Source organism: Nelumbo lutea, chromosome 2 (genome assembly GCF_056320005.1).
Source record: "Nelumbo lutea isolate HS-2025 chromosome 2, American lotus-T2T, whole genome shotgun sequence".
Taxonomy (NCBI): Eukaryota; Viridiplantae; Streptophyta; class Magnoliopsida; order Proteales; family Nelumbonaceae; genus Nelumbo; species Nelumbo lutea.
The window spans coordinates 36,570,872-36,642,843 of record NC_142685.1 but is presented as its reverse complement, the minus strand read 5'-3'; the positions used below and the strand labels follow the sequence as shown (position 1 = coordinate 36,642,843).

Here is a 71,972-nt window from a genome sequence, read left to right as displayed (position 1 = left end):
TCTGGCAATCGTTAATGGCATTTGTAGGGTTTTTCTTCATTTTTTTTTAGTTTCAAAATTGTATGTCATTTAGTTTTTTATACATGCCATTGGGGTCCCCACATGTGAATTATGATGCGTCTGGAAGTACACCCCTGCACACACGGAAATTCGATCTCATTCAGGATCTCCTGCCCCCAAAAACTCTACCCAACACTATCCATCAAAAGAGTAGGAAATGGAAGAAACAACCAACTAGAGAGAGCTATAAAGCGGGGGGATAAGGTCGTTTATGGTCAATGGCGTTTTTTCTTCAATCCTCTCTCTCTCTCCTAGAGTCTCTTCGAAATTGCGAAGTTCGTTTTTCAAAGTGAGCTTCTCCATCACCAGAAAACCGAACAAGAACCGCCAATGGAAGCTCAGTCTTCCTTTTAACAGGTTCCCTTAATTCTTTTTCTTCTTTTTTTAGTATTCAATCATCACCTTTGCCTTCATAAGGGCCCTAATTCATTTTTATCTTTGATATAGTACAACACTTTTTTAGCAACAATCTAATAACTCTTCTCAAAGGGCCCTAATTCATTTTTTTGCTTTGATATAGTACAACACTTTTTTAGCAACAATCTAATAACTCTTCTTAAAGGTATGGTGGTGGGAGCCGATAGCGGGGCTCGAAACCGCATTGCTTCTAGGACTGCCCAGTCTACATACTAACCAAGCCACCACTCAGTTGGTACAAGTTTCCTTCATTCATTCCTACATTTGCATTCTCTAACAAAAATTCAAAATGGGTTTCAAATGCAAATACATACAAAATAATATAAAATACAAGATTTTACACTCTACATATTTATATTTCTACTATTTCCAAACTGGGCCTTCTTTGCATAAATTCAAGTCTATATAATGTGAATTTGACACTTTTTTTGCATAAATTCAAGTCTATATAGTGAGAATTTCATCTGGGTTCTATAATTTTTGAAATATTTCTTTTATTTCTAGAATTTTGTCCATTCCAAATTTCTTCTGTATCTAAATCTTATATTGGATATCTATACGCATCTGGGATAGTATTATACTACATGGTTATTCAATTCGGATAGGATCATCATCTAGAAGATTCTTGCCCGCGTGTGTCAATTACAAATCTCACATATGTGGCAATCTCATTCCTCTTGTATCTATATCATCAATGAATTAATCTTTAGAGCGTGTTTTCCATTTTCTTTCCGTTGTGCAAAGTTTATATGGTATCAGGGCCTCCGGGCTTTGATTCCTCATCTCCAGAACTTGAAGAATCGTCAATATCCCTCAACTCTAGAGCTTCAAGAATCATCAATGGCACCAAGAAATACTTCAGTCATCGGACTTGGAAATACAAATCTCTCAAACAACCCAACCTCTTTATTCTATCTCCACCTGTCAACCAATCTAGGTACTACAATACTTGTGTTTTGTTTACTCAATGGAAAGAACTATTCCACCTAGAGACATGCCATGCATAATGCCCTGTGGACAATTTATAGATGGTTCGATGAAGAAACCAAAGAACTCTTCGTCTGAAGAGTTAAGCATGGAGAAAATGCAACTCCATGGTTATCTCATGGATTTTCAACTCATTGACTAAGTATCTTCATGAAAACATAGCATATATAGATTTTGGTAGTGAGATCTAGTTCGAACTGGAACAAAGGTTCTCTTAAGGAAACATTCCTTATTCATTTGAAGCGGGAATTGATGCTTCTCAGGCAAGACAACTTGTCTGTAACAACTTACTTCAGTAAGTTAAAGGCTATTTGGGATGAGATCACAGCCTATACAATGGTCCCTGCTTGTTCCTATGGCGATTGCTTATGCAACATAAAAAAAGAAATCATGGACAAGAGAGAGAGAGAGCAAGAATGGATGTATCAGTTTCTTAAGGGATAAGGGGAGAATTTTAACATTCTAAGATCAAATATCCTTAGTATGGATCCCCTCCCAAATGTTAGAAAAATTTATGGGAGAAGAATCAACTATTGGATGGAACTTGCACTCCCTTAATCGACGCTATGATTTTTCACGCAACCGGTCAAGTAAAACCAGTACAAAAATCAAATCACTCGAAGCTGAAATGTGACCATTGTTATTGAACTGGACATACTAGAGATGAATGCTACAAATTAGTTGGATATCCTCCAAACTGGAATATCGAGAATAAACAACCTCAATCCAAGAATAGAGCTCCACAACAAAAATCTGAGACAAAAAATTCTACAGATATGGCAAGTTCTAGTTCCTTTGTAGCAAGCCTAACTGCAGAACAATATAAGCAGTTAATAGACCTTCTCATCATTGAACAATGACCGATCTCTGTAAAGCTTGTAGGTAAGATCTCCAAATTTGTTGTCTCACACGATTCTTTATGGATAATTGACAGAGGTGCATCACACATGTCATCAAGTCCTCTTGAATCAATTGTTAAGTCAGATTCTAAACTTGTGTTGTTGCTTAACAACACTTCCTTAATGGTTCATGGTCATGGTACTGAATCACCATTTCCAAATGCATATATACAAAATGCTCTCCTTGTTCCCGATTTTAATTGCAAAGTCATCTCTATAAGTCAACTAACCAGCCAGTTTTATTATGCCATTATTTTCTTTCCCACCTTTTTGTTTGGTGCAGGACCTGACCAAGAACAATGGTCTTTATCATCTTGTTGGATTGTCCACACCATCATCATTTAAATCTGACTCCTTAGTTTTTGCTTCACCTTCCGTTTGTTCTTCCAATTCATCAATAATGTGACATCATAGAATGGGCCACACCTCTTATGACAGACTGTCACTAGTTCCATATTTGTGTGTATCTAGTCAATGTTCTACATGCCGTGATGTCTGTAATTAAGCCAAACTGACTTGAATTCCTTTTTCAATTAGCACATCTATTACTACTACACCCTTCATACTGATTCACTGTGATATATGATTCACTGAGACCTATAAATTCCTTTTACTATTCCATTCTATGGTAAAAACTCAATTCAATACTTACATTAAGATTGTCTGACCTGACAATGGGTCAGAGTTTTTGTCAGAACCCATGACAAAATTCTTTCTTCAACAAAATGTTGTTGAAAGAACACATAGGCATCTACTTGAGATGGCCCATGCTCTCCATTTTCAAGTTGGACTCCTTATTCATTTCTGGAGTGAATGCATTCTTATAGCCACATATCTTATTAACAGACTTCCCACCCCCTTATTGAACAACAAAACTCCTTATCAAATGTTGTATGCCAAACAACCCTCAAACACTCATCTTTGGGTATTTAGATGCTTGTGTTATCCACATAATCATGGGAAATTTGATAAATTTTCTACATGTTCCCAACATTGTGTATTTCTTAAGTATCTACATGGCCAAAAAGCACATTGGGTTTCTTAAGTATCCACATAATCATGGGAAATTTGATAAATTTTCTACATGTTCCCAACATTGTGTATTTCTTAAGTATCCACATTGAGGTTTATAGTCTGAACATTGGCTTTGTATTTGTCTCTAGAGATGTTCGTTTTTATGAAAACAATTTCCCATTTCTGGGTCAAGCCAATAGTGAAGGGGCACCATGTCCGGTCATCCCTCTACCTTCCATGGATAATAATGGAATTACACCATTCTCGACCATGCACCCCCACCACATATTGAACCGGTTAATGATACCTCTTCTCCATCCAACCATATTATTACAACCCATGATGAACCCACTCCCATCAATGACCCTCCGCCCATGAACCAAGTCCATAACAAATTTTCAGAGTGTGTTTTCCATTTTCTTTCAGTTGTGCCAAATATATAAATGGTAACATTTTATTGTTCATCTCTGGTACTTATGTTCATCTCTATGGAAAAGGATAACTATCAGTTCCTCCACCCACCAACGGGCTTGAACCATGATTGGAATGGCTGAATAATATGTGATAAAATGGGTTTGGTTTTGTTTAGTAGAGATTCGAATTAGTTGTTATGATTTTTCCCATTAAAACTTATATTAGTATTGCGTTAGTTTTGTCACTATGATTAATAAGGGGTTGTTGTTTTCTCTAAGTACATGGCCCATTTTAAACCCATGATCTGCAAATAAATTGGGAGGTTGTTGTTTATAACAGGCAACATGCCCATTTTGTTTGATGATCAATCTAACAAAATTGAGTCAATACTCGGATTCCTTATTTGAGCTCCTAATTGAGCATCAAGTCCATTCAAACCCAATGTTTTCTATTGAGATCAAATTGATTATGAAATGCATACACTAAGATTGGAGTTATTTCCTTGGATTTGTATTTGTTTGATCCCTTGTTATTTACTTTTAAATTTAATTTAATATAGACTTAGGCATGGACAAAGCAACTAAGTTACGAATCAAACATTGGCAACCATGGCTTATATGGTTGTGTTTGACCATCAAGTTTGTGGCTACATGGGCCCAAAAGCAAGTACTCATTGACTTATGGTTAAATGGAGAAAAAATAACTATGAATTAATTAAGAATGAAGTCGTTCCAAATGCCAATAGGGATTGGGGACCTTCGAACTTAAGGTAACACACACCTTGTTTTGCCTTTGTATGGTTAGCCTCAATGTAATTAGGTTGAATACCCAAAGGATGGACTTGATTGTAGTATTTTGATAATACTTGTTCATATCCTAATGGTTAAATTTAATTTGTGGCAGCAACTTTCCTGAGTGGAAAGAAACACTCTTGATTGTTTTAAGGTGTGGTAATTTGGACCTAGTCCTATGGATTAAAGAGAGACCTATTGTAACTAATGAAAGCTCCAAATAAGAAAATGGCTATTTAGGAAATTGGGATATGTATTAGATAGTGTATGCCCTTAGCTCCAATCAGATTGATGTATATATTGACATTTATTGTAAATGAATAAAGTACATAATTGATTCATGTTATATCTGGTGTGTTTCTATGTAATACCCTTAAACTAGACGTTTATGAAACTCATGTTAGTTTAGAATTTTCACAGTCGTTGGATATACCTAGGGAGGTTTATCCTGTCAAAACTGACACTGATGTACTGCCAAGTGGGTTGGGGTGGCTTGTCTCAACTACGAAGGTGAGACCTGAAGTATATACAGTGTGAGTTTTCTTGAAACCCTGAACTGGACCAAATTCCAGTAATGCCCTGGACCTTGAAGACAGATGGGAAAAACTGGAATGTTACACTTGACCCCTAGACTCGATTATAGTACTACACTAGGTGTCGGATTGGGCTGTCTTTGATATGCCAATCAGTGAAATCCTTAGCGGGGGTCAAAACCTAGGTATGTTGGGTAGTCTGAGAATTCACCTGAGTGGATGATCATAGTGACAGAATCAGCCCCTTTGTCGGACAAAGTGAATGATCAGGGAATACACTCTCTCTAAAAGAAACCTTAAATGTCGGTAGTTGATTTCAAACTTGTTGAGATTTGTTTTACAAAATATATTTATATAGAGATATACATATATATTATGGTTTCACAAAGTGTTTGCAAAAGAGTTTTAATTCCCGGGATCCATGTGAGCAAAGAGTGCAACACTGTACCTTGCAACCGAGGGAAAGGCCATCTCTTGTCGGGCTGTGTTTGATCATTATGGGCTGAGAGGTTAAATGTAAGACCATTTAGGGATAATAAACCTGATGGGCTAAACTCAAATCTTCCCACAGTCTTTGGGCTTTCATAAGATGGCTGGACCCAATGACCATTTAGTATAAATGTTGGGCCCATTAAGAGCCCATACTGATGGACTCAGGGGTTCACTGTATTCAGCAGTGAATTCGGACATGCCTTGTGACAGAGGTTGGGCTGAACCCATGTGGCTTATGTGGAGATCAATGATAAGGTCCCATGCCATACAAAGAGGACTAAGCTAGCCAACACTTAAAGGGAAATGAGCCCGAAATCTTAATGGGCCTAAAGCCCAATTCGAATTGGGTTTAATTTGATTAATTAAATAGTGGACGAATCTGGGTATGGATCAACAGAAAATGATAGGAGGATAACTCTTATTCACTTAAAGAGTCTAGATCCAAATAGATATTTGGATAAGGAAACTTCTAATTTGATTAGGAGAAGGTGATCATGATCTGCAGATAAGGGATAAAGCTTATCACTTAAAGAGTACAGATCCAAATAAAAAATTTGGATCCAGAAACTCCTTATTAAATTAGGAGGTTAACTCTTTAAGGATTATGTAAAAGGATGAGGGCGAACTGAAAAAAGGTTACACAATTTCACAGTTTTCTGCATTCAGTTCTCTCTCCCTCTACTCTTGCCACCCTACCCTGTTTGATATCTAGTTCTTGGAGTGATCAAGGTTGGATCTTGATATTGATTCTTGCTGGAAGAGTCAATCTTGAAGCTGTGCTCACATCCATGCTTGATTCTTGCTGAAGAATTGGAGTTATTGCTGAAGAATCTCCTTGTTGATCTTGTCTCACCCTAAATTGTGTCATTTTCAGTGGATGAAGGATTTGGTAATCTCTTTGGGCAAGAACACCTACATTGGGAGGAACTTTTTGCATAGATTCCGTATCAAGTATTTCTCTCCCTATTCTTGGTTTCAGATTTGGTCCGGTTTGTTTCAAAAACAAACCTTAAAAAATGCAATTTTTCTAAATCAGGAAATAGGAATCCCGAAATGAAGAAAAAAAATTTTAAAATTTTGCCCAACCACCCTGCATGGTTCAGCCATCCATATGATGGATCTCCCTTCCCTTCAGTAGGTCCAATAAACTTTGCAAAATTGATCAAGAAAGCCCAAATTAGCAAAAAATATTAGAGGTGTCAATCTTGAGAAGGAAACACTATGGTTGAATACTTGGCTGAAATGGAAGTGCAATTTGAGCCTCTGAAAAAGATATCACATCACAGATTGTGGTGTGATAGTGCGTGTGATAGTGCTATTGTATTGTGTTTATAAAGTGGGCTTGTGATTCAAATGGGTATCCAACTTGTTTTTGGTGTTTTTTTTTTTTTTTTTGTGTTGAACATTGGGTGTAGTAAGTGTTCAAATGTGAGGTTGAAGAGACTTATTTTTAGTAGCTAATCATTGTTCAAGTGGTTTAGACATATGGTTGCATCAACAATTAGTTCCAAATCTGTTGTTGTGTTACATTCAAACCTTATGAATACCTAGTTAACCACTAACAAGCTTAATGGTATAAAATATGTACTTTGGGCTAAGTTGGTTGAAGTATCATTAATTGAAAGAGGAAAATTGAAATATATCAAGGAGGATAATCCAAAAAGTGGGTTTGATGTGTACAATGAGTGGGTGCAAAAAAATTGTCAGGTCATGACATCCCTATATATGGAATAGTATGGAGAATCATATTAGTATTAATCTTATGTTCTAGGACATTGTCAATGAAATTTGGGATCATAACCTACAGTTGAATTCGGGACAGGATAATACAAGAATCTTTCAGTTATATCAAGAGTATTTTACTCTCTAACAAGGTGATAAGAATGTAGAAGAATATTATGCAGCCTTGAAGAACACAAGGAATGAGTCCAATGTCTACCAACTTCTATCTACAAACTTAAATGTTCAAAAATAACAAAAGGATCACTTGGATGTTGTGAGATTTTTGTCTATATTGAAAATAAAATTTGAACAAGTGAGAGTTTAGATTTTGGGTAGTAGTGATCTTCTATATCTCTTAGAGGTATTCTCACATATTAGGATAGGAGGGAATCTAATCCACCCAATGAGAGTACACCAACTTAGAGAGATCTGTCTTTAAAGTTACTAGAGGAGGTAATGCAATTTAAGGTGTATGTGGTAGAAATGTCATGAGGGGTGTTGATTGTGGATTTAGGGGTGGTCATAGTGGTGGTAGAGAAGGAGAAAGTATGAGCATGGTTCTCAATTTTGATATTGATGGACATTTTTGCCATGTAAAGATGGGGAGATTTATAGATATTTTTCTAATTTCACTAAAATATTTGAAAAATCTAAAAAATCAAAAAATATTTCTAGAAACATGGAATTAGTTATTAAACCTTCAAGGAATCATTAGAATAAATATAATTGCACATTAAGTCTCAAAAAACCATAGCAAAGAATTAAATATCCAATAGTTGAAATTAGAGAGGCTTTACTAGTTATCTCTTTGTCTTCCTTTTAGTCTTTTAACTACCTCTTCTTCATTAAATATATTAATTACTTGCCATTTTGGTTGTTTTTATTTTTTGTTACTATATGATTTATTTAATTTGAGAATACTCTTTTATAGTTATATGCATTTTACATTTTTCTTTAGAATTATAATGACTAAGTGAATAATATCAAAATAGTAAGCTAATTGTCTGATCACCAATTTCCCATGGTATTTTTAGGAAGATGATTTTAAAAAGTTATAATGGTTTTAATGAAATATTGAAAAGTTTTTAGTAATATCACAAAGTTCTAAACCTTTTCAATGAAATCTGAAATATCACCAATTCCCCATGGTTCATTTAGGAATGTTTTTAAAAATTAAAATGAAATCTGAAATATTGCCAACATGTTGACAAAATATCAGAGATATTTGGAAAAAAAATGATTCTTGAAAAATTTTGTATTGCCACCTAGCAAAATGGGGATATTTTGCTAATATTGTCAATATTATGAACAATGAGCATGAGAGATGGGGGTGGTTGTGGCCAAGTATGAGAGTGTTTTCGTCGTGATCATATAGGCCATAAAATTAACTTTTGTTATGATTTACATGGTCTACCATCCACTTAAGCTAATCATGCTACAATGGGAGATGACCTTGGCATTTATACCCTTATTGTTGAGACACCCACTTCAAAAGGTAGTAAGGACAAGGAGTTAATTTATATCACATGCGAGGAGTATGAGAGACTTTGATAGTCTTCTTCGAGATACAACCATTCTTGTTCAATTAGGTATAGCTTGTCTCGCCTCCAATACTGTCTTCAACCTAGGTAATTAATTTTGAAGCTTTAGATCATATGACTAGATCTTCATATTTTATGCACTTTTCTTCCCCTTCTACCTCCTAGAATATTATTTTAGAGGATGGTACCACATCCCCTATCATTAGTACTAGTAATGCATCCCTTAGCCCCAATATAAATTTACATTCTATTTTTTATGTTCCCAAATTTCTTTTCAGCTTTTTGTCTATAACTAAATTTACACAATCTCTTAGTTATTCAATCTCCTTTTGTCTCTTTTATTATATTTTCTAGGATCACAAGACAGGGAAGATAATTGGTGGTGGTCGTAAAGTCAGAAGATTGTACTAGATCATACTACTTGGATGATAGTCCATAGAAAGCTTTTCACTCGTCTCTTACTCCTCACTAATGGTATTGATGTTTAATGAGTCATTCATTTCTTTGTATTTTGAAGAAGTTGGTTCTACATTAGCATTAGTTAAATAGTTAGAATGTGAATCATGGCAGTTCAATAAACATAATAATGTCTTTTGTTCCAAAGAAAGATAAAATAGTCATGAGTAGGAGTGTCAATTGGACTGGATTTGGTCCAATATGGTCCAGTCCAATGTGAGTCCATTACAAATGGACCTGGTCCAATCCAGTCCAATGAATATTTTGGACCATTTTGAACCGGTCAAGAGATTGCCCAATTTGTTCAAATTCATGTTAATTTAGATTGGTTTCAACTCAAACCTGGTCCGTTGACACCTATGTTCTTATCTTCTATCAATGGACCAGATATTGGCTCAATCCAATATAAATTCATTATGGATGGACCAAGTCCAATCCAATATGTCATATTGGTCTGTCCGGTCCATCCAAATTCAATATGTCTTATTGGTCCATCCAATCCATCCAAATGGATTTTGATTTGGACGGAGTCCAACCCAAAACCGGTCCATTGACACCCCTAGTCATGAGTCCTTTTGTTCGTCCATTCAAATGTTTAGGGTCCTAGTCGTATATCATCATATAATGGATTCAAATATTTTGCAACTTTTGTTAATGACTATTCAAGAATGAAACGAATATATTTAATGAAAAATCATTTTAAGTTATTCTCTATTTATCTCTCTTTTCATGCTACATGGAATCAATTTGGTGTATGCATCAAAGTTTTTCATTTTGGCAATGCCAAAAAATATTTTCATGGTAGTTTTTAGTCATATTTTGATTTGATTACTACAAGATTATGCTAAAGAATATTTGCGTAAGTTGAGTCATGGTCTTAATAAAATTAAGTCCCAAGCTAGTAGTTGTGTTTTCCTTAGCTATTCTTGCATTTAAAAATGTAAAAGTGCTATGGTCATTCTTCATAAAGGTCTTCCTTGTTCTTGATGTCAATTCCTTTGAGAGTTTGGCTTATTTCTTTCGATGGGGATCCTCTCCCTATATTCTACTATTGGCTACTGGTGATGTATTTATCAAGGGTGTTCACATTAAATGTCAAACTAACCAAACTAGAGTTGGTCAGTTTTTTAAAACCACTAGTCAGTATCAATTTGTGTGAGAAAATAAATCGACCCAACCATGTATGTTTAAGTAATTACTAATTAGTCCCTACTCGATAGTCCTTAGTCCTTCCCTACTCCCTATCATAGTTAACTTAAAATTTAAGTTATTTATTACCTTTATTAGTTTATTTATTCCATGTTTGGGTTTAGCAACCATTGCTTTCATTTTTTGGAAACATGCAACCATTGTTGTCAAGGAGTCTTGGAATGGACAAACAAGTAGGGAGTTGGGACTGTTGGAGTCTTCACTCTTTAGTTTTGGAGAGAGAGAAAAAAAAAAGAGAGGTTAAATACATACTGGTGACTATTGGATACTTACTTGGATTTGGAGTCTTCAACTGTTGCATGTTGCCTATCTTGGAGTCGAACCGACCAGGGGTATTCACATTGGACGGTTTAAAACTAATTGTTTTAATTGTTATATAAACCGACTAAATTGATAAATCGACCCTTCATGTTTGAGTTGGTTTTTCTTCAAGGTCGATCAGTTTCGATTTAGTCAATAAATAAACCGACTAAGTCGGGTCGGTTGAAGAAAATGACTCAAACCGACCCAACCCAACCCGTGAACACCCCCTAGTATTTATTCCTCTTCCTACTCTTGAGGAGCTTATTCGGCCACCGATTCACATAGTGTAATCTAGACATAACTAGGAAACTGGCACCAACCCCTATATCAACACTAGTTCTGACTCTAGATTCCAACACTGGTGCCTTAACAATCAATGAATCCTTTAAAATCAGATCTTGACCTTCCCATAACTCTTTGTAAAGGTAAGCACGCTTGTACTAATCATCCCATTTATCATCATGTCTCTTTTAATCACTTATCTCCTATCCATTAGAAATTTGTTTCTCTTGTTTTCTATACCTCAGTATATCCAAGAAGCCCTTGCATCTCTTAACTGGAAGAAGGCAATAAACGAAGAATTGTGTGCTCTTTAGTCCAACTACACATGGGATCTCACCTCCTTACCTCCTAGAAAGTAGGTAGTTGATTGTCAATGGGTATATATAGTTAAGCATCACCAAGATGGTACTATTGAGTGGTTCAAAGTATGATTGGTGGATAAAGGCTATACCTAGACATTTGTTATTGGTTATTCTTAGACTTTCTTCTTGGTTGCTAAAATGGATTTTGTACAAGTAATCATTTCCTTAGTTGCACATTTTGATCGGCCCTTGTCTCTACTTGATGTCAAGAATGCATTCATGGTGATTTTCAAGAAGAGGTATATTAGTACGATACATCTTTGTATTGGGCTATATCATATCGTCTCCATGGGTATGGTCTAATAACATCAATATGGAAGTGTATTTGTGCTTGGTTTCATATCCCTATATATTGATCACTTTTGTGTTGTTTTTTGGACTTTAATAAAAATTGAAAATATAATTATAAAAACTAACATAGAGTTATAATTATAAAAGCTGAAATAAATAATTTAAGATTTAATTTTCCCCAAAAATTTAACAAAAACAAAAAATTATAAAAATAATTTATTTTAATACCTTAAATGATTTATATGTTTATATATTTTGCTTTACATCTAAATTATATGTTAAAAATGAAAACATATTTACTATTTGAAAAAAAAGTTATTATGTATGTAAAAGTATTATTATTCTAGATAAATAAACTTTCTCAAAATAATCAAAAAAACTTGAAAATTATAATTGCAAAAACTAGATAAATAATTTAAGACTTAATTTTCCTAAAAATATAAAAATAATTTATTTTATCTACTTTAAATGATTTATATATTTTATTTTATGATTATATGTAAAATAAACAATTATATGTTAAAAATGAAGGCATCTTTATTATTTGAAAAAATAAAGTTATTATTTATAAAAATACTAAGTAAATACATTTCCCAAAAAATTAATAAAAATTGAAAATTATATTTATAAAAACTGGAATATAGTGATAATTATTATTTTATGATGTGAACATGTTCTAGAGTTTTGGTATTTTTGATTGTAATGTTTTACTTCATATAAGTTGTCAAAGTGTGCATTTCTCATGTGTTTATACCTTATTCATAGATAATTTTGCTTTAAATTTAGTACGTATTAATGTATTTATGCTATTTATATGTATTTCCCTAGTGCACCCAAGCACTTTCATATCTTTCATTTATATCCATGTGTTTCCAAAGTAAATCAATATTCAAGCCGTTTGATATGATACCTAATATTGACACTTTTATCCTTGTTTGTTATAGGTAACTTAAGATTGTATCTTTTTACAAATCATTAATTGATATTTTAATTTACAATAAATAACAATGTATTTATAATTTACAAAAACAATAACATTATTTAAAAATATTTAAGAATTTAATATTAATTTGACTTATTTATTTGTTAATATACAAAATTAAAACTTTCTTAGTTGAATATAAAGTAAAGCTAATAAAATAGAATATAATTGGTTATATAACTAAAATGTAAAGTTGCATATGCATGGTTAGTGTCTTAATTGGATCATCTATGTTCTCATTAATCTAACATATTTCTTATATTAATTATACATTTACGTAATTAATAATTAATAGCTTAACCCAAGTAAATTATAACAAATTAGTGGCTCAATGTATGAAATAATTTGTAAAAATCTATATAATATTTTTGGACTCTTTATTTATGTATGAAGTATTATCAGTAAAATTATATCTATATTATGGAGCTTGTAATGTATTTTTTCATATAAATTATTCAAATATGCATTTCTTTAGCATTTATGCCTTATTCATATATTTCGACCCTTGATTTAGTACTATAAATGTATCTATGACATTCGTGAGAGTTTTCCTGTTGTATCAAAAAAACATCCATATCTTTCTACCATATCAAAAGCATATTGCAATATGTGCCCATTCCCAAGCTCACGGATTCAATACACAATACACAATACCGATAATTTGAACTTTGTGTCAAATACTAGATATTGAATCTTAAATTTTGAACTTTATTTTACTAAAAGAATAGTTGAGTTTTGGCACGTAATTTAGATGGCCATGCTAATTAGTGGTTGGATCAGCACACCAGTTGAATGTCTCGTTGATTCTTGGCCATTGACTATGGATTTAGATCTCTGGTCGAGAGCTGAATATATTTTTCAGAAGTTAACAAAAATTTGCCAACAGTCCCACATCGAACAAACACAAAACGTCTTAGTTCTTATCCATGCTTTAGCAGCTAGGCATGTCGCCGAGCTCTGTAGCGAGAGCTTGTAACTCGAGCGGGGGCATCAAGGTGATCGAACGTGGCTCAATTTCCGACCGGCAGGATTAGGTGGAGTAATTTGTTGGCACGCCCGTTCCAAGTAGGGAGTTCAGCCACGGGACTTGAGCGAAAGCTTGGGTTTCATGGGTTCTTAGAGCGGAGGGCACCGCGTCAGGCTGGTTTCACAGAGCAGCGACAACCTCCCGCTCCCTTCGGTGGAAGGATTACGAGCCGGTACTCCCCTCATCCACTCATTGCCCTAGGGGTCGAGTCCAAATGGACGATCACCTTTTGCTCCCGTGAACTCCGTCCAGCTTCCCTTCCCCTCTAAGTTGGAATTTCTCAACCTTTTTACTTTGTCCGTATCTGCAAAAAACTTCATTGACAACATCTTCTGGGAAATCGGAATAATCCCATCAATGATTCCTTTAATATAAAATCTGTAGATGAAAGTTGCATATAGATGGGCGGGCAGTAAGATTAAGAATCAAGACTGTTGTTTCTATCTAAGGTTAAATTGACAAGATTTTAAGACTGTATTTGTAAGGCTCGTGAATCATTTGAGACTTGGAATTGCGGAATTAGTAAAGTACATGCATCACAGTTCCTTTCTTGGTTTTCTCTTTGTAAAACTTATAATCACAGACAAACAACTTGTTTGCCAAAGCTCCCATTAATTTATCTTAAAGCCCATCTTTTATTGAGAGTTGATACTACCATCAGATCTATTGCAACCACTTGAAATTCTACTAAATGCATGTATCCTGTTTGAACAAAAGCTTTGGCATGCTAGGCAGTGTCAGTCTAGATAAACGAATACTATCACTGGTTTATAGAAAAATGCATTATTGTCATTAGACACTGGCGACAATTATTTTCTGAAAATTCTACTTTAACAGATAGCTAATGAATTAGGGAAATCTGGTGACAAGTATGCCTAATTGCAGTTGTTTCACCAATCACCAGGGCTTAAATCACTAGAAGCTGGTTACCTCAAATCCCACGTGCATATTTGTGGTGGCCATCATCCATCCAATTATTTGCTTCCATGTTGAAGATTTAGGCCATTCAGAGGTCTAGGACTTTGTCATTTCGGTTCTACTTCTATCCATCATTTAGGCCATTCAGGTGCTGGTTCGATTCTGAGAGCAGTCACTTTGTTCAAAAAACATGCCAAAAGTTAATACCATATCCAGTCCACCCCTCCTGAGACCCCAGATAGTTGGAACCAACATTCAATAATAGCCTTTCCGAACTTTTTTTGCATGTAAAGAAAGAATTATAACCATAGTTCTGCCATATCCGATGTCCCATGACCATGTAGATTCTGAGGTCAGATGATCTCAGGGTAATAGAGTTTAGATGGGAGCACTTAAGAAGAAAGGCATGCATCTGAATTCTTCTTTCCCTTCTGGAGATGGTGGCTGAGGTTCTGTTCTGGTGTTGTCAATGAAGCTTGTACTCAATTCCCCAATTCATGGTGATCCAGAGACAGGGTAGCTGGCAAAGATTATTGTGAGTTATTGGGCCTCTTTGGTTCTCCAGTATTTCCGAAGTAGGTGATCCTCTGCATGGGGCCTTGGATTTATAGGGGCACTGACGAATGATCTTCATCTTTATTCTTGAACAAAGAATTGACTAAAATTTATAGGGCCTTGGAAAGAATATACATTGTACAGTGTGAATACATACAAAACAATACAAAGTACAAGGTTTTGTGCTCTACATGTTTGTATTTATACTTCTTCCAAACTGATCCTGAGTTACAATTTCATTGATCTTAGCATGGATTATATTTGAAAAAATTCAAGTTTAATTTTGTGTTTCACACTTAAGTTTGAAATTTCGAGATCAAGATTCAAGCAACTAGGACTTTGGATTTACTTCATGGGTAACATAGATAAATAGTGAATAAATGTATATATATAGATAGGTACTCTGAACTTTCAATTGCAACACTTGAGTGCCCTAAACTTTCAAAAATACACATAGGTCCATACGTTAGTATTCCATCAGTTACATTACATAATGCCAAAAATACCCTTATTGTGTATTTCTGAGATCTTTCGCAGATAACTGAATGTCTCCCCGATGACGTCCTCACGTGGACAGCAAATAACATATTCAAATTTTCCAATGACAGCATTCTTTAGTGATGATTTTACTCAATAGAAGGATTTCAAAAATACACAAGAATGATATTTTTGACATTATGCAATGTTTAACTGATGGAATACTAACAAATGGACCCAAGTGTCTATTTTTGAGAGTTCAAGATACTCGAATATTGCAATTAAAAGTTCAGAATACCTATCTGTCACTACCCCCAAAGTATAGGGTACCTATATTAATTTACCCTATATATTAATAATATGATTAATGGATACATTGAAAAAACATTCCTTTTAAATCCTATCACTACGCTGTAAATACTAAATACTACTATTACACCATCCAAATGAAAAGAGGAGTTGCATTTATGTTTTCCCCAAGACAACAAGAATTGCAACTCAGAATAATTTTTGGAATCAAAATGGCATTCAAGCAGTTTTACTTTTTAGGATGCAAATAAGTCTATTTTTTAACACTTACTGTCAAATGCAACGGTAATTCCATTTGATGTATGATTAATTCACAGGAAACCTTCATGATGGTATGTATAGAATAATGCCATTTCCATAAAGTCCAGTGGGAATTCTGTTTTCCTCAAAGATTTTACAAGTTTGCAGTCCAGTGCTATCTTGTAACCAGTATAGTGGTAGGTCTCATCACAAGTCATGATAATGAAGGTGGACTGCTGCTTTTTACTAACCCTCATTGGATCCATTACATAGCCCATTTAAGAAATTGTCAAATGGCCGTAGGGGGTGTCAATGGATCGGTTTTGGATTAGACACGGTCCAATTTGGACAGACCAACAAAATATATTGAATTGGACCAGTCCTAACTTTATTGTCTAATGTATCTATTGGATTGGATTGGATCTGGTCCATTCGTAATGGATTTATTTATATTGGATTGAGCCAATATCTGATCCATTGAAAGAAGATAAGAATATAAGTGTCAATGGACCATGTTTAGATTAGAATTAATCTAAATTAAAACAAGTTTGAACAGATTAGATGATCCAACCATTAAATCGGATCAATCCAAAATATTCATTGAATTGGATTGTACCTAATCCATTTGTGATGGATTCACATTGGACTGGATTGGATTGGATTGGACCAAATCCAGTCCAATTGACACCCCTAAATGGAAGATGTTAGTTGAAAGGGAATTTTATGATGCAAGAAAAGGCAGGACACTCGAAGAGCATTGACCAATCAAAACCCCGTGAATTTTGATGAAAACCTCATTCATCACCATTTTTGTGATGCCGGTCGGTTAAATCATAATCAAACACTCGATTAATGGGAACTTGAGGTCAACTTTGAAAGACTCTACGTGGGAATGCAATTTGAATGGGCCCAACCCAAAATATTATAGCTGCTGGACTTAGATTTTCGGTCCTGAGGTGGGTCCAGGCCCTATACTTCGAGTTTTTTCATTTTTGTTTGGGTTGGGCATGGGCTTAAGTTCTTTGGCAATTTCAGCCTGTTCCGATCCTATCACAGCTTGAACTCAGCCTAGTGGTATACATATGTACATACATAATAAAGTATTCCTATCTAATGTTGGGCCCTAAAGGCCCTAGTGATCAAGCCAAGCCCAACCCAAACCCAAGTAAGGTTGGGCCTGCGCTGACCTTAAACCTGGTCCAGCCAGCTCAAGTCGTTCCTTATAAGTTTGGTTATATGTACATTTTGAATGACGAAACAAAGTTTTTTCAAGCCTAACCTATAACTGTCTTCAAAAAATAAACTTTCAATATAGAAACTTTGTAAATAGAATTAGATAGAAAAAATTGCTAGATTAAAATTTTTAAATATTTAAAATTCAGAAAAAAAAAAAGCATTATTACTAAAAAATATTACATCCATTTCTTGAGGTGACCAGTTTGACATTAATTTAAAAATTAGAGCAATCCTCTTAAGAAAGAACTGTTTACAAAGTGCATTTGATCTGGATTAAATATAACTATTTTTTATAGGTTATGTTAGTTGTTTAAGAGGCAGAAGAAAAATCATCATAAGAACATTTAGGCCAAGATTTGTCCCTTCAGCAGTTTAGTTGGCTTGTTTGAATTAATAACTGAAAACAAAAAAAAAAATGGGTGGTTTAAGCTATATGTTTTTTAACAAATTAAATGAACAGTCTTCAACTTTAGCAAATCATCTGGTTTTTGTGCATACAAGACAAATTTGTAAAAGGTAACTTTTCCTTCTTTTCTCATTTTTGGGTTTCTACCTTGTCCATCACTCAGCCTTCCTTTTGCTCAGAGCAGGTACTGTAAATTGGTTTTCTTAGTTTAAGAAAACTGAATGATGAAAGAATCTTCCAAATGGCAAGTTGATCTGGGACTGAAAATGGACCAACAAATTTCTCTTGCTATCCCCTATTAATGGGGCAGATTTGATCCCAAAATCTCTTAGAGTAGGTATGAGAAACTGGCCTTATTTGTTCAAGAAGGCTGAATAATGAAGGAATCTTCCACATGGCAAATTGGTCTGGGACTGAAAATGGCCCAGCACATTTCTCTTTCCATCCCCATTAATGGTGTATATTTGATCATAAAAACTCTTGCCTTTATTCAGAATAAGCCCCCTCTTTTCCTGTAAATTTAATATCAAAATATTAAAACTTTCAGTGGCCAATTACTTGTAAAAGCCATTAATAAATGGTATACCACAAGCTGATGTGGATACAGAGAGTGCACGAGAGCCGATCCATAAGGCTACGTTTGGAAATGATGCAAATAAGTGTCAATGCAAATATGTAAAGTGTAAAATGGTTCATATAAATTGTAAAATTGGGTTAGTTTTGCATTGACAAATTTACTTTCTTACCATACAGACTTTTAGTTGTAATGGATGCAAACATGAATTCCAATAAAACGTATACTTATTTTTATCAAAAGCCCACTTGAATGCAAATTTACTTCTTTTTTATTATTATACTTTTGGCTCAGTTTGGATAAAGTATAAATACAAATATATACAGTGTAAATACATACAAAATAAATCAAAATATGAGGCTTTGCACTATACATATTTGCATTTGTACAAATTCCAAACTGAGCCTTTACATCTTATTATCAATGTAAATATACATTGGTCTGTCATTTGTCAATGAATAAATATAATATTGCCAAACACAGACAAAATTGAACCAGAATGCAAATCTACCCTAATCGGGATTTACACTCCATTTGCATCGTTTCTAAACGCAACCTAAAATCCATTTCCTGGTTAGTGGTGGATCTCCATTGCTAATATTGTCATTTACTACTGTTGGAGCCACTCTAGAGCTTTCTTAAATGCATTCAGTTTGATGTTGCAGACTTAGTTTTAGAATTCAACCATCCTAATTCACCGCTCTTGTAGATTCCTTGTTTTAAATGACTCAGTGTTTTAACCATAGACTATTTACGTTTATTGTCAACTCGGTATTGAAATTACTAGAATTTGAATATGAAAACCACGTGGAAGAAATATCAGTTGACTTGCTCATCTGTGAATAGCTTAAAATTCTACACTGCATGGTCTCTTTTAGATTCAGAAGAGAGAGGGAGAGCACTACAAGTATCGATTTTTCGATAAATTAAATTATTTTTCTTTGGTTTTCACATTTTAGTTATTTTTATCCATTAAGGCTCGGTTTGGGAAGAATATGCCAAAGGAAGCATGGTGTCAATGTGTCAAAGGAAATATTATTCCTTGTTAGAGAGACTATTGGGTGCCAAAGTAGCTGAGACACCCATGGAGACAGTTTTCAAATCAAGTACCGATGCAATTGAGGAATTTAATGATTCTAGGAGGTACGGAAGGTTGATGGGTAAATTGAACTATCTATCTATTACCCGGTTGGATATCTCCGTTGCACTTTATGTGATTATCAATACCTCTAGGTTCCTCACTGAGATGTAGTCCTTAGAATTATATGGTACTTGAATGGAGTTTTAAATTGTGGGCTGCTGTACAAGCTTAGATGAAGCCTTAAAATAGAATGTTACATACATGTAGATTTCACCGGACAAGCTCAATATCTAATAAAAGATCCACTATATGTATCATACTTTTCTTTAAGGGAATTTAATAACATATAAGAAAAAGATAGTTGTAGCGTGGAATAGTGCTTCAATTGAATATAAAGTCATGGCACATACTACTTGTTAGTTAGTGTAGTTGAAAAACCTCCTTTGAGAGATTGGATACTCAATTAACAACCTAATGAGATTATACTGTGACAACCAAGTTACAATCCACATTTCATCCAATCTAATCTTCCATGAACGAACAAAATACATACAGGTTGATTGTCACCTTATAAGAGAAATGGTGTTAAGAAAGTCAGTGGACAAATATACTTCCAAAGGGTTGAGTAGAAGTGTGTATTACATGTCACAAGCTAGAACTATATGACATACATTAGTTTGGGGGAGAATTAGATGCTCCATGGCACATCTTGTGATGGGTGGATGATATTTGTGATCTCTAAGCTAATGACTTGGAGGTATAGATTAATCATGTTTTGAGGGTGACACTTCATGATGCATTTGGTTAACCTGTTTTCTTAATGAAGTTTATCACACATTTGATCATGCTTCCTCTTAGTTCTTTTTTTTTTTTTTTTTACTTGTATATTCCAAGATTAAGATCAGAGTTTATGGGCTTCAAGTTAAGAGTGCGACTTAAACTTCGGGTTCGTGGCAAGGCGGGCTACATCCTTCCCTGTATTTGCTTTTAATTAATTGTTTTATTAATAAAATTCTAAGGAAACCACCCCTCCACAAGTAAAGTTTGGGGTTAAAAAAAAAAAAAAAAGTGTTGGTCAGCACTCAAAGGTATTTTAGTCTTCATACCTTATTTTATTAAAAGGTGTTTTGCCTTTTTTGTTGCAGTTTAAGTAATATGTCCCATACTTGATCAGGGGCACATGCCTTTGTGTACTCTTTACAAACATAAACAAATATCTGGGCAACTGAAATAATTTAGTTTTCTAGTTGAGACCATCGTTCTCCCTTCTATTTTCTTCTTCTCTTCCTATCCTTCTCTCTTTTTTGACCTAGGGATGAGAGCAATGTAAACCTAACCAAGAATAGAAACTGATGTGAGGACACGTAAGCAAAGAAACCAAAATTAGTATAGACAGCTGATCAAAGACTAAGCCACTAAAAAGATTGTACTGCCTGTAAAACCCATAATATCAAGGAGGGTTAGGAACTTAAGATTAGAATTTTGAATGAAACCTTTCTTGTAAATTGTAAAACCCAGGACAGATGATGCCTGACAATAGCTACAAATAGGCACAACAAGTGTATCAGAAAGTGGATATTAAAAAACTGCTTCCCCTTTGGCACCAAAGAAATTCGGCATGCCTTTGACGACTGAAACTTGTGCCCACTTTACCCAACCAAAACCTTTTGGGAAGTTGGATCCTGCCTCATAGACTAACGCAAGTTACCCTACGCAACTATGACCATGACTGTACGTAGCTCTTTAAAGTAATTAATCATCATCAGCCTCAGTAGAGAAATCAGGTTCTTCTGGCTTCTGTAACTTGGGCATCTCAACTGCCTTGATCTTTTGAGCTCCCCTCCTTGTGTTTGCAGCAAACCGTGATGCTAATATTGTGACTCCTAGGTTTTGTTTAACTTGATAAAGGTTTCCTGAGCCAGCTGCATGGTCCTCTCCCTTTTGCCCAGCTGCCTCATCAGGTGCATGCTCATCCAAAGGATAAGAGAATGATTCCTGCATGGTAAGGTCCTTTGCCATCATCCTCTTCTTGTATCGACGCCAAGCAGCTTGTATGAAGCAAGCTGCCCAAGTCCTCCAATGATGAGAGTAGAACCGGAAAGTGTGCTGCAGCTTCTTACTGTGAAGGCGCCTGAACTGGTTGGCTACAAACTTCAGATCTTCTGCTCGCAAAGCAAATGCTTCCACTTCAAAAAGGACTCTTACTGTCCTTGTGGAAGAAGGCAAGTTGACACTAGATTTTGGAAGCAATGCCCATGCAAGCAGCTCCTCCCCACAAAAATCACCTGGTCTCAAAGTAATTGAATTGAAGAAACCAGTTCTGCCCCCATTGGTAGTAGAGCTCTCTAGCCTCCCCCTGATGATAAAAAGCATCTCTGTTACAGGGTCACCCTCACGAACAATGTAGGTGCCTTCAGTGCTCAAAGAGGACACCAGGCGCTCACATATAGCATCAAGTAACTGGTCATCCATCTGTGAAAAAAATGGGACCTGCATATGAAAAAACAAGCCAGCTAGTAAGAAAATCTGCCAACTGTTTGGTCTATATAAATTGGACTAGATGCTGGGAGAGGGGGAGTAGTTGGATCAACCATTAACTGATTTCCACCATGTAGGGTGTTTTGCACCCTGATTTATGTCATTCCTTGGTTAAACCACAGATGGTATCTCAATCAGCCCAAATATTTCCATAATTAGATGGTCAGACCATCCAATATTTGACTCCTGGGGAAATTAGATAGGTCTCAACCTGCTGTACATATTCACATTCCTAAATTCCCATCCTGAAGCAAATTTCCTTTGTTTAAACATGGGCAAATCTAACGCAGATAATGTTTGAATACCATCAAATAAGAGTACAACGCCCCTTCAATTCAACAGGTAGAGTGATGAAATCTAGATAAGTAGATATTACCAACTTGACTACTATGGTCACACTATAAATTGTGAAATATGTGTTTTAAGTTAATAATATTATAATGGTTGCTTAACAAAAACGAATTATTATAATGGTAACGTAAAGACCCCAGTAAAACAGGTTAAGTTGCAAAATAAACCTTAATTATTTTAATTGATCCACTTCCTATCAGATAATAAGAAATTTCTAAAATGTCATTTCAATCTTTTTAATTTTTTTTCAACCCTTTTGAAGTGATGATATTCCAAAATTATACATAAGAAAATGTAAAATAGTATACAAAGTTTACATTACAGCTCCATCCCTCAAAAAGTCTAGGAAGACATAGGAATAAAAGCACTTCCTACACCCTGTTCAGCAAGATGTATCTTTAGCAAAGAAATCTAAAACACTACAGCCACTTAATGACACCATAAAAAGGTCCTACACATTAGCTGCACCATCCTTGTTTATTTACACAGGTTTCAAACCAAGAGCCTTGCAAAAAAATGCTCTCATTTCTTCTATTTTTCAAATTAAAGTTTTACAACATTCAAACGGGATCACTTTAGAGAAGGTAGACTATATGTTAATGCTACGATACCTGGATACCCAAATAAGGGTGCCATATCATATTAGATGCTTCAATTTTTATTGTAAATTATGCATCTGCCACCTTGTCCAACCATGTCCTTGCCATGTCTGGTAACATAGGTTATAAGGTTGTATATAAAATGGATTTAAAAAAACTTAAGACATGAATCCTTTATGTCATCCATGACTTCCATTGACCTTATCATCATTTCACATGGCCGAGATAGAGGATGAAATAGAGAAGCAATCTAGTGAAGAACTAAGTGGACCTAGTTCTTTTGGATAAATAAGCTGCTACAAAAGTTTCCGGTTCATCTGGACCATTTAGCTAGAGGGACTGGCTGGCCTTGCAAGGTCTCCAAAAGAAAAGATGGAGCACTTCAAGAATTTTAAACTGGCTAAGTTTGTTTCTAAGGGAAGTGGAGAAAAGTAAATAATTTAGGATGCATTGAAAGCAGTTTAACCAGTGTCCAGTGTCCACAAGGCATTCACCAATATAACCAATATTATAAATAGAAATGATAAAATATGGGAAAATGGAGCATTACCATGTTAAGGATCTTTTGTGGTATACGGGATTCAAAAGGAAACCAAGAAGTTTTACCAAGTCAAGAATCCCAATTTGAAGAATCCTAACAAAAGCAGCAGTTTGATTCTCCATGTTTAAAGAAAGAAAACAGTCAGAGAAAAGAATACAGCCCTGGTATCATATTCATTGAACTAGGAATAGTTGGGCTAAAACTTATGCAATAAATGCCAGGCATGCAGCATGTATGCAAGTCTAGGACAAGGATTTTGTAGGCTGCTCATCCTGCTTCCAGGTCCCTTTTAAGCATATTAGCTATATCTTAATAAAGAAGACCAAAATATGTAGGGAAAAGCACCGATACACACTTTTGCTGAATTAAAAACCCAGATTAGACAAGGCAAATTTTGAAATCCTGCTAAAGTCCGTGTCTTCAAGATTTTATTCCAGAATCTCACACCACATTATCTTACTCCTTAAAAATGATGATATGGCACTAACTTTGCTGGGAATATGAAAATTATAAATGACCAAAGCTTGAGCCTAGCACAACCACTAGAGCTCCTTCCATACCTGGCCAGAATCTCATTGAAAACCTCTAATATATTGATCCATAGCAAAACACCATTTTCACCTTTCTTTTGCCACCAAACCTTTTTCCATCTCTTGAACGTCGAACTGTGACCACCATTCATCCCCTAGTTCTTTAAGCTTCAGCCTTTGTTTATGATCAAAAAACACCTCTTTCATGATTCAACATGTTCCCTCCTCATTTGTGAACTCCCCATCCATTTGGCCTCTCCAGGCAATATGATGCTTTTGACCTCCTCTCCTCTTCCCCCTTCTGTCCAAATCTTCTTCTTTTCTCCTGTTGTCCTTGCATCATCATCTTTTATTTTTCCTTTTGTTTCAGCATCATCATCTTTTATTTTTCCTTTTGTTTCAGCATCATCTCCTTTTCCTCATCGAGCCTTATTCTGCTCCAGAAACCTTCTCATAGTGTCCTCTTCTTCCTCCTGCAGTTCCCTGAGCCTCTGCTCTTGGAGCTGTTCAAGTATGGCGGATTTCAGAGGAAGAAAAGACCGCTTGCTCCTAGCAAAGATAAACCCTTCTCTTTCAGAAAACTATCTTAACCAAATGACCTGCTCCCGCTTCTGTTGTCAGTTCTCCCATGGGTTTGGTTTTCTTGGCTCTGAGTGAACAAGAGAAAAGATGAAGATGGCCAGGTTCCATTTTTTTTTTTTTTTGCTTTGACAGAATAAAAAAGAGGGGCAGATCTTTTCATCTCATTCATCCACACATCATACAAAAAAATGGACTAACATGTCATTTTTTTGAGAGGAAGATGAAAGAGTGCCTGAGATGAATTTCGGATTAAACCATAAAGCCCCAGAGTTCAGTGGATTTTTGAATTCTGCCTGATCTGATATGGGTTTTCAATTTATAAAAAGTGCTAATTAGTACTTTTCCCAAAACTGAATACCGCTATACTTCAGAATTATAGTAGATAAGAGACTGGGGAAAGACCATACACGTCGAACAAGGTCCAAGCATAAGTGGCGTTTGATATCTCGGCGAAGATCAGTAGGCAAGGCATGCAAAATGGCTTCTTCATCTACTCCTCGTGTTGCAAGCCACTTATATTGAACAAATCGCCGAACACGTTCTCGCAAATCTTGAGGGAGTTGGCGATGTCTCATCCATTCCTCAGTGTCCCTCCGTTTAAGCCTCCACTCCTCAAGCCTCACAGTGAGAGATTGCAAGTAGGTCTACATTAAAATTTAAAAAAAAAAAAAAAAAGTCAGAGCTTTTAGAAAATGACAAGCCTCACCAAACTCAATATCATGTGCTGCCAACACTAGTGTAAAATGTGAAAAATCAACTGTAATTTGGAAAGGATTTAGCAATCAATGCAATACTTGCCAATATAGAAAAAGGTCAGTTTTTAACACCACTGGTACAGTTGTTTTACTAGAAGTTTCATTGCAATTTACATAAAATCTTAAGTGTGGAGCTCCCAGTTGTTAGTTCACCCATCAGATCAATAGGCCAACATCATAAGTGAATCAAAGACTTTCGTTTAATTATGAAGTGGAACCATATCCTAAGGGCATTACTGTAGGACAGCAACCAAGACATTTGCCTTAAGTACTCATTGCCCCTAGTATGGAATTGCAATGGGAATCAGGATTTAAAAATTTCCGAATAATGATTTCCTTTTTCTCCTGAACATTGTTACGCAAGATACAAAACTCGTATTAAGGCAGTAAGTAGAGGCTGGGCAACAGTGAAACACCTAATCAGTAATCACCTAGGTGACCAGGGTTGCCTAGGCAATAATTTATTATAAGAAAAAACTGGTTGTTTTTAGCACTTTTCACTATTCTTTTATCAATTATTTTATTTCTCTAGTTGGTTTAACTAGTTGATCAATTATTTTTAGCACTTTTCACTTTTCTAAAATAATTGCCTAGGCAATTATTTTAGAAAAGTGAACTAACATGAAAGAAACAAAGATTAAAAGTAAAACTAAAAAACATTTCATAGCTTATGAAAAACTAGGGGAATATAGAGAAATTGTGCGTGTGTGCGTTAAAGAATGGGAGAAACATGACAGACATAAAAAGAAGAGAATGTACAAGCTTGGAAGCCTTGTTATTTTGAACATGACAGAGATATAGAGAAGAGAACATGAAAGTGTATTAATTGTAAAGGAAGGGAAAATATAAAGAGGCAGACCCTTATTCTGCTCAAAAGTTGGAAAGAGGGAACTGATAGTAAGTAATTTAAAGAAAGAACAAGAGAGGCAAAGTCCAATTTATGGTTCCGTAAGTTAAAAATTGGTCTTTTATGATTCTCTTTTACATGCTTTTACCTTATTTACACAATATAATATGATTTAGCCCCACCACACAAAACTAATGCCTTAGCACCTAGGCATCACTTTTACCTTGACAACCATAAAACAGATCACGGGATACAAAGCATAAAGCAATACAAGTAGCCAATATAAAGGGCTCTAGAGAGTTCACTTCTCACAATATACATAACACTTTGCTAATTATAATTCTGGTAGAAAATCAAAAAAGAGAAGAGAGGAGTGGAGAAGAGAAACCAGCGATCTGGGAGTCTCAAAACATGGGACTGTTGGCTCCCATATATATTAAACTGTAACAAAATACAAGACTGCCCTTCTTTAAGGAGCATGTGATGTCCATGTGACCATTTAACTTAAAAACAGCATATGATAGTCATGTGACCCTACTTAACATAAAATAACATGTGACAATCATGTGACCCTACTTAATATAAAACATGTGACACACATATGACCCCTACAACACTAATCTTTTTACAAAGTTGTTGATATAACATCTATAATGATGTAATGTGAGCAAGTATCACAGTACCGTTCTCAATGTTTATTCTGGACCCATATGACATGGTTATTCTTCAAGGGCCATGCTAGCAGTTCTACATGGATTGAAAGTGGGAAATTCCCACAACTAAAAAGATCTAATGGTAGAATCTGACCATAAAATAGTAGTGGAATGGTTGAAGAACAATAGGGAAGGATCTTGGAAAAGTAGACATATCATGAGAGGAGTACGGGGTCTGCTAGGGAAGTAGGAGAAACCTTCAACTGGGTCCAGAGATCAGCCAATTTGTTAACTATCAGGGGTGCCTGGTAATTTTGTAAATTAACTCATTTTTCATTATAACCAATAGAACTGTAGACATTTTCGACTCAAGAAAAACACCAAACAAGAAAGAATTTCAAAGATGTGGAACATCTACCAAGAACCTGAGATGACCTTACAAAAGAACTAATGTAAACTCAAGAAAAGCGGTATCTGTAATGTTTATTTTTCACTTTTATTCTCTAATAAATTCATTGTTATCAATCCTACAAAATCAAAAGGCAAATGCCTTGAAATAAGCAAACTATTTAAATTAATTACAAGCAAGCCCTTGATTAAATTACAATAAATACTGCAAGATTTTGGAGCTTCTTATATTTGGAGCTGTGCTCCACCAGCACTAAAAATCTATCACTCCTATTCCACAATGGCAGAGGCTGGCTACTGATGTATGATTTCCCAATAAACTATGCATGAGATGTTCCCAAGTCCCAATCAACCTTCATATGGATGGAGTACTGTGTTGGAAACTTGGAGTAACCAAGCGGGTTACTGCCTTACTGGTTACTGGTTACTGATGTGTGATTTCCCAACAAACTCAATCTCACTCACCACGAAAATGCACCAATGCACCACTTGGCCCAAGGTTCTTGCCATTATGAGAGCAGTGTTGCATGGACTTCCCGTAAAGGATAGAGTACAGTATTGGATAGCTTCAAATTCCAACATTTCATGGTTTCTTGAGGGGCACTTCTATGTAAAACTTTCCTTTTTACCCTTGCTTAATTGACATAAATTAACATCCGATGTACATGTTAATGCCATTTTTCCTACAGGATGTTGCCAAGTAACAATGGTGAACTCTTAGACCTTTATTCTATGGGTATACAATTTTAGAATTCAAAAAATAACTATCTTAACAGTAAATACTTTTCTATAGATGTGTCTGCAAGTTCGTTTTTTTTTTTCATCTTACTGTGTCAGAGTCCTGGACACATGACAGATTCTGATCTGTCTATGCCTGTTCAAGACTGTAAGAAGCACTACTGTCTCGATTTTGTTATCAGAAAAAAAATCATGGTTTATTAATAATGAAGGAGAACTACTGATCAAAAAAAATTATGAAAAAGAACTGTATAAAAGGGTTTGTGAATGCAAGGAATGTTCCTAGTATCCTTTTTAATCCTAGGCTGGCAACTGTCACCTGGCCCAAAAAACTTATAACAGTATACATCTAAGGGGACTGGTTTCCCAATACAATTTCTCTATGCACTCCTTGTCTAACCAAAGAAACAACTAGACAGTTTGCTGGTCTTTGCATCCAATTACACATCATCACTATCACTTCCACCATCCTTCTCACTTCTCTACCCTCTGGAACATTTGTTAATGAACTTTTTATACATCTCAGGTTCTGATAAGAAAACACAACCTTATTTCTTTTTTATTGGTAATGGATAAATTCACTGAAAAGAAATATAAAAAAGGCAGGAGTACAATCAACAGGTCCACTCACAAGACACAAGAATCAGGCATACCAAAAACAAGACATACCAATCCTGAAAGCATAAAATGAGAAAACCCTACAGGCTTACATTATTTATAATGTGTTCATAAATATCTATGTCCAGGCACATTTTGACTCTAGATAGCTGAAGGAGCCATGCTTGCACTATTTGTGTATGACTTATATGCTTCTCTTAAGAGGTTTGTTTTTTTTTTCTTTTATTCTGAAAATTAGTAAGTGTGATGTATTAAAATTTAAATGATAGAGGGGAGGGAGAGGTGCAACACCGCACAAGATGCACAGATCATTCAATATCAACCCTCTTTTGACCAGCCAGCCAAACAAAGAAAATGATCTTAGATGGAACCGGAGCCTTCTAAATCTAGGCCCAATCGACTTTAGCACTCAGATCTGTCAAAGCCAAGTAATAAGACGTTGTTGAGAAATGGCCATTCTTCCCACAGTCCCATAACCTGGTGTCTCTGGAATTGGGGTCAATTTGAGCTTCCTGCAGTATGCCCAACAAAGTTTGAAGCATATCCACCTCCCAGTCATTCAAATTTCTTCAAATCTTGGAGCCCCAGATTAGTTGGCCATTAAAAACTTCCAAGAACTCTCTAATAGACCCTTCTTTATTCGAGGCAATAGAAAAGAGTATGGGAAAGCTTCAGCTAGTGGCTGATCTGAGCACCATAAATCCTTCCAAAATAGAGCACTCTGGACCCCTCACCAGCCCTGAATATAACATGCCTAGCCAAGCCATTAAGAGTTCTCCTGCAACCGTTAATTTTCCAACACATCCACAACAGTCCCTTCAAATTAACATACTTAAATTTCCATTGTTACAATGTTTTCAGGGCCAATTGGTTTAGGTGATTCACTGAGGGCAGAAGTATTGGCCGTGGTTGGAGTAAGGATAGCAAAAGAAATGAACATACAAAGGCTGATCATAGAAGGGGATTATAAGGTGGTGGTAGGATGGCGATGAATTGTGAGGAAGCACTATGGAGATATCATAGTTTTCAAGGTGCCAAGGCGAAGTTGGGAAATAGGGGAGCACCTTGTCACCTAGTCACCTAGGCAATAAGTTTTTTTAATATATATATATATCCTAGGCTAGATCCTTAGGTTTCATAGTAATAAGTAGTGATCTTTAACTAATAATCACCATAATTCTCATGAAATAAGTATAAACCGCATATCAATAGATAGAAACTGAACATATTTATGAAGAAGAAGAAGAAGAAGAAGAAGAAGAAGAAGAAGAAGAAATCCTATTGATTGTTCTTGTGTGTCAATTGGATATAATCTACAAGCTATTTTTTACTTATCAATTCAGGTTAAGTCCTAAAGGGTTTAAGACTATGTCACTGACTTGTGTTTCGATTGAACCAAAACAAATAAGAAAATAACAAAAGGAAACTAGTAGAGGAATAACAATATTAATACTATAAACCTGCAATATGAATAATTTAGTCTAATAATAATATGATATCTATTACACTACTATTAATAACACAAAATATAAATATAAATATTGTGTGGTATCTTACATATAAATATGTAGACGTTTGGGCACGGCAACCCTCCAAGAACGCCTTATCACCTAGGCACTACCTTGACAAGTATGGGAGATATAGAAATGACATAAAAAGGTTAAAAGGATTAGGTGGCTGACAACGGGTATGACGGTGAAAGTACAACGAGTTCAAAGATCAACTAAATATATAGCCGATTCCTCAGCAAAGCATTGGTGATTCCTTAGCAAAGTATGGGATGGTGAAGGATCAATTGCTTTGGGCCATGTAATATGATGTAATATCTTCTAGTGGGCAGAGGGTGCTGCCTCTGTAAAACAGATTGTAAACTTGTATGTATTTTCTCCTCTTAATGAAATTCATGTTAATTGTCAAAAAAAATCAATCATGTAAAGGAGAACAGCATTAATTTTACTTCAACTACTGATTAATTAAACGCTCATTTAAAATTTGAAGGTCAACAAAAAAAGGGAAAAGCCTCACAATTACCTGCATGTTGCCAATCAGATGGGCAAATAAGACCAGACCCATAATGGCAATGAGTATGGCAAATGAAGTTTCCCCAATAAATGTGCTTGTTTGCAAATTCTGCCCATACGAACTGAAAAAATAAGAAAACCAAAGAAATGCATCAAACTTTTGGCATAAACATATGCATTGTATTTCAGTAAGCTGCAAGCAGATGAGATAAAATCAGATACCTAGATCAAAATTTGATTCATTAATATTTAGATTCAAATCAAATCTTATTTTTTTGGACAATCAACAGGAAGTTTTCATTAAGAAAAGCAAACTGGAAAGTAGAATGCTAACTCCAGAACTGGGAGAGCACATTACAAAGTAGAACAGATAAAGAAAACAGACTAGTCAACAACTGTTACAAATTAAATCCCAGCCCTGGAAAACCCCATCTAACTGATCTCTTACCACCACCCTGCCCTTGCTAACAAATCTGCTAGACTTAGGGCTGTCAATGGGTTGGGTCTGACCCATGGACCCGGACCGATTGGACCGGTTCTGGTTCTAGAATTCGTCCTGATGGGTCAGTTCCGGTTCCTAACAAATTGTCCCGATTATTATCGGTTCAGAACCGGATCCACCGTGTCCTGAACCGACTTGGACCCGGCCCAAGCCTTATATAATATTATACATAATATAATATTAAATGTATAATATATATAATAGTTAATAGATTATATACTATGTAGTATTTAATAATTTAAACAACATATGTCCAGAATGGTCATTTCGGTAGGATTTCATTTAAAACCCTACCGAAATGAGCCTTTTTTTGTTTTCTTCTCCATTTGAAAGACAAAAACGAAGCTGGAACTCTGCAAGTATAGAAAACAAGAGAAGGGGCAGTACTGTAGTTGAGACGACCTAATCTTCTATCTCGCCGTCCATCCGTCTCTACTCTCTCATCAGTCTCATCTCTCTCGTCATCGGTATACTCTCTCTTGTCAGTCTCTTCTCTGCCATCGTCAGTCTCCTTTCTCGCCGATCTCTTCTTTCTCTACAGTCTCTTCTTTCTCCGCCATTACTCTTTCTCTCATGTTTTAGATTTTACTAGTTGATTTCTTCTTTTTTTTAATATTGATCTTTAGTTGTTTACTATTGAACTCGGCTGTTGGGGTTAAGCCATTATGGGTTTTGTTTGAAATCAATCTCCACTGTTGAACTTGGCTATTGGTATTAAGCCATTAAAGGTTTTATTTGAAATCAATCTCCATTGTTGGACTTGGTTGTTGGGATTAAGCCATCAAGAGTTTTCATTTTAAATCGGTCTCCATTTTTGTACTCGGCTTTTGAGAGTTTGAAATCATCTCCATTGTTGAACGTAACTCAGCTGTTGCCTTCTTCTCACAGGTTTATTATAGTCGGGTGCATCAGGTTGGACCTGATTGTCCCGAGAACCGATTGGTTTGGTTCTGGTTCCAAGATTACAGACCCTATAGGGTCTGGTTTGGTACTGGGTCCATGATATTTCTTGTTGGTCCGGGACCAGTTCTACCATGTTCCGAACCAGACCCAACCCATTGACAGCCCTAGCTAGACAATCAGAACTCCTAGGCACCCAGTTGAATGAGCTATTCAAACCCGCAGCCAAGGCCTATGCCAGTCTCACCATCAGCCTGAATTCCCAAGGGACTGAATCATGAGCTTTCATCCAATAAATTACCATTTGACAACCTCCTTCCACCCCCACCTCCTTCATTCCCTACAATGTCAACAACTTTAAACCCTGAAGTAAAGTGAACATCTCAGCTCGTAGCAAGTCACCATTATGGTCACTAATTACACCCCCAATACCTGATTCACCAGGGTTTCCAAGACTACATCCATCAAAATTGAATTTAATCTTACCCACCTTGGAACAATCCGCTCAACCAATCTAATCAGGTTTCCTGACTTGAAATCAGCTACAACCCTCCAACCCTTCACCAGGTAGTTAAAAGTAATGTCTCTAAAGTCTTCACATACCAAGGCCCGATGAACAACTCTAATCATAGTAAGCTCAATCAACTATTCAGCCATTCTTACCTTCTCAAATGTTCTAGCATTTCTTTCATCCCACAGCCCCCAAAGAACAGCTCCACGAACACATTGCCACAAAATTGTCTTTTGTGGCAATTGGATCTTGAATAGCATTAATATAGTAAATTAAACTGATCAAAATACTATATATTATCAACGGAATGAACTAAAAACAACTTTGGTATTGTATATCACAAACAAAATCAATTGAAAATGACTTGTATGAAACTTAAACCTATGACAACTTAGTAAAAATACAAACAGAAAGCCAAAAATACGCGCCCAACCCAGTTTTACTAATAGATACAATATAAATTTTAAGCATATATAAATATGCATTCAAGTTGAACTGAATCAGATCATATTGGATCAGATAGGGGTAGATCCATATTTGATCCAAATATAAATGGATCAAATTCAGATCACCCTTGACCAGATCTTACTCAAATTGAATTCTGAAAAACAGATACCATTTGCAGCCCTATTTTTCAGCCAATTCATTTTCTATAAACATTCAATTTCAGAAAGAAAAATAAAACTCTTTTCCATGATATCCATTTTGTTAGTCAATTAATATTCCACACGTACAACTCATCAGTGGTGAGCTTCTGTAATGGATTGTCTAACATGAAATATATGTGTTTCCTTATAAAAATATTAGATGTGGTATCCTTTGAGCCACATGTCATAGAGAAGCCAAAACAATTCCTAGGAGGACTTTCCACAATACAAGTGCAGAAAAAAAAAAAAAAAAGAGTATGCATATTCAAATTAGTAGTCTAGACTAATCCAAATTATCGGGGGTATGACTAGCAAACAACTAGAAAACCATATTGAATTGAGAAAATAATCTACTAATCTTTTTTCACTGCATCTATGGTAAAACCTATTATTCTTCAGCATTTTTTTATCAATAACCATCAAACTTTACTAATTATAAAATAGTGAAACAAAACTATGTACAAGTACCCTTTTTAAGGAGTCTTATCACATTATAAATATCATGCTAGTAAGAATCACTAACTTTCCTTCTTTATAACAAGCTTTCTAGCTCGTATTTAGCCTCCAAGAACTAATGATGTCCCAACCATCATGGATACATACTAGTGTAGTAAAAATTAGATAGAACCTAAGCTTTGATGGATTTATTATAGGGATTATCATGGGTCAAGCCGGGCCACATTTTCACAGGGTAGTAACAGCATTTTGGGCTGCCCACATCCTGGGTCTGATAATACATGCCTAGGCCCAGGCCAGGCATCTGGACTTGCTCATACAAACTAATAAAATTATATTTTAAAAATTAAAATATAATCTGATAGGACCCAAGGCAATGCTCCTCACCAAGACCAGATTCCAGGCCCGCCTGGACAAGTCACTTCAGCCCAGGTCCATGACCTGGCCCAGGCCCAGGTACCAGCGAGCAGAGACACTGATCCATACACCTGTCAGATATATTTACACCAGGAGGGCACGTCAGCCCACTACAGCTAGCACCAGCAGCATGGAGATCGTTTAATCATTATATAAAGTGGTTGTTATGTAACCAACTGCTTAGAACAGAATAATTTTAATCTCCTCTCTCTCTCTCTCTCTCTCTCTCTCTCTGTTTCTCTTCTCTTCCCCACCCCTCACCTCTCCACTGTAACTCTTTTTCAGGAGGTTGAGCTCCCTCGAAGAAGCTCCCATCGTAGTGCAAACCTATTATAATATATATTACAGAAATATATATTATTTACTATACATATTTTAATATATTAATATCTTATAATAGAGCCTGCCTATTATACATATTTTAATATATTATAATAGAGTCTGACTATGATACTAAAAAGTCATGTTACCTAAAAATTGATAAGCAAACAACCAGTATCATAAAAGCAGTAAAAAATCAGCTGGCATTCATCAAAATTCAGGAGGGCTCTGGTTGGTCAAAGCTCTTCTAGTATCATACCCTTCTGGAATCATAGAAATATTATTATTAAACTTCCAGGCCAGGCCAAGCTGTCTGGACCTAGAATTTTAGGGTCCAGACCTTGCCCGTATCATGTGCAGGCTTGATGCAGGCCCAAGCCAGGCCAGGCAAGAAAACTTCAGCCCAGGCTAGGAAATTCCCATGGTGGATCAGACTGAGCAATGTGGGTCTGGGCAGAAACAATCAAACTTAATTTAACAAAAAGGAAATGGGTTAAATTAGGATGTTATCAAGAAGACCTGATTAGTGTTTGTCTCCACATTGGGATTTTCTTTGCAGTCCATGTAAACAAACTACATAGTACATACCATATACTAATCTCCTATTCTTATGCTTCTAGTATTTGGAGATTTGAAGATGATTTCTCTCTTTATTTTATTGCAGATGGGATCTTCCAATATTTCAAACCAGCATTTATTTCCATGTTTAAAAGGGGAAGATCATGTAGATGCACAAGGGCGATAATGATATGGATTTGGGAGGAAATAATCAAGAGAATATTTTAGGGTAAAGCAGGGACAAAGATGATGTCATCGAAAGTATTTTAGTGATAGTGGTAATATTGGATAAGGACTTCAGATGAATTCACAATATTCTCTATGCATGATATCTGTTGACATATTAGTGTGGCCCCATGTTATTTTAGCTTAAGTGTTAGTGTGATCCTATGTCATTTTATGTTAAAAGGTTATGTAAGGTAGATTAGACTTTTTTAAGGACATTACAGTCCTTTTTTACTTAACAGGGGCATTGATGTAATTGATCGGTTATTAGTAATCTATTTATACCCAGCCACCTGGTAGGTGTCAGATAAGTTGGAAAATTTCCACTGAACAGGAGAAAGAAGTAATACATGGGGGCTTGCAGAAAACGTACCATTCTACAGACAAAAACATGTAAAACACAAGTACAATGTACAAGTCAAAATAACCAAATGTGACTTTAAATAAAATGAAGTATTTATAGATGTTGATGTGTTTCTTGTCATTATCATCATCAGTGTCACCACCACTACTAATAGTATAAACATTTGTATATCTGTTATAATATATAAAATAAACAGAATGCCCTTTCAAACAGGTTAAGAAACAATGGCAGGGATAAACCAAGGCTATTGCACTAGAGTATATGAAAAGAACAACAGTAAACAAAACAGTACCTTAAATTTTGCAAGCCCCACCACAAGCAATAGAAGTATTTCTCAAGGAACTTTGAAGAAACAACACTGTTAGTCACTGCTTTTTCAAATATGCCATATTTGAAACTGATGTCTTGAGAAGGATTACAATTACTAAACACATTTGTACTGTTTGCCCAAACTTTGCGCTTGTCATTGTCCAAAGAACTACAGTCTAAATAATTAAGGCTACAAAACATAGGCGCAGTTTCTTTTTTGCATTCTGATTTCCAGCAGGCTGTATGCCGTTCAATTGATAGTAAATACCATGATGCCCCTAGCACCTAAAACAACAGAAAAGTAATTGTGAGGAGCCTATATTGAAAAGCCTGATGGAAATCGTTAAGAAATCCTAAAAGCAATGTTATCAAGAAACCCCCAAGTAGATAAATATTAAGAGTGAGTATAAAAGATAAAATAGTAATAATAATAACAACAACAATAACAACAAAATGAAATAAAACAGAAATTGCATACATGACTAGCTATCATGTACAGCAGCAGATTATATGCAGCCCCAGCCCAAGCAGTCTTTGTTACAACTCCAGTAGCCTTAATGATCTGAGAACTTAATGGGAAAATTAGATACAATCTGGGTACATATTGGATAAGTACAATCAGTGCTAGAGCATTGTTGTTATGATCAGCATGAGAGCTTCTAATTGCTGGTATGATAAACCAAATGACGATCTGCACAGAAAGAAAAAACTATGGTTTACTTCCATTCAAATATCCCAAAATTTAAGAATCAAACAACCATAAATAAAAAGAGACCTCAAAACCTAGAGGTAACACATCGTGCCTCTTCATGGGTTTCCTGTATTGCCTTATATTCTGAATTAATAAATTATTTTCATTCATCAAAAAAAAATTATTCACAGCTGGAAAATTAAAAAAAAAATAAAACAAGCCTCTTGTTTTCTTTTTAGATAAGTACTAACTATTATCTAAATACTCATCCAGAACAGGATTTCTAGTTTTCTAATCTTAAGTGGTGGAAAGAGTACAAATACAAATTTGTACAGTGCAAAACCTTGTATTTTGTATTATTTTGTATGTATTTGTACTATACATATTTGTATTTGTACTCTTTCCAAACTGAGTCTTAGTTATAAACAGACACAGGCCAAAGAAAACCTAACTAGAACCCAAGGGGGATGTTCAAAAACTAGCACTTAGACATGCTAGAACCCAAGATGAACACATACACGACGGCCAATACAAGAGTAGAAATCAGGCTGCTAAACTATTTCTACATAACTTTGGTAGAATGAATCTTCTATCAAACACATTGCCCCCAACATGGAACCTACTTTGTCTTACCAACCATCATGGCCAGAACTCCACAAAGATTACCACAGATGTTGTTTTCCATAGCTTCAACTGTTTTCTGAATGTATACGTTGATAATCCAATTCTAAGATTGTAAAAAGCATAACACCATCAATTAATATCATAATTAATAGGGAGGTCCTGATGCAACCAATCACTTTTAAACCAGCAAATTAGCGTCAGAGAGAATCCATGCATAATACAAGATCAACAATGTCTGTTTTGCTATTAGGCAGCTTCTAATCAGAGGTAGTAGCCTCTCAAGCATGAGTCTTCTCTCAAACAAAAAATCTCCCAAGCACAATTGCTCACTAGTTTCTGCATGAAAAAGTTAATTTACCTACCACTATTTTCATGTTTCATTCCATCTAGAGCCAGACTAATAACAGCTTCAAATTTAGATAACTGCAAAGGCTGGATCAACATTTTTCAGTAGAATAAAAGATTCAAGTCTCAATTGGGCAGACAATGCAGTTAGCAGAAAAGGTAAATTGTTCCAAACCTAACTTAGCTACTTCAAGCAAGGGGAGAAAAGGATAAGTGCCCTCATGAACTGTGAATAAAAAAGAAATCCAGTCAAATAACGAACACAATCCCAGCAATCACCGAGATAGGATTAGCTGAACGCAATAGCTGTTCTGCAGGTTGTGGAACCAATTACAACACTCCATATAAGTCATAAAATACATGGGGCCCACAACCATTTAACTTCTCAGTGTGGGCCCCATGTATTTTATCATTGGTGTGGGGCATTATCATTTTTACCACAGCCTGTTACACAGCTAAAGCATTCAGCTAATCCAAATTCGCTATCACCACTGTATGCATGGAGACAGTCGGCCCCTTCCAATTTAAATTAACATACTACTCTCTGATTTATATGATCAATAACTTATCCATTACATAGACTGACTTGATATCAGAGGCATATTAGTGCCCCATCCAGAATGCCTTCTGCTTAGTGTGTGTGTGTGTGTAAGTATATGATTGCATAACATCATGAGAAGAGCATAGAACAGAAGCACAACAAGCAAGTACACATGGATCATCCTAAGAAACCATAGAACTGCATTTTCATCAATAAAGGTTCAAGAGATTACTTGAGGAAGAGGCAATGTCGCTGCCAGATCTATGAAGAAATCTGATTTTAAGTATCTCCTTGCAATCTTCTTAGAATCCATGACAAGTTCACCCCTCCCGAACACCCGAGAGCTAGGTGCTACATATGCCGTTCGAAACTTAATAATCATGTGCAGCAGATAAAACAGATCAGCTACAGTCCGGAAACAGGTCACAACAATGCTCAGGTTCAAATCCGTCTTTATACATGAGCTACCATTGCCCCCAACTGAAGGCAAGTAAAAATACAATGGATCAACAAATAGTGCTAACAAGCAGGAGATAAGAAAAACCCGGTTCCACTGCAACACAATCTCGCTGCCTGGGTCAAGTATCCTCTTCCTCCATGGCTCATGGTCCTCTGGAAAGACTTTAGACCTCCCTAAACTCAAAACCCCACCAACTCTACTCCTGCCCCCACCTCCACCATCCGGTTTCAGCAGAGGAGTTGAAACCCTGTACAATGGCACCGCTTTCTCGAGGCACTGAGAATCGCCTTTTTCCCAGAGAAACTCAGGGTTTTGTTGCTTCCCATCAGGATAAAACCTAAGAATTGCAAAAGCCATTACACAAAATACCAGGAATTCCTAAAACCTAAACTAATAATGAAAAGCAGAAACAGGAGAAAGCAAAAATCCTAATTACCTCACAAGCTTCTCCTTCTTGAATTCCATGCCGTCATATCCAAAAGAAGTACTACTGTCGTGCAAAAGTGAAGGAACCCAACAACACTACTGCTGAATTTAACGGTAGAATACAACTTCTTTTGAATTCCAATTGGGTTTCTTCTAGAACAACTGGGCTATTCAATTCCATTACCACAAACACTTCTCCCTTAGACTAACATCCAAACTATGAGATCGACTTTTTGGAATCAATCTTAACTGAACTAATCTCAGTTCTCAGATCCCGATCGTCAAATTCCCAGAACTTCAGGGGAAGAGAGAGAGGGAGAGGAAGATTAAAAAAACTTGCAAAATAAAAAAAAAGGCTACAAGAATTAAAAGCGGGTTTCAGGGGGAAGCCCTCAACCAAAAGCTCAAACGAGTGTCTTCTTCACCATTAATTAAGAAAAAGCTTTCACTATTCTAATAATAAAAATCTAATAAAAACAAAATCCTTCGATGTCTATTTGCAATTATGGGTAGAGATTAGACCTGAAGACCACGAGCCCACGACCCATCAGAAAAAAAAAATGACAATTTTCAGAAACCAAGAGATTTGTATAAGAATATTTTGGGAGAGAATTTCTATTTGATTTGCTTTTTCGACATTCAGTGAGTTGCGGACTTCGATCGGTTCATTTCACACCAAATGGAGGAGACGTTTTTGGAGTGAAGTTGGTAAAGAAATAGCGACAGAAAGGAGTTGTCGAACATTTGACCTAAGCGAGACGAATGAAACCACTGCTTCTACAGTTTTTTTTTTTTTAGCTTCATTCCACTGCTTCTACAGTTAACAGTAGTGTATTTTACCAAAATGGGCATGTGGATTCTCTGCGTTTGTCTCAATATTTTAAGATTATTGTTTTGGATTACGTGAATGTCTGTGCGTGACCACTGAGCAGAGTCCAAAGTCGACGAGTGCGCATTATTGATTTCACACTGTCTGCAAGCTTGAATTTTTTTAAGGTAAATTACAAAGACCCCCGTACTATGGGTACGTGACAAAGACCCCGTTTATTTTGTTTTGCGATAAAGACCCTCTTATACTATTACCACCCATTTTAGTTAGCCTTATGTCGAAATATGCTGTTACAATATTTTTTAATTCCATACTATCCTTTGGAGAAAAACACTATTCATTTCCCCGACCTCAGGATGCACGAACAGCAGCGAGGGTAGATTTTCGAAGTCCTTCCTCTCTCCCGTGATCTCTCTTCTTCCCCTTCCCGTTTTTTTCTAGTGCAGAAGTTGAGTTCCGTTTCAAAACAAATCGAGGCGATCTGTGAGCTTCGTTTCATCTCCAATCACAACCCAGATGGTCGTTCCTTCATAACAGAAGCGGGCACCATTCGGAAGATGAGTACTCTTCTTAACATACATAGCAAAAGCTAGCGCCATCGTGACCGGAGAGAGCGGAGAACCTTCATAGAAAAAGTTGGCGCCATTCGGCAATTGCAAAAGTTGACTGAAGGTTAGTGTGATGTTAATCATGAATCTCGATATGTTCTTACCATTTTTTCCACAACAACCAACACCTTGAATTCGTTTCCAACACGCCATTGGAGGTTTTTGCTTCTTTTTTCTTTTAATTTATTTATTTGGGGTTTGATTTTCTTTGATTTGCAGCTTTTCTGTTTTTTCGTAGATTGGACAGCGAGGGAGGGGAAAATAAGAGAAGGGAATACAATAGGTTAAATAGGTTTTAAGAGAAAAATGACAAAAAACTAAAATAAAATAGTGTAATGGGGTATTTTGGTAATTTAGCACATTTTGTGATCTGATCTAACGGTCAAAGGGGACTTTGTCTCATGGTCATAGTACAAGGGGTTTTTATCGCAAAAAAAAAATACAGGGATCTTTATCAAAGACCCCATACTACATGGGGGTCTAATTTACCCTTTTTTTTATTTTTATTGTTATCTATGTGCAAAATGCAATCGAAGCTGGAAACATCAAACCACCCTACCATTTCATCCATTTCTCCTTTTTTTTTTGTTTTTTCAATGTGGCAAAATGACGAGGAATTAAAACGAATTATATGGAAATGGATATTACTAGATCCAAATTAGATTTCTTATATTTGAACCATTGGGCTCATCCAATGCACGGGAAAAATATGTTAAAAGGTTTATAGAGCTTTATGGGGCTACATAAACTGGGGGTAGGGATGGCAATTTTCTCCATCCCCACCAAGTACTCAGCCTCTTCGATCAGGCAGGGATGGGGATGGAGACTACCTTAGCAGGGACAAGGGCAAGGATGGAATTAATAAGAATACCCGATTGGGGATGGAAAGTGAAGTCCACATCACACCCTAATGGGGAATTCATCTCTATTGGGGACCGAAGATGCATGCTTATTTTTTTCCAATGGCAATTATGGTAATTATAAATGTAGTATCCAATATTTATGGAAATTAATATTTTAAATTATTTATTTAATTGGAAGTTTTACATTTTAGCTTTCACTAAATTAAATTACCAAATTCACTAATTATTGCTAAAAAATTATAGTAAATATCAAATTTATTAAAAATATAAAATATATATTTATTGAAACTAATTTTCCACTAAAAAATACTAAATAATTTTAATTATTATCTGATAATATCATTAAATATTAATAAATTAACCCAAAACTACTGAAAATATCAATAACTATTTATTGCTGAAAATCTACTTATAATATCAAAATTATTGAAAATGTAAAAAAAATAAATTTATATTTATTGAAATAAATTTTCCAATGAAGAATTATGGGTAGTTTTTAATTTTAAATTTGTATTTAATAATATTTTAATTAATTATTAATTTTTTAGTAATTATTGATTTCAATAATTAAATTTCAATTTTTTTGAAATTAAATTAACAAAATCAGTAATTTTTAGTAATTAAATTTTACAATTGACCACAATTACGAAAATTTATAGTTTAGGTATTGATATTTATTGAATAATATTCAGTAGTATCATTAATTATTGAAAATATCAAAAACATTTCACGAATTAATTTAACTACCCAAATTAATTATTTAATTGTGTTCTTGGTTTTTAGATGGTTTTTGGGCATGTAATATAGATTAAGTAGTGTTTTAGGATGAATTTTAGGTGGGAGAGAGAATTTAAGGGAAATTTTAGGAGGAGATTGGCTAAGTTTTTGGAAACATGGAAGGGAGAGTGGGACTCTATTGAAAAAGAGAGAGCTGCCACATAGCTACATAGAAGGGTTGGGAAGGGATAAGGGAGAAAGGAGAAAGGAGAGAGATTTAAGGATAAATGAGAGAAGGGGAATGGGAGAATGAGAGGGCTGCTGACATGGTCCATATTGCTATATAATATAATACAAATTATAATCTATTCATATCCGTTGGATTTAAATTGGATTTTGGATATTAAATAAATAAGATTAATAAATTAAAAGTCAAATGGTAAGAATATTGGGGTCCATTTGGTTCATGGGAATAGGGATGTAGAATTGTTTGGTTGGATGGAACTAGAATCTCACTTCCATTCCTTGTGGAATGGCCATTCCCTCCCCCTCTCTTGATAATGAGAATTCTAGTTGATTCCAATTCAAATTCCAATCTAAACCAAAAAGGTGGGGGAATTGACCATTCCAATTCCAATGGATTTTGATTTTGATTCCAACTACGAGCCCTTAGACTTAAAAAAAATTGATAAAATGTTATATATTATTAATAAAATAAATTTAAGATAGTATTTAGATTTTATATATCATTTTCATTGTTAAAAATACTTATTATTTATCATATTTATTTTTGTTTAATAGGATAAATATATGATATTATAAATGTGTACAAATTTGTGTTTTTTCTATATATTTTTTATTTGTATCTATTATTTTGAATTTTTATTATATAATTATGACACCATGTATTGGCCTATTTGGCTTAAAAAAAAAAAACAATCTCATTTTTGGGCAACTTTACGTTTTTATTCCATTTGCATAATTAGTTCTAAAATAATTTTTGTTTATTAGACTTTTTTGTTTGATATGATAATTTTATAATATCTTAGATATCTCAAACTTTTGTGTAAAGTTTATTTATTTTTAATTTTTATCATTTAATTATGACATCACTGGTTAACTCACTTACCCGAACTAATTTGATGAACCGGCCTTGGAACCAGACTTGCCTTTAAATAAACCCAAATATTTTTTAAGGACTTGAAGATCTGATCCCAATAGCTCATGGTTATAAAAGCTATGGTTTCACTTGACCATTGAGTTACTTAAGTGATTTGTTCATTTGTTTTCATTCTAATATTTATGTGTGTATAATAAATAATGTAAAAGGTAATATTTATAAAATTTAAATCATAATGACAAAATTTCAACCATATATTAATATATTATGATAATCTACATATTAAATTACTCAATTTAACCAATAAATATAATATGAGTTTTAAACTATATATTATCGTTTTTGAAGAACATGTTTCTTTTCTTTTTTTTTTTCTTGAAGGGGGAGAGTAAATAAAGAACAGGTTCCATGGGTAGACTCTATAACCAACCTCCAAATTGCCAAGGCTAGAATTGACCTTCACAAGGTAGGTTAGGTTCCAAAAACTTGGAACTGACCCATACTCACCCCTACTTGGGCTAATAAAAAAGCTCAAACTTTTGAACTAAGGCTTAGGCCCAAGTCAAGGACTGAAAATTGAAGCTAGCTTGTCTTAAATTACAAGCTAGGTCGATTTGAGATCAAGTTAAACCTACCTAATTTGCCTCCCTATGGACCATTGACCATTAATTAGAGTACCCAAATGTTTTTTTTTTGCACCATTTTTATGTTTTAATAATTTATGTGTTTGTATCTTTTTTAAAACTTTATTATTTATTTATGATATCATGGGCTGACCCATTTGACCTACAAGGTTTTAAACCATTGGCCCACCACTTGAATAGGAAAGAATTTCATTTTTGGGTTAGTTTTAAATGTTGTATTTCATTTTCATCAAATAAAAATACTTTTATTTAGCATGCTTAGTGTTGTTTGGTATGATAAATATTAGAGATGCTCCTAAATATTTTTCATATTTTTAATTTTTGTAATATTTATATTTATTTTTAACTTTTTATTATTTAACTATGAGAACATTGGTTGACCCATTTGACGCTGATGATTGAACTATTTACTTGCCACTCAAACAAAAGGGTGGTTTATTTAATTATTTTTCATGTTGGTTTTAACATGGGCCTTACATTGATAAAAAATATTAGATATAGATTTACTTTGTAGAATTTATTGGTGAAAAACAAAAAATACTTCATAAAGTATCTAAGGAGAGGGAATGTGAGTGAATACCTTAATGAGAATAAATTTAATGAACTTAAAGTAATAGTACTTTAAATTGCATTTTTATCCTGCATAGTTAAAGAGGGATTAAATTCATAAATAGGGGTGTTTTAGTCAAGAAAAGTCCACAAAACTCATTTGTTTAGCGTGCTTTAAATGTAAGATTTAATGAAAGGGAATGAGACTTAATATCTTAAATATAGGAAGTAATTATGATAAATATAATGAGTTCTATAAAAGTAGTAGTTTGAATTATGTTATTTTGCCCTCACAAATATTGGGATACCAAGTTCAAAGAGTAAAGGCATTTTGGTCAAAAAATCCGATAATCTAAACCTCATTCACACTTTTAATAGTAGTATAGATTTAACAATCAAGCCAACTTTATTCATAGATCCATTTCAATGGATTAATCTATGATGTTGAAAACCATACTATTTAAAGAACTTTAACTATCAAACTCCCCATGGAAACATGAACTAATACCTAATTGATTACTACTTTTGTGACAATGGTTTGTTGGTTATAAGTTTTTCTCAATGTTTAAAGAACCGCCTCAAAGATTGAACCACTTTCCCTAATCCATGACACATCATCATATAGATATATAATATAATATATATGTAATATGCATTATTATAATATATGTGATATTAATTATATACATAAATTCAAAACATATAATTATATGTTCTGCATATAAAATATAATTTTTTATTCAGGTTTAATTTCTATAATGCAAATTAAAATTTGAGGCCAAAGAAAACCTTTTTAGGAAAAATAATGGGCCAAAGCACCTCCAACAACTTGGAACACATAGGTTGCAAAAACTTACGCAAAATAAATAAATAAATAAATATATATATATATATATATATATATATATATATATCATCCTAATTCAACAACTGATGGCAAAGATGTGACTTCCAAAAGTTTAAAAAATGAATAAGATTAGCCAATTTTATGAAAATGGGACTGCTTCACTGGTTCCCTACTTGGAGTAGCTGGTTGGTCAGTTTGACCTTTTTTTTTTTACCACCATTTTTATAGTCCAACCTAACTGGCTAGTTAACCAGTTCACGATTTTACCAATTGAACCAGCTCATGCACAATAAGCTGTCAAAAAGCCTTGGTTGCTTTTTTCACCAAACAACCAAGTTTTTTCATGGCAACTACATCAACTTTCCTCAAAATTACTATTTGGCAAAAGACAAATAAATAAGGAATTTTCTTTTTAACCCTTTTAATTTCAAAAGCTTAGAATCTGGTTACCCTTTTATGCCATGCCATAACATTGCACTATATGCTTCTCCCTTTTTCCTTTCCTTATTAACTTTTATCCTTTCTCCATTCCCCCTTCCCATTCCTCTCCTTAATGCCAAGTCAACGCTCCTTAGTTTTTTTTTTTTTTTTATAATAAATTAGACAGAAAAAGGGATGTTCTCTTAATAAAATGGATTTGGTTATGGATTCTTACAGTCCCAACCCACCCATTTGCCACCCTTAGTATTGGGGATTGGCATCTACTTTGCAAAGAGAGAGGAGTGCCTAACACTTTCCCTCTCTACTCCCCAACTTACTTGGAAAGCCTTTTCCTAGGTATTGGTATCACTACAAATAAAAAAAAAAAAAAAGCATTTTTAGTTACAATCATAGGAATCTCATCACTCCTTTTTCTCTTCAATTATGGGTGGTGGCTCTAACACATCAACTAAGAAGTGGACGCCTTATGGTGCCGACAGATTGGTGATTCCACGAGGGAAAAATGAAAAAGTGGGCCACCTTCCGGTGCCTACAAATGTTTAACATATGTGGAATTCCACTTATTATATGTTAGATAATTGCATTTCATATAGGGAAGTTCTTACAAATTGTTTATAATGATAAAATAATCCATGACTTTATAACTAATGTTGATTATTAACTTAGGAATTTTTACAATATTTTTACTATGCAACTAATTTATTTTTTTTTGTGTTTACTACCCGACATTATTTATATTAATCAATTTTTTTATAATTAGTGACTATTTTGCAAAATATAGAATTGATTTAAGATTTAAAAATAGTGTTAATGTAATGGAAACTAAGTTTTAAAATTTTGGGAAAATTTTTATCCTTTACATTACTTAGTTGCAATAGTAGATCTGAGGATTAAAGAATCTGGTGTAGATGCTTTGCTTAAATCTTATCATGTAAATATGCAAAGTGATATTAGTACCCACAAAATATAAAATTAATAATTTATTATTTGAAGTGTGTAATTTATATGAATAAAAAACACTGGGAAATATAAGAACTTGTATGTGTACACCATCTAAAAGTGGTGGTGATAAAGATAAAGTTTAGTCAATAATAAACAAAAGTAGGCAGTAATCAGTTGTTATTTTTTATCAAGTTCATTTACTGAACTTCATTTTTATTTGAAATTTAATCTTGTGGATTTTTTTAAACAAGTGAACAATTAGAAAACTTTGTTATTTTAGCATAGTGAAAAATGATATTGTTCTTACCACCATGGTATGTGATCTACTAACCCTCCGGAGTCCACAATCCAATAGAGTCATGTTTTTAGTGCAAGTACCGAGGTATTAGATGACAAAAAAAAAAGTGATATGAATGACGAAAGCCTAAAAATGTACATATGCTTGAAGGATTGGCTAGATGCCAATAACATATTGCAAGACCGAGAAGGACATGACACATAAATCATGAAGGGATTTCAAGGGACATAATTGTAAAAGTCATAAGGGATTTCAATATGAATGACATATTGAAGCCATTTTTTGTGAATATTCAATAGTTGTACAATATTTTTAACATTATTGTAAACTTTGGTTTTCAAATTTATTTGAAAGTTATTTGTGATTTTTCAATCCCATTGTAAATTTTTTATTTACAATTTTGTTATTATTTTATTAAATTCCATTGTATTTTTTCAATTTAATGTTATGATCAATTGATCAAATGAATTGTAAACATTAAATTCAAATGGAATAATTTTTGTAGATTTTTCTTTTCAATTGGTTGTTTAATTGGTTAAAGGTTTTGTGTTTTTTTGTTTATTTTGTATTCTTCAACTCTATGCCATTTTTTACTTCGCACAAAAATAGAAAAAAAAAGTTAAAAGAAAAAGACAGGCCCACGACCCCAACTGGCTAGGGCTCGAACCCCGAGTCGTGATGAACTTCACTCCTGGGGTATTTGTGTTGAGTTGGCACGACATGCCAAGCCTGCATGCCAGTACAACACAACCCACTACAGTGCAAGCGGCTCGCAAAAGTGGATCATGCATAGCCCACATTACAACTCTATATGCTTGGGTGTATACCAAGCTTTAAAGTGTAATGGAGACTTGAGATTATGTTCCAGGTTAGGGACAGGCTTGCATTTTTCCAATTCATTTGCACTAACAAATTAAACACTGCTCTCACATATACTCTCAGTGGTTTCATGATGAGTGATAGAGATGACATCTATCACTCTAGGCCGAATCCAATCTCCAATCTCTTGTTCCTTCTATATTTTCTTGTTTCAATGTTGTAACTAATTTTGGTAGTAGAAAGTAGCCTATCCTAGAATGTTTCCTTTGTTAGAAATGTCAGGGATTTCTTTGGGGATAAAATGGAGGAAAGAAAAGTGCTCATGTGGCCTAATAATATAGGTTACTTAGCTTAATGAGAGGGCTAGGAAGGGGGAATATGTGTGAGAGAGAGAGAGAGTTAAGGATGAAGTAGGAAAGGGGGAAGGGAAAATGGAGAGCAAGGGTGACGTGAGCAACTATGCTTTCATACACATGTATTTGTTTCAGTGGACTCAAGTTGGGTCAGTCCGAGATTAGGGCTTTAACTCTCCTCGAGCTGCTTGAAGCCTTAACCCAAGCTTAGGGCCCGTGCAAAAACTAAGTTGGATTATTAGGCACATTGCATTGCACCGACAAGCCACTAACACTACAAGTACGAGGGGTTTGGAATTTTGGGTATTTTCAGGGGGTAGACAAACCTAAGATACCGAGGAAAAAAAAAAAAACTAAAAGTTGATGTTTGTAGTATCAAAACATTTGATAATGCCTATTGGGTGTATAAATACTTTAAACCTTGGTAAAACATAACCTAATGAATAATGTTTTGAATTGGGCTTGGATCACCTTGGCTCAAATCAAATTTGAAATGTGAATTATATAAGAATATCCTTTAATTTCATTTTTTCTTAACAAAACTCGTACATTTCATATAGGGCTCCCATATTTTGGCTCAGGAAGCAAACTTTTTGATTTGGATTGTGTTTGGTAGGCAACCCTATGCTCTACCTTGATTTTTTGGTAATCAATGTGATCTCATTAAAAAACAAAGAGGAAAGCAGATCCAAAAATGCAAACCCACACCCTGGGCCAAGGACAAGGCCAACTCATGGGCCAAAGTATTTGAATCTTGCTTAACATGAACAAAATGAGACTTCTAAACAATTGGAGATGAGATGATGGATGTCATTCCGAATGGCTATAAAAGGGGAGAAGGAAGCTAAAACAGGGCTGTTCAGATAGGAGATTGGTTGACTGAAATCCAACCCAACAATAGCATAGATAACACCCAAAAACCAGCTGCACACAAGCTAGCCAAATTGCCAAGGCTTTTGCACATAGAAGCTTAGAACTGAGCTGCAACGAAGAAATCCACCTCAATTCAAGAGGATATTGCTAGATGGTTTAATTCATAAAAGGGTAAAAGACTTAAACATATATTGGGTTTTTATTAATTGTCTTAAATATACCATGGGTTTTTGAATAGGACTTAAACATATCATATGACTCTTTTGCCCTTTATTTCCTTTCAAATTAACAAAAACAAAAAGGAATATCCTCTTGGTTATGTAGGGACATCTTTGATCTACCTAATATTCAAGCCTCCCATTCCAAATCAATTGAGCATAAAGGCTGGGCCTTTGTCTCCAACACTCTTTTCTTCTTTGGCTAATAACAATAGGTGAAATTCCTATGTACTGTTTGTTCTTGATTGTATATTAAAATCATGACTTAGACAATTCACCTATTGAGGCAATCCAACAAGGTACTAAAGTTCTCAAATTTATACTTATTTCTTGTGATTTTTTGTTATATTATTTTTTTATTATTGAGATGTAGAGACATTACTTCTGTAATAATTTTGAACTTAATAACTGTGTAATTCAAGGAAGACGTTTTGACTTAAAAACTATTTGATTTAAGATCAATACTATGATTACTTTGTTGATGTCGTGTCTAATTTGAAACTATGGTTTCAGATTTTCAAAACAAGTATGTTATATTAAGGAGTATAAAATAGGATTTTACAATTGTTTTATGAGTGCGAAAGTGATGTCTCGTTGATGGAGGGTATATTTAAGTCCTGTAGATCCCTCCACAACATATTTTTATGTATATTTTAAAATCTTAGTATATGTTTAAATCAATTTCTGAAAATCCAGGACATGTTTTAATGTTTTACCCCCCAAAAAAAGTGCCATGTTGAGCCCAGTCCGTCACGGGGACAAATTATAAATTATGATAGAGTGGTAGGGTGTTCATGGTTCGGTTAATCGAATTATGGGCAATTTTTTACAAATCGAATTAGTATCATCGGTTTTAATTTTTGACCGATTCGATTCATCGATTTTTCACTTTTTTATATTTATAATATATATTATATAAATATATGTATAATATAATATTATAAATAATAAATGATATATAATTTATTATAAATATTATAAAAATATATAATATATTTATAAATAGACTATTATAAATATAACATATATTTATATATAATATATAGAAAATATGTGATATATATTAAAAATATATACCAGTCGGTTCAATTACCCATCAGATTTTATAGGTCAACAAAAAATCAAACCAGTCTTTCCATTTTTTAAAAATACCAAACCAAAACCAAAATGATTGATTCGGTTAACCGCACTTTTATCACATATTAGTTTTATTTAAGAACTCGTGTGATAAGCACGTGCCTAGGGTTTCCCTGCGTTTTATACCGCGACAGGGGGACCTGCTCGGCTCCTCCCTTTAGAAAATTCGGCTGGTAAGAAACCCTGGTTTAGGGTTTTGATCTCCGCCGCTTAGCTTGAGTGAGTTCGGTTACTCCTTCTCGTTTGCTGCAAGCTCCTTTAGCAAACACTTCTGGCTAGTAAATTGTTTATGGTTCAGGTTAAAGATCTGTATTCTGTTGGACAATCGGATCTTTTACTAATGATTTACGTTATTTGACTTTCAGGACAGGAGAGTGATCTCTTAGGAAACTCCTGAAAGCATAAATAGTAGCCATGAGGTATACTTCTTCTTCATCATTTTCCTGTTGGAACAACCGAACAACATGATTTATTTAGTTGACTCTATGCTAGTATTTTCGTTGTTCACATCGAAAATCAGAAGAATTGATATTTGAGCTCGTGAATTTGTGCCCCAAAAGCTGGGAATTCGTCATTCCGTTCTTCCTTATGTGATTGCTTTTTCGGGGTTTTATCCTTTTTTGATCTATCTTCTTTTACCCGTTTGCTAGTTCACAACACGGAATAGCTTTTTTTTTCCCCTTAAGATGTGGCCTTTATTTTTCTGTTTCAGTATGGCAAATGTTAATATTGCTAATTTTCTATGTCAAAACTTTGGGGGTGCTCTATTATCTGCTCAAATGTATTTTCTTGAAGTAACTATTTAGGTTGTTTTTGATTCTATTGCTGTTTCTACCTGAAACTTTTTGGGAGACTCCTAGTACAGTGAGCTTACAATTATGTGTGTATTCAAAAGGATCAGAAGTAGGCTAATTACAAAAGAACCGATCCACAGTAATGTTATAATAGCCTGTTCAAGAAAGAATCTTTGCTGCCGCATTGCAGCATAATTCTTCCGGATAGGAGACTTTGTTTTCAAAAGCTCTGCTATGTATCTCCATCATGATAGCCCAGATGATAGCCGCTGGCAGCAACTGCCTGAAAGATCTGCCTCACTTACTAAGACCATCAAAATGCCGTCTACTAAGAAGTAGGACCAAATGTGCCTGCTAAAAGATGATCTGCAGTCTCAGGAACAGAGTTGCAGAAGGGCTGCTACTAGGCGGAAGAATCAAACCTCTTGCGATCAGCTTATCATTGGTTAGACACTTGCCACAAGCAACCTCCCCACACATCGATTTTTAAGGAATACCTGTTTCAACTATAAAAGCCTCAAATATCAGTTGTATACAAATTTGTATTGATCAAAATATTCAAAACAAAACGTTTCAAGTAGAAACAGATATGGCACGAAATACAACCTTAAATTTATGAAGGGATTTCAAGAGGCAACCACTTTTTTGTACTTGGTTCTAGCAAAAGAGTGAGTTACCTGTCCTTGTATCAGGTGGATTTTGACATCTAGATGATGGCGTTTGAAATCAATGCAAAGTTTTTATGTTGTTCATTTGTTTGTTTTGTCTTGTGTGGTTCTTCTTAACCATTTAAACTAATGATTTCTACTAGGGGGAAACGTGTTTGGTCCCTTTGTTCTTACTGTAACAAGTTTATGAGTTTTTAATTCCCTTAGTATATCATCGCCTACTTGATTTTCTTAGTAATATTAACCATTATCTAAAGAAAGGGTTTACAATGAAAATTTGTCATGCTACTATATATAAAATATGGCTATTGCACATCTATTTTCACATTGTTTGAAGTATATTGGTGAATTGCATGTTCTGTTTCTTCAATGAGAAATGAAATTTTGAAGTTAAGGGTCTAACAAGGTGTACCTACTACAAAAGTGAAACCTTGTTTCATTTATCAAAAGAAAAGAAGCTTTGTTTCCAATGAAAACAAGTGAAGCTTAAGTTTTATGCAAGGTTCTAAGTATTGATACAGACTGATATGATGGAAGGGGTGTATCAGTACTTTGTACCTAATGAATCATATATATATTTTTTAAATTTCTTTTTTTTTCAAAAATTAAGAAGAGGGCTGTTTTAATGTTATTTAACTATTAAATTAGTGTTTTGTTAAAATGCCTTGAAAAAGCTGTATAGCTACCTCCAATTCAGGGCATATGTTGTTGAAACATTGAACATTGAACGCCCCTGTATGCTTTATTTGTTTTGCATTCTGTTACATTGTTTGTTTTTTTAAGGGGTTTTCCTTTATCATTTCAATGGGGGGATGATGCGCTCCCCACGGGATAAGTTTGGCTGGTTGGAAAAAAACAGTGTGGGCTGTTTTGAATCTTCATGTGCATGACATGTTAACATAGGTCTGGGGTGAAAGTTATTGCAATCAATGTTCTTTTAATTAAAAAGGCAAGTTAAGCACAAAATGGGGTAATGTGTCATGTGGAGGAAGATTTGGAACAGTCCATGTTATTTTCCAAAGAGCCAAGCTTTTTTCATCTGGGTTGCTATGAATTCCCAAAATGATTGCATATCTTGAATGAAAGCAGGACATGAAAGCAGGGTTCACTGTTCCTTCAGCCAATACCTGTGGCTTTGGGTCCTGGTCCATTAGATGTGTCTGTTTTCAGTTTCAGTGTCCATGAGCAAAATCAAGCTTACCAAATCTATCTATTTTTTGCCTGGATGCAGGTACGGAGCCAGGGGGCGGGGAGGGGAGCCATGCCTCCCCCCTTCCTTCAAATTTCCCATAAAATCTATTTAAGTTCCACTTATATTTTTGGCCCCTTACCCATGCTTCCTTGCTTTTGCTCCCCCCAATCCATGTTTTCTATGTTTTGGCCCCCCCTCAATAAAAAATCCTAGCTCCGCCCCTGCCTGGATGGGTTGTGGTATGCCTTATGATTGCTTAAGATCCATGAATATAATACATTGTCCATACCCAACAAGGAGTTTTTAAATCCTAGTCTATTAAGCTACTAATGTGAAATGTGAATCTGATATAGTTCCATGCCACCCAGTGAATGGCTACTGTCTATTTAAGCATTATGCATGAATTGCTGTTGCAAAGTAGAAACTGTTTTCATTATAACCTAAATCTATTTTGTTTTTATTTTTTCCTTTTGCAGTAAACTTCAGAGTGATGCATTGAGAGAAGCCATCTCTGGTATCATGGCAGATACCAAGGAGAAAAAACGTAACTTTGTGGAGACCATTGAACTCCAAATTGGTTTGAAGAACTATGACCCTCAGAAGGACAAGCGTTTCAGTGGTTCTGTCAAGCTGCCACATATTCCTCGTCCTAAGATGAAGATCTGCATGCTTGGTGATGCACAGCATGTTGAAGAGGTAGTTTATACTCGATCAAACATCTGACGGGAAAAAAGTTCACATTGTATATTGTAACAATCATTTGATTGAGGGTTTTCCCTTCACATGTGTATAGTAACAATCATTTGTTGAGGAAATTATAGAGTTTAATCATGTTTGGGATATAGGGGCCATTGCTTGGTGTAATCGTAAAATCTCATGTTTTCAAGAGTGAGAACATGCCACATGGGTTTGAGTTTGAGAGCTGTCACTTTGTGCAAAATGCCAAAAGTTGGCACAGTATCCAGTCCGCCCCTCCAAAGACCCCAGATGATTGGGATCATATATATATATATATATATTTCATTTTATGATTCCAAAGCTATGCACTGTTGTTACATATATCATACCCATTGCACTTGTCATACATGTCCAGTGTTTTAAAAGTGCAAGGCACAAAGAAAGTGCAAGGCCATTTGTGCTCGAGGTGCAACGTGAAGTGTGGGCCTTTTTGAATCAAGGCAAAAAATTTTAAAATAAGTATTGCGAAGAAGCAATAAAATAGAAAAAAGAAAATACTAAAAATAGTATTAATTAAAAAATCAAACTTTAATTTTTAACTAAATGTTTAAATAATGTAGTAGCTCAAATTTAAATACATAAACATAACATATTAAACATATTCAAAGTGAACAGTGCAAATAAAATAAAATTAGTTTGCAAAACATATTCAAGCATGTCAAACTTTTAATTTCTGTAATTCTTTCTCAGTTGCATATTTTTTTTCAGATAGTTAATTTGATGTTACATCTTTGATTCCTAATTCTACTAGCTGCCTTTGTACCAAGCCCCTTGAGGCAAACCCAAACAAGTCCATGTTTGCTAATGTTGTTCATTCATTTATCCTAATAAAAGTTATTTTAAAAAAATTAAAATTATAAAATCTTTTTTAGGGATTACGAAAATCTTAATGCGGATTTGTTTGGACTTGTCGCTAGGGGTTGATGGGTGTATAGGCTCAGCCACGATACTTAAAAAGCACCATTTGAAAGTGGTGTGTCTGGGACCTAGGTGAAGTGCTTACCTTAAAATGTGCCTCACTTGTGCACCGAGGCACACCTTCTAAATCAATATGCATGTCTGCCTGTAGCATGTTTTCCTTTACAAGTTCAATTCTGGTAGAAAATTGACTAAGCCTTGTTAGTTCATGAACTGGCAAAGAAAATAATTTTTTCTTTTCTTTTCTTTTGATTAGTTCTATTTTTTTATTTTAAGATTTTATTAGTGATATTGTTGCATGGTATTGTGGCATTTGTGTTTATTACATTTTCTCTTCTTTGGAGTATAGGCAGAGAAAATTGGATTGGAATATATGGATGTGGAGGGGCTTAAGAAACTAAACAAAAACAAGAAATTGGTCAAGAAACTTGCAAAGAGATACCATGCTTTTCTTGCATCTGAAGCCATCATTAAGCAGATCCCTCGTCTTCTTGGCCCTGGTCTCAACAAAGCAGGCAAGTAGAAGTGTATAACTTTTGGTCTGAAGACATTGTTGATCATAAACAGTATTTCCTTTTTTAAACATCTGAACCATGTAATTGTTGATCTTTTTGATTCACCACATGCTTAATGTGGTGACAAATGGTGAAAGCACTATCATTATTTCATGAGTGTTGTCTTGATTGGTTTGCAATGTCCAAATAGTGCAAATACCACGGGATTATTTAGCTTAAAAGTTAATCTACCCATTCCTCACGATTTTCTGTCTTTTGCTGGTATTAGAGATGTTGTAATGCCTTTCAATTATACAGTTATAATAATTGGATCCTCTTGTTATTGGTTCAATAGAAGGGTCCTCTTGAACATGGTTCGATAGAAGGACCCCAATTATCAATCTTGTGAAATAAGAGCATCCTGATTAATGGGCCCATAAAAATAGTGAATAGAAATGAAGTCCATTGTTAATCCTTGTGGGTACTGGTAAGTTTGCTGTATACCCTTTATGTTTTACTTGTTAGGGTATTGTTCCATAACAGCTGTCTCAGTTATAATTTTTTATTTGAATGGTTATACATGTTTCTTTTTATAGGCATTAGTAGCTTTTATAGCTCTTCCTAGATCTGTTATGACTTGAATGCCCATTGGTGGCTAATTAGCCATTCACATGAAAGCCTTTCTGGGCAGCTATCTATGTGATTGGTCAGTCAGCTCACCAACAGTATTCTGATGTTGGTCTACTTTCTATGAACTCTAATTAGTTTTTTTTGAAAGTGGCTAAGCACCTACACTTTCATTTAAAAATATGACCAACAAGACAGTAACTGATCTGAATTGTAGATTTTATACAACCACTTATAGATTGGCTATAACTATTGGGCAATTATTAGAACCATCAATTTGGTGGTGTGGTGTTCTTTTAGATAGGCTATATAACTATGAGCGGTTTCTTAATTGCTAAGCCTTTGCTTTATAAAGGGGAAGTTGGGATGAGACCTTGTTGCAACTCATGCTGTATCTGAGCATTCACAATCCACCATGTGATTCGTAATATTCTCAAGCTTGAGTTAAAATATTGTATTTTGATTGGGCTGATGCAGTGTATACTGTTTTGATTGCATAGAATTTAAAACTACCTTCCATGCTGGGTATCTTATTTGGTTTTTTTGGCGATGCAGGAAAGTTCCCAACATTGGTGACTCACCAGGAAAGCTTGGAGTCAAAAGTTAACGAAACTAAAGCCATGGTGAAGTTCCAACTAAAGAAGGTTCTTTGCATGGGAGTTGCTGTTGGGAACTGCTCAATGGAGGAGAAGCAAATATTCCAAAATGTGCAACTCAGTGTCAACTTCCTTGTGTCATTGTTGAAGAAGAATTGGCAAAATGTGAGTGGATACACCTAATGACTAAGCACTATTGACTACTAATATTGGTTTTACTTTGTTTTCAACCTGCGGTAGACCTGTCTGATTGAACCATTGAACCATCACCTGGCCATGATTTGAGGTCTGATTCTCCTAAGACTTGGGAATTGGTCAAAAACTGTTGACCTGGTTAAAAACCCTTTGGCCTGGGCAGTTGAACGGTTGACTCATTCAACCTGTTGAGTGGGTCATAGGTTGCACACTAAATATGTATACCAACTTCCATGGGCATAACTTTGCACTCCGATGTCTGGTTGGTTGATCTTTTTTTTTTTGATTTTGGGTAACTTTTCAAGAACTGTGTTCCAAGGGGCCCTAGGTGCATTTCCCGATTTTTTTTTAAACTTTTATTGGCCTCAAATTGTAATTTTGCATTTTTTACATATAAAAATTTAAAAACTGAATTAAAAAATATAAAATAATACTTATTATATATAGAATATAACTATACATTATTTATTGATAAGATGTGTTTATACACAGATATATAGATGCATGTTTTTAAATTGGATGGTTGAACTGGTGACCTGGCGGCAAAAACTGTTTGGCCTCCAGGTTGGTTTTTAAAACATCATTTGTTTTACTACTGAAGTCACTATACAAGTTGAACCCATGAGAATTTATTATGTGTTGTTTCTTAGTTATTTAAGGGGGAATCTTATTGTTAGGGGTTATGATCACAGGAGGGTTGAGTATCTGGTGGGTCAAATTGTGAAATTTGAAGTATCAACCCTAGATTATTTTATGACTGGACAACTTTTTCTTGCTAGCTCAGTAAGTGCATTCGTACCTTAGGTTTTTGTATCTTGAAACTAGACTTGGTATTTTACATATCAAAAGTTTCAGGCTTTAGATCATGTTTTTTTGACGGGTCTATTTGAGTTAGAGTGGTAGTTAGGAATCACCAGGGGAGGCAAATTTCAGGTGGGGAGAGGTACTATTTTGTACTCGTGCAAGTTCATTTTGGACTGAGTTGTCATTTTACACTGGTTCGGGCCTGGCCTTCGGGTTAGGCCCATTAGCCCATTCTGAGCCCACCCAAGTTGCACCCTTTAGTGTTTTCTGGTGGAAGCACTGGCTCATAGATCATTAGATGGGTATAGTGTAGCCAGGGAGCTGGGGATAGAGATAGTTATCTTTGAATTAGATGCTTGTCTTCAGCGCAAGAACTTACAGCCGCCATCTGAAGATTCTGAACACGTTTTCTCCTATAAATATGATTGTGTATGATGTCTAAGAAATGTCTCAAGATTATTAGAGGTGTCAAAGATCCCTTTACAGCAGAATAGGAAATAGCTGTTCATGGCTCCATGCTGTTGTGAAGAGAAATGCTGGTGATCACCCATTTACCTGTGAAGAGTTTTTTGCCTTGTATTGCACAAAGGTTCTGGAAAAATTTGATGTAATTTCATCTTCTCTTTAAGCAACGGAATTTCCTACCAAAAAAGAATGTTTTTTGTCATGTTTTTGATGAACTGGTTTAATCAGTTCTAATCGGTTTTATAATTTTTGATGAAATGTTAAGTTATATTTTTAATGCTGGGTTTTTTAATTGAAGTTATATCAAATTTGGGCAAAATTATGATGAAATAAACATACCCTCAACTATTTTTTTTGTTTTTTACCAAAAAAACATTAATTTTTGTTTGTTAAGACTTACATCTCAAAGACTCAAGTAACTTTATTGTCCATTTTACCTTTCCAATTCTTTCCTTGCTCTTCTGTGCCAATTCTTATGTGGTAGCTGACTGATGTTTTTTGTGTACTGAAACCAGGTGAGGTGCTTGTACCTGAAGAGTTCTATGGGGAAGCCATACCGTATCTTCTAAGTGACCCGGTTCTTATTGTTAGCACTGTGTAGTGAGAGTTGGTATTTGAAAGACTTATAAACGTTTTCTGGAAATTCATGAAATTCTTCTTGTTCCATTTACCCAACTGGGTTTTTGATGAAAGCTACCAAGAATATTAGTTTTTGTTTCTTTATGGAGAGTTACAAGTTGATATTTTTAGCATTTTTTCTTTGATAAAATCTGTTCGTGCTAGTAGGTTATTTTGCGAAAAGCTTATATCTCAAGTGTTATAGAAGCGTTAATGTTTAAATAATTCATGTTTATTGTGTAGATTTACTGACGAAGCTTCAGGGAAGCACCATAATTTAGGTAGTAGTGTTATATATGGGAGTGCGGATTTAATCCTCCCAAAATTGTTCTCACATAGTTCTGTGACAGCCCTCAGCCGTGCATTGGGAACATCTCCATACTTGCACTTTATTCATGGCAGATGTTTCCAATGCACGGCTGCAAAGTTCTGTGAAAACGGTGTGAGCACAATGTGTCACATGACATGGCAGATGTTTCCAAATACGATTTCTACTCATTTCGGTCTAAGGGATGTGCTTGGCATTGCAATTAATAATGACTTACCCCCTTTTAGCTGTTGTAAATGGAAATAGTCAGTTATGTTTGGTCATATCGGTTTAAGGATCTGAGAGATTTTAGATGTTTTTTTTTTCGGTACAAATTTACCCCAGTATTTTTTTTTCAATTAACAAGAATGCTATTTACATCGTCGTTCCAGTTTCACTGGGAAGCCCTATGCAACTTACCTGTGTTGTTTATTCTCCTGTCAGCAATTACTCTCGTGCCGAAAGAAGTATTAACTCCAAACCTTTCAAATCCCTTTCAATTTGAATAATATCTTATGTTGTGTGCAGCATATATTACCTTGTAAGGCTTGGCCAATGGAATAAGTGAAATACACAATTTGTTTCGAAGGAGTAAAACTTTTAGGTTGGATCAGGTAAAACAATAATTCACGCTAAATTCATCTTCCTAAAAGGTTTCCTCCATCGTGGGCCTATGTGTCACATGACATCATATGGACTAAACTTTTGAAAATGTTAAAAAGTACCTTTAGAAATAAAACACTGTTCATTATCTTATTTCTTGAAAAGATGAAACAGAGGTGAATGCCATCTCATTTGCTGGTGACTATGCTGTCTGACCATCTAAAAGGGTCCAATTATGCTGCCAGAAATACATGACCCGAAAAACTTACAACCATTTCATTCAGAAAATCTCCCTTAATACAAATATGAAATATCTGAGAGAGTGACTACGATTAAGAACTTACGAACAACTCTCTTTGCTATCCTCTGTTTCACCACTAAATCCCAATAAACAGAGAATTGTATAAAATGTTGTTTTGTATTTATTTAGTCACCCCTTGGAGATCCCGTTTCAATTCAAGAACCACCGAGTGCATTACTCTGATCTGAAGGCTGAAACTTGAATCCATCAAGAATGTCAATTCATCCAACGATTTTGCTCGACACCAATTTGCAATGTTGGAGGCAATAGAACAAGCTTTTTGGCACTGCCCTCGCAGCAGCGAGGCAGGTCTATTGGCTGAATCCTTACTGAATTGTAAGCAGAGCCAAGGAAGCAAACCAGTGGTGTGCATCAGAAGCCATGGCTCACTGTTGACATGAAACCTTTAATAACGAGAGAAATCACTGTGCCGGTCCCCACTCCCCAGATTCTTAGTGTTGGTGTTGAAGCCAGCACCACTACCACCGCTGTTTCTTCTACCGGCCACCATCAACGGCTGCCACCGTAGATCGGTCCAGCATGAGCGTTACACTAACCATGCCCAAGCAGCGTTCGTTTAATCTCTTGAGACATGTATGCGCATTGTAGGCTCTCTAAATATTGTAATTGATAATTTTGTATGTCTGAGATTAAATAGGATGTGGTGTATTCTCATTCCGTTTATTTCCGACTTTATGTTCTTAACTTGCAGGAGAACTGTTAGTTACTTGAGACAAAGCTGATGCTACTTTAATGGTGACTCTATCTTCTTAAACCGATGCCAGAATATGAGAGAAAAATCAATGAAAACCTAATCACAACATAAGCTACAAGCTAAATAAAATGACAACAAAAGATTGAATACCCATTAATGTGAATTAGATGGTTGATAAAGAAAATTAGATGACACTCCAAAGGCATGTGTCTTTTCAAATGCCACTTAAGGGCTTGGTCAAGGACAAGTACTAGATTGGTGCATTTTGAAAGTTTAGGTACTGAATTGTCAAGTTTTAAAGTTTGGGAACCGAAGTGACTAAACTTAAAATACGGGATAGTAATATGAAATTTTCTCAAAAAAAAAAAAAGTACAGGGTACTAATTGATGATAGTTGGATACTTGTAGTTTTTTTACGTAGATGTAGTGTTTTAAAAAGGCCAGACTGTTTTTGCCTCCAGGTCATGGGTCGCCAGTTCGATTGTCTGGGTCGGACAGATCAGATCGTGCCACATCAACTATATATATATATATATATATGTGTGTGTGTGTGTGTAGGTATGTTTAAAAATGTCTTTTATTAATAAATTATGTTTTACATGTAATATATGAAATATTTTATATTTAATATATGTTTTTAATTCATTTAAAAAATTTTTATTTATAAAAAAAATCAAAATTTGCAATTTGAGGCTAAAAAATTGGTTTTATGAAAAAAATAATGGGACAAGGCACTTATGGCTCATTGGAACGCATAGATCTTAATAAGTCACCCAAAAGAAAAAAAAAATCACTTCAATCGAACATCGGAGTGCAAAGTTATAGCCTACAGTCCAATCGTCCAGGTCACTATTTTTGATAAAATCATTGGTTTTTTAACTTTTTCTAGGTTTTGGCATCGATACCATTGCTCCAGAAAACGGTGACACATCAGCACCATGTAAAAAAATGTGCTCCAAGAAATGCATGTTTGTTTGGAACCATTTTCCTGTAAAAAAACAAAACTCCAAGCCACGTTTGTTGCAATGCCAAATTTGGCATTTTCTCGAATTGCAGCTCATTGCTGCTAATGAGGACATAATGTGACAGTGACATGGACTTCCTATAATGGTACCCATGCTGAGAATACATGGAGCACTAGTGCCAACCAAAAAATATTGTTGTTGCTCTAAGAAACGAGACCGGATCTGCTCCTCACACTTGGCGCCTTGCATGCACATCCTACCATGCATTGGGAACATCTCCCGTACTTAATTATTATTCACGGGAGATGTTCCCAATACATGGCGGATGTGCATGTGAAGAGCAGAGCCCGTCTCTCAATCCTACCTGGCAGCAACATTTCCTACCAAAAAAATGGACATTATTTTATCAGAAAACGGTGCTTCCAACCCACACATTAGAAAACGGTGCTGTATATGCAGCATCAATGCCAAACATATACCTTATCAACTGGGTTTTGGAGATATAATAAAAAGGGGATAATTGGTCTTGGAAGTTGCAACAAAGTGCTACAATCTGAAAGTAAAGGCATCTCTCGCAAACAAATTAAAGGGAGTTATGCGTTGAGTGAAAACGTCAGTTGAAACAGAAATTGAACCTAAACTTTGGTTTATGCTTTATCTGTTAGCTTTAGTGCATTTTGCTCTGGGATATTTGATTGGGACCACATCCTGTCACCACCCCAAAGTACAGAATTCTTGGCATATTGCATATTATCCTTCCTTTACGGGCTACATATCCCCATCCATAATTGTCAAACCGCTAAATTTGATCCAAATCTCCGCTACCAGTTAAAAGACCTTACCATCCCTATCCATAACCTTCAAACCATGGTGACAACTAGATTTGATCCAAACCGATTACAGCATCAATAGCCACATGGATGAAATGATGCAAATACCCTTCATTTCTCTCTAATAATTAAAGGGCAATTCTATGATACCAAATACACTATGTAAAACTATATTAGAGGTTAATTTTTATTTGGAAGGGAGTACGGTGATAAAAACAAAATCAAATGGACTCGTATATTCAAATTAATTGATCAAATTCAAGCATTTATTATTCATTCGAATTTTGTATCAAGTAAGCCTTTTTAACGATCCATTAGACGTCGAATTCAAGCATTTATACCCGACCTGCCGAAGAATACAAGCATAGGTACCATCCGAATAGACTATTTTTCCAGGACGCAGATCTACCCGACACAACAAAAGCTGTAGGTTCTAACAACAAAGCGAAGCTCAAAACATGACAGTAAAGGAGTTCACATCCACGAGTAGGTGAGCAATTGACATATGCTGAAACTAGCCTGTCGTCAATGAATGACAGATGCTTTTCTCAAATTTTTTAGATCACATCCAATATTTTGTAACTATTGTAGGTTCTTCCTCTGCAGATCAGCAAGCCCTAGGAGCAAATGTATCCCCGGATTGACCGCCCACTCTTGAGTTTGGGGTCAAATGGAATCCCCATATAATATGCTACTCACCACTTCAGCTCAAAACTTAGGATGAAATAGAATTTCTAACAAGCCTAAAGGGGGCAACCGAGAAAAACAAGTTTAAAACTGAACCTACCCTTCAATTCTGATTAAAAGAAATTTCTTTAAGAAAACCAAACGAAGGAGAAAAATAGTCATAAAAACTATACCTACAAATTGACCTCCCCCAAAACTAACCCAACCACAAAAGTTCAGTAGCAATTTAGAGTATGCTCTAAATCGCTCAGCTGCAATGACTGAGCATTTTCATTTGTAGCCTTGTGTAAGAACATATCAGAGAGAGGTGCTCAATTCCAACTGTTAAAATCTTTTCCCCTTGTTTTCTGAAAATCCTTTCCCCTTTTTCTTTGAAAATTTGAAAATATTGTGAATCAATGAAAAATAGATAAAAAGATAACAAAAAGAAAAGAATGAAAGCCTCGGTAGCTTGGAAAACAATCCACCCAAAAAAATAAACCCAATTCTTGAAAAAACAGATTGGGATACCTGCTCCTGCTCGAAGTGTTTGAAGCAGCTCCTCAATTTAAAGAAAATAAAATGCCATTAGAAGTTTGAGGAAGGCGCCTTCACAACCGGAGAGGATCAATCACGCTCAGAAGCATTTAGTGAGGTAGGTGACCAAGATCCACAGTCAATCAATTAAAGATCCCAAAGGCAGGGGAACCGAAAGATGAGGCCATTAGGTGTAGAACCCCAAAACAAGGCGACTGAGGGATGAAACCACAAGGTGTAGAACCACAAAACCAGTGTGTGACGAAGCAGCATGGATTCTCTAGCAAGTCATTTAAGCAGGGACCCCGCCTCCTCGACACACAAAAGAGAAAAGGTATAGAACTCGGTCACATTCTTGACTTTTACCTCGTTATAATTTTCCTTAAGGCCCTGGTGTATATAAAGAAACTATAACTATGTGCATTGATTAAAAAAATAAAAACAAAACTAAGGACAACAAATATGAAGGAAAGAAACTTATCCAAATCTGAGAAGTCTGAGGCTGAGAGTCGTTGCCCAATTAAAACATAGTTGCAACCAAGTACTGTTACCATCTTGACATTCTTAATCCATGTTCACTCACAAATCACAACGAAGTCATGTTGGAATTTCAAAATCAGCTCCTGCTCCTGTGACGATCTTTAGCAGCATTTCTATGCACCAATTCAATAAAAAATAATTCAGCATTAAGATAACAATTACCACTAATGACCTTAAAGGGATCCACCGACAGGATGGTCCATATATGTAGCACCACCAGATGGTTATTCTGGTTCCCCCTGCCACATTATGCTGCAGGTGGGACCATTGAAAGGTCTAGTTTAATCACATAAATTTCTTAAGGAATGATATTGAGCAAATATGAACTTTACCCATTGGCATATGGTGATTCTTCACGTCCACGTTGATGCTGCGGTGACCTGCTGCGACTACGACCACGAGGAGGTGACACACTGCGGCGCCTTGGTGAACGCCCACGGGGACTGTAACTCCTGCCAGAAGTAACCAAAAGTAAATAAAACACAGAAATTCTGACCATCGAAGGTTGTAATAACTATTGTATATCAAAGCTACATGACATCCATAAACCCATACCATCAATTTTCTCGTGCACTGAAAAACAGCACCATAACCAATAAGTTGGTACAAGCGCACATAGTTGTCAAGGTGTGCCTAGGCACCCTTGGCTGGGCGCCTCACCTAGGTGACAATACATTCTATTACTAATATAATATCATTCATATTGCTACATCTTACTAATATGTGCTAATACATTCTATTCATTTATACTTTATTTTAAAGTTTCACTAATGAAATTTAAAAGAATGGAAATATAAAGAGGTTTCTTTTTCTTTTTGCTTTTTCTATTTTCTCTCTAACATTAAAAAAAACAGTATCTCCACCCTTATTCTTTTTCTCTTTCCATCTTAAATTTCATCGTTACAAATTAAAACCTTCTTTAGTTGCTAATTTACATGAAAATTGCTCCATTAAGAACTTACTATATTAGTATTATTTTTGAAAATATCGAAATCAATATATTTAAAATACCTTTATCTTGTAGATACGATGATTTGCCATGTTCCAATGTTCTTAATAAAGAGAATTGCCAGTTTTTTGGTTAATATGCATGCTGAAAGGTATAAAAACTTGGGAGATAGCACATGAAAAATTTAGTTCTTTATTTTATAAATTTCTAATCGCTCAGGCATTGCCTCGACAACCATGAAGCACATGAACATACTAGTTTTACCCACACCTAACCTAGAGGCCAAAACTTGTAAGAGCCATACCATGAGCACCAAACTACCATACACATGTCAAGAACTAACAACCTACTCTACTCATGATAGAACAAAAGGATTAATGCACTGATGTACAAAAACTACACAGTGAATAAAACAAATTATCTCACCTTCTACCATAGCTTGGACTCCTACGATATCTAGGACTACGGCTGCGACGCCTTCCAGGACCAACGCGTAAATGGCACTCTCGAGCAAAATGACCAGGCTCACCACACTCATAGCACTTCAGGTCAGACCCTCCGGAACGCCCACGATCACCACCACGACCACCACCACGGCCACGAGAGTTGTGTGAGAGCTCAACTCTCCATCCATTCTTACCTGCTCCAATAAGAGGATAAACAAAAATTATGTCTCTTTAAATCAAAATGCAACCAAATTACACAATAAATAGCAATTCAGATTAAAAATAGATATAAAGAAATATCAGATCTCTGTTCCATTTGAACAGAAAGATTGCTCTTTCTGCCTTTCCATTTTTGGGGAAGGGGGATATGTACCATCTAATTCACGAATTGCATCTTGTGCATCTCTTCGGTCATCAAAATCAATAAATGCATAACCTGGCGGTTTTCGTGCAACCCATACACTGCATCAAGATGTCAAATAATTCAAATGGCTAAAGAGAGGAATCAACACCTTCGTAAGCTTGGAATATGCATTAAAAATAATATCAAAAGAAACAAATCAATTTATACAACTAGGCAGACAAGGCTAGTTCAAATTCATTTTACCTTCGCAGGACTCCAAATACACGAAATTCATCTTCGAGTTCGCGTTCAGTCACTCGTGGATCCAAATTTCCAACGTACACACGAGACATATTGTCAACTAAATGCACAGAAGAGAAGTAAGTAAAGCTAAACTAGGCTGCATTTGGCTCAGAACTTATTCTTCAAATAGTGATTCTTTGAAGCAGAATTTTTAACCAAATGTAGCCGTACGTCCTAAATTAAGATACACAATGTTAGCAAAAGAGAATGTCCAAAAGGAATGCTGCATAAAGACTTCAAAACACATTATCAAGTCAACCATGAACATGACCTATGGTAAAAACATCAAAAAGCATATTACAGACTCCAATGATATGTATGAACATTCTGAAATGTAGATACATCTCATACCAAGCAACATGCATGAAAAGAAGAAAAACAGGAAATATTTAAAAGCATTATTATAAATATAATGCATACTATTAAAGACATCTAAATAACAACAAAGAAAGCAGTATAACAAAAACATGTTATATTATACCAACATAATCTAAATTTTTCTTGAAAAAGAAAGGAAAAAGTGATTAGTGGTTACTGATGTGGGCACCCCTATTTTTGATAAATGGGACACCCCTATTAATCAAGGAAAACTTTAAGGCACAATTCCTGACTATTGCCAAAAAATTAAAAATGATGACAAATTTTCCAACTGGATCCTTTTCGCTTTACATTCCCCATGGTTAACAGGGTTTCCCCATTACAATTCTTTTTAGAGGGGATATGCAGCATATGCTGATCCACGTTTCTTAAACACGCTCAATATATAACAAAAATGGAGTACACTTAAATTAAGCAAATCTATTATATGTTCATCAACAGCCAAGCAGAACGCTAACAATATCAACAAATAAAGTTTTGTAGCAGTCATTCTAATTAGGCATTAGGCACTACCATAGATGAGAACCACACTGCAAAGGTAATAGACCATAGAAAAACTTAGCCCATAAATCAAGAAGAAGAAAAAAAAAAACAGTACGGTATATCAATGTTTATCAAATCTTTGAACCGCCACATGAATGTATTACCGAGCTTCCAATAGCACCCCATACAAATGAAAACGGGTTCATCGCAATGATAACACTCAAAACTAATACTACAAGCACTTCGTCAAGGCGCATCAAATCAAAAGAAACTTAACTATGCTCACTAGAACAAACACCCAGAAGAAACCATAACAAGCATGAAAAATGCCTTATAGAAACCTATAATTTTGCAGATCGAAAGCATTTATTCTAAAATGGGATCTCTTTTTACGATTTCAATCGACAAACAAACCGGAGTTTTCCTATTCTTCGCTATATATCCTCCGTCAGGAAAAGAAAAAAATCCACCAGAATCCCAGAAGCAACTAACAGACTCGATTGACAAAGACCCAAGTGCAAATATACATCAGATCTAAAGAAATAAGCCTAGACAAAGAAAATAAATATACCACCAAAAGTAGTTAACCTCTAGGGTTTCAAAGGAAGATCGACAGTCCATGTAGAGATCTGCGTGATTACTAAAAGCATCTAAACAGAGAGAAGGAGAAATTTTTACCTTAGAGAGCAGAAGCAAGACCTCAAAAAGACGGGAGAACTTTGCTCGCGGAGCTCTTTGAGCTGTCTTCGCAGTCTTCGATGTGAACGAGAACGTTCCCGTCATGACTTATGAGCTTTTGTTGGGTAAAATATCAAAACCTCTCCTAGAGATGAGGTCTGTGACAAAGACCCCTTATATTTTGTTTTGCGACAAAGACCCTCTGTATTATGACCGTGAGACAAAGACCCCTTCCGTTAATCTTCCGTCCAAATAATGAAAAGTCAACCGTTGCAATATTTTTTAATCCCTATACTACCCTTATAATAACTATTCGGACAGGGGATTGGCGATGGGTTCCACGCTCCCTGAAATGTTGCAACTTGAGAGGTCGAGATGTTCAAGCTTCGCAAGGTTCTCCATCCCAGAAGGCAAAACTCTCAGATCGTTGTACGAGAGGTCGAGTACTTGGAGGTTCGAGAATCCGGACAGATGAACCAAGTTGGTGAAATTGTTGTGAGAGAGATTGAGCTTTTGAAATGACGACAAAGACGAAACCGAACTGGCTTTTGAGGTGGGGTGGAGACCAACATTTCCTCCAAGACGATTCATGGCAAGATTGACTTCGACGAGGCTCAGCATCGACCAGAACCAACCTAGAAAAGACCCTTGTAGTTTATTGTAGGATAGATCCATATACTGTAAATTGGATAGATTATGAAGAAAATTCCATGAAACGAGTCTGCTTAGATTTCTTTCCGGAAGCTTTATTTCCCTAATGGGAAGACTCGAGCAATTCCCATCTCTAGATTCGAAAAGCGACAAGTCAAATCTGGCAACCAAGTGAAAGGCTCGGGAGATTAACTCCCAGTATGTAGTATTACAACTGGTACTAGGTGCTCCGCCCACCTTTAATGCGTTCGGTCTACAGAGAAAATGGGGACTCAGGAATCTAACACACCAACTATCTAAACGCTAAAGATCAGCAAGATCCTGTGCACGCAACTGTTCGATCGAGTTCAGTCTAGGTTGAGATTAGCGATCGAAGATCAGTTAGCGCATGTGTGGCTTTTGATTGTACAAACAGAATAATTCTCATCTTCTTCACCAAAACACGTACGTCTTATAGATTGTCGACATGTTTTGCGACAATATATAAAAATAAGGAACCGTCTTAGCTACCAGCACCAGTGGCCAACTCCCAGACTTGGGCCGGATTTCTTTATCCCTTCCACCAAGTAGTTAATGTACTCTGCGAATCGGTTCCCCTTTTCTCCAGAATTCTTGATTGCCTCGAGAGAGAGATTGCTAATAAGTTGAAATGTATCGCCTTCTTCTTCTTCCATGCATCCCTGCTGTTGATCGGGGAAGATGAATATTGTAAGTTTTTTCTTTCAAATAGTTATTATAAAAATAATATAAGAATTAAAAAATATTATAATCTTCTCATTTTTTTGATGAAAGGAGGTCTTTGTCACAGACCCATAATACGTGGGGCTATTGTAATTAACCCTTACAGTTTTATTGTAATAAGAAAGTCGGTAAGAACATCCCGTCCATGAAGGAAAATGTCGACATTTACGAAATTATCCCCGGGTGTCATTTAAAGATTTCGGAAAACGTCACTGACCCAGAAGAAAGACAGAACATTTACTATGGATATCCCGCATCTCCTTTAAAATTGCTAATGAATGAAAACAGTTCTTACAATCGAGAAAACAACATACAAATTCCCTTTCTTCCTCACGTCTCAAGAAGTGCAGGCCATGATCTACACCACAAAGCCTGACACTACTGGCATCCACTGTTAAATACGACAAACCAACTTTAATTCTCACACACACTGAAACGCACTTTCTCTCTCTTTCTCTCACTTGTTTGAACCCACATCTGCATCTACAGATACTTTGATCACCCTACAACAAAAGCAAAACAGAAATGGGCTGATGAAATTAAATTATTTCAACTAATAATATCCCACGTCCCAGCCGTGGCCAAGGGTTTCCCAGAATCTCGAGTTTGAATGGCCTTTAAGGTTGATGGAAGGAAGGGCTCTACGCTTATTGTAGGAGCTACTTCTGCTATTGCAGTAAGTACGACCTCTAGTTGCACTGTTTTTTTTTTTTTTTTTGGTGTATAGGTGAAGGAGAGATCCTTGTTAGCAGCCAAACCAAGGAGCTCTTTTTTCCTCCAGTCCTTTTGGAGGTCCAAGGTTGCAACAGTCTTTTAATTAGTTGTTCTTTGCCAATGCATCTCTGAATTTCTTGATCTGTGAAACTAGAAAATGTTTCAGTGCAAAATAATACTAAAATGAAACAAAAATTCTATAAAAAAAGAACCAAAAAAAAATGTACAATAAATATCAATATCAATCGGGATGCCTAATGGGTCATTATCCCAGGCATTCAAAACAAAGAAATTTCATATCTCCAAACGATGGAAAGCCAATTGCTTCATCTTTGGAGCCCAATTGCATGTTGAAAATAAAACAAATACAGTTAACAAAATCGGACCTTCAAATGATCTGTGGGGACAAAGACCGGAGATTTCCGGTATTAGGGTTCCTTTTTCCTTTCACGCAAGATAATTCTACGGTCATGAAAATCGCTTTGGAGACTGCCATATTGTTGTTTTTGCTCTAGAAAACTTTACATGCGTTCTTCCTGCCTGAACAACAAACGGTATCTCACTTCTTCACTAAACGATCTACGTAAGTTTCAACGATGAAAGAATCAAAGGGTAAAATAATTTACAATAGGGTAAAACCGATATTTAGAAAAAAACACGATGCATCAGTCTAACATTTTCCGTCTAGTGAGTGATGGAATGGAGGTTTTTGTTGAGTTTCTCAAAAGTTTAGGGGAGTCATTTATTATAATGAAATTATAAAGAAACTTTTTATGATTATTAAAATCTTCAGAGGAGGTTTTGATATTTTATCCTAATTTATTCCGTAAATAACAAACCCCCCTTACAATGGGATATTATAATTATCCATTATCCCCCGAATTTTCATTTGTTAATTGCAAGAATCACCCTCAAGCTTTAACTTTGCCACAAATACTCCTTATACTAAATTAATATTGTGCCTCTTTTTGCTCCATTACCCGTAATCTAGAGTGTGCAACATTCCCTCTAAAAGCCCAAAGAGTTGTCATTTGACATGACAATCTCCTCTTTTTTGTTCCATTAATTTAGGGAGAAAACCCATTAATTTAGGAAGACAATTTATGGTAAAACAGTAAAATAGGAAAAGTTTATGTAAAAAGTTTTCTTCCCCTACCAAACAAATCATGTTTCCAAATAGACAAGTCATTGAGTCCCAACAAATCCTAGAGATTCATAAACCCGTTCATGGAGACTCAAAGGCCTCAATAAGCTTTGATCATGAAACAAGGGCAGAAAATATGGGTGAATAACTCTTAGGCCCAGTTCGCTTTTCGATAAGTTACTTACCTAGGTAAATGTAGTTACTTGGGAAACGCTTACCGGTTAAGTGTATTTATCCATATTCTTTTATTTCTCATGTAAATAAAACAATGACCATTTTAGCTATAAAAATCCATTATTAAAAGGGGCATTTTTGTCCAATTCAAGTGTTGGCAACTTCCCCTTAGGTGGGAAAGTTATTTACCCACATAGGAGATGGGTATCACTTACACTGGTACGTGATACTTAGAAAAATAAACTTTTCTTGGTTCCCACATAAATCTGGAAAAAGAACATGGGATTCTTGTTCAATTGAAACCAAAATCCCATTGACCAACTTTCTCCCCCTCGACATACGAAAAAAGAATGCCCCCTTTAATTATAACTTGGTCATGAAAGTTTCATGCCTCATTGCCTCTCAAGTATGGCAACATTCTCTTCCAACATCATTTTGACTTGAATACTTTTTGCTAGGCATCAAAACCTAAACAGGGGTGACAAAACTGTGAAAATTTTGTAAACTATATTCTGATTCTTTCTGGTGGAAAGAACTATTTTTTAGTGTTATTCTAGCACGGGTATAGTGTGGAGGTGTGAGATTTCAGTGAAGTTTTAGCTAATTTTTACACTATTGTGGTCGCTCTTTTTTACACTATTGTTGTCGCTCTGTCAAGTGACCCTTGTAGCTTATGTAGGACTGTACACGGGTTGGTTCGGTTCAGTTATACATAGTTTTGTCAACCGAACTAACTATATCAAGTTGACTACCAAATCAATCAAAACCTACCCAAAGAAGTAAAAACTCGACTTGCAATAAAAACTATCGGTTAGTTGGTTTGTTTGGTTTCAATCGAGACATCGTTCCTCCTCTTTATTGATAGGACTTAAAGTCCACAACTCAAGAAATTTTATTCTTTTCTATCATTCCATATACAAATCAACTTAATTCAAAACACAATAAAATAAGAAAAAGTCCACAATTCTTTTTCGCTTTTTTTTTTTGAAAAGATTGGACTAGGACATGAAAACATCAGTCATATGATCGGTTTACAAAATTATAACCCGCAACCGAATTGATCAGTCAGGTTATGCATATT

At 35.3% G+C, this 71,972-nt stretch overlaps 3 protein-coding genes and 1 non-coding gene across 4 annotated transcripts; 2 read left to right on the top strand and 2 right to left on the bottom strand.

Annotated features, from left to right (window-relative positions):
• The first annotated feature begins 13,704 nt into the window (after positions 1–13,704).
• Positions 13,705–14,012, top strand: LOC148869885 (signal recognition particle RNA). The gene has a single exon (XR_016108513.1).
• A 7,046-nt stretch (positions 14,013–21,058) lies between these two features.
• Positions 21,059–40,022, bottom strand: LOC148869884 (putative cyclic nucleotide-gated ion channel 14). Its single transcript, XM_088972671.1, has 7 exons — positions 39,067–40,022; positions 38,403–38,967; positions 36,448–36,660; positions 35,953–36,254; positions 30,770–30,881; positions 25,127–25,363; positions 21,059–22,068 (listed from the first exon to the last, which is right to left on the bottom strand). Exons 1-7 carry the CDS (start codon positions 39,093–39,095, stop codon positions 21,331–21,333), a joined length of 2,196 nt encoding a protein of 731 aa, XP_088828797.1. The 5' UTR covers positions 39,096–40,022; the 3' UTR covers positions 21,059–21,330.
• A 10,253-nt stretch (positions 40,023–50,275) lies between these two features.
• LOC148869883 (large ribosomal subunit protein uL1-like) lies at positions 50,276–58,574 on the top strand. Its single transcript, XM_088972670.1, has 6 exons — positions 50,276–50,533; positions 50,680–50,733; positions 53,445–53,664; positions 54,974–55,139; positions 56,301–56,506; positions 58,321–58,574. Exons 2-6 carry the CDS (start codon positions 50,729–50,731, stop codon positions 58,372–58,374), a joined length of 651 nt encoding a protein of 216 aa, XP_088828796.1. The 5' UTR covers positions 50,276–50,533; positions 50,680–50,728; the 3' UTR covers positions 58,375–58,574.
• Positions 58,575–63,810: 5,236 nt separating this feature from the next.
• On the bottom strand, positions 63,811–67,614 carry LOC148869882 (serine/arginine-rich splicing factor RSZ21-like). The gene is made up of 6 exons (XM_088972669.1): positions 67,468–67,614; positions 65,890–65,986; positions 65,656–65,744; positions 65,263–65,476; positions 64,220–64,339; positions 63,811–64,000 (listed from the first exon to the last, which is right to left on the bottom strand). The coding sequence occupies exons 2-6, from the start codon at positions 65,976–65,978 to the stop codon at positions 63,964–63,966; spliced, it is 549 nt and encodes a 182-aa protein (XP_088828795.1). The 5' UTR covers positions 65,979–65,986; positions 67,468–67,614; the 3' UTR covers positions 63,811–63,963.
• Between the last annotated feature and the right edge of the window lie 4,358 nt (positions 67,615–71,972).

Excerpts from the sequence above, each read along its gene's own strand:
- LOC148869883 (XM_088972670.1), top strand. Across the intron at positions 53,665-54,973 it reads ATGCACAGCATGTTGAAGAG|GCAGAGAAAATTGGATTGGA; the intron begins GTAGTTTATACT and ends TTTGGAGTATAG. Across the intron at positions 55,140-56,300 it reads CCCTGGTCTCAACAAAGCAG|GAAAGTTCCCAACATTGGTG; the intron begins GCAAGTAGAAGT and ends TTGGCGATGCAG.
- LOC148869884 (XM_088972671.1), bottom strand. The coding sequence starts at position 39,095 with ATGGAATTCAAGAAGGAGAAGCTTGTGAG. Across the intron at positions 38,968-39,066 it reads AAGAAGGAGAAGCTTGTGAG|GTTTTATCCTGATGGGAAGC; the intron begins GTAATTAGGATT and ends TGCAATTCTTAG. Across the intron at positions 36,661-38,402 it reads CGACATTGCCTCTTCCTCAA|ATCGTCATTTGGTTTATCAT; the intron begins GTAATCTCTTGA and ends CTTTCTGTGCAG.
- LOC148869882 (XM_088972669.1), bottom strand. The coding sequence starts at position 65,978 with ATGTCTCGTGTGTACGTTGGAAATTTGGATCCACGAGTGACTGAACGC. Across the intron at positions 65,477-65,655 it reads TGCAATTCGTGAATTAGATG|GTAAGAATGGATGGAGAGTT; the intron begins GTACATATCCCC and ends TTATTGGAGCAG. Across the intron at positions 64,340-65,262 it reads AGTCCAAGCTATGGTAGAAG|GAGTTACAGTCCCCGTGGGC; the intron begins GTGAGATAATTT and ends TACTTCTGGCAG.